The sequence below is a fragment of the Lepus europaeus genome, chromosome 6, assembly GCF_033115175.1.
Source record: "Lepus europaeus isolate LE1 chromosome 6, mLepTim1.pri, whole genome shotgun sequence".
NCBI lineage: Eukaryota > Metazoa > Chordata > Mammalia > Lagomorpha > Leporidae > Lepus > Lepus europaeus.
In genome coordinates this window covers 15049062-15121150 of record NC_084832.1, presented here as the reverse complement: position 1 = coordinate 15121150, position 72089 = coordinate 15049062, and the positions used below count along the sequence as shown (strand labels likewise).

Sequence of the window (72089 nt, the reverse complement as noted above, 5' to 3'; positions counted from 1 at the left end):
TGAAAAAGATACAACAGAAAAAGAGAACTACAGACCAATTTTCCTGATGAACATAGACGCAAAAATCATCAACAAAATTCTGGCCAATCAAATCCAACAACATGTCAGAAAGATCATTCACCCGGACCAAGTGGGACTTATCCCTGGTATGCAGGGATGGTTCAGCATTCACAAATCAATCAATGTGATACATCACATTAACAAACTGAAGAACAGAAACCATATGCTTATCTCAATAGATGCAGAGAAAGCATTTGATAAAATACAACACCCTTTCATGATGAAAACTCTAAACAAACTAGGATTAGAAGGAACATTTCTTAGCCGGCGCCGTGGCTCAATAGGCTAATCCTCCGCCTAGCGGCATCAGCACACCAGTTCTAGTCCCGGTAGGGGGCGCCGGATTCTATCCCGGTTGCCCCTCTTCCAGGCCAGCTCTCTGCTGTGGCCTGGGAGTGCAGTGGAGGATGGCCCAAGTGCTTGGGCCCTGCACCCCATGGGAGACCAGGAAAAGCACCTGGCTCCTGCCTTCGGATCAGCACGGTGCGCCGGCCGCAGTGCGCCGGCCACAGTGGCCATTGGAGGGTGAACCAACAGCAAAAGGAAGACCTTTATCTCTGTCTCTCTCTCTCTCACTGTCCACTCTGCCTGTCAAAAAAAAAATATGTTTATATGTTTATCACCCAACTTCTTAAAACAGTCTTTATTTTCCAGTCTTCCAAGCAGCTAAATAATTATCTTTTATTAAATAGAATACTTTGTAAAATCTCAAGAACTCGACCTTTCAGATAATTTTGCAGATACAAGGTGGTATGCTGTGGTCACAATGAATGACTGCTAAATCTATTTTTTCCTCAGTGTTGCTAAACATCTTTTCTCAGGCAGCAAAGCCTTTGTGTGCACTATTTGCTCTCCTAGAACATTCTTTTACCCCACCCCCCTTTTTATCTCAGACTCAGCATTCAAATATCAGTGCACAAACGTTTCCTAGGGATGCTTTCTAAGTCTCTAGATGAACTTATTTTCCTCTGTGATAGTCTTACTTCCTTTCCACAAGACGTTACTTTTATCCATGAAATTTTTTTATTGATGTCTGTCTCTGTCAAGGGAAGGTATGCTCCACGAGGTCAGGCCCATGCCTAATGTTTTCCATCATTCTGTCTCTACTGCTTAACACAGTTTTTGGAGGATATCAAGAACTCGATTCATACTTCTATTTGTTGAGTCAATGACTGAAAAGCAAGAGCAATTTGTCTTTTGAATTTGGTGAGTAAAGGAATGCAAAACACAGTTTTTGTACCTTTCAATACCATCATAGCATCTGTACTGAGTCCAATAAGAAGGGAAGGCTTCTACTATCTTACACAATGAATGAATGAACAGCAACCTCGAGTGTCAGCTAACTGGAAATAAGTATGAAAGATGTTTGAATGGATGCTACACTATTGCACAACAAATACAAGTGCATAACTGCTTCAAAATTGCCACCAATTTTCTATTATTTGTTTGGAAGAAGGAAACAGGAGAAAATTTTTGAGATGGACCCACTGAGCTTCTTGACTATTTATAATTGTATCACTTCTGTTTTTTCTGCTGTTGGAAAATCTGGTGACCTTCCATGACATGTTTTTTTGCTCCAGTGCAGCAGGAGAGATCAGTAGTTGAACATCCCATGGAGATTATAAAGTGAGATTTCCTTTTATTCTATGACCTCAAGCCTCCCTTCCCTCCTCCACCCTTTGTGGCCTTTAGTTCCTCTTTCCTTTGTCAAGGAAGGTGTCACCTATAGGTTTCCTCTTCACAATTATAAAGGAAATTCAAGATGTAGCTCCTTTTCATCTTGCTGCTTGGCTTAATGACAAAACCAAGCTATTGTTTTAAAGAGAAATACAAAGTGGAGTAGTAAAAACTAAGAATTGAATAAAAAGCTCTGTGTAGTTTGCTTTTTATCTCACCTTCAATTAGCCTGTTTGTTGCTTCTATTTGATATGGTATGTGTTGGCTAATAAAGGACATGCACAGTCTAGTGGGAGAAGCAAAGCTGTAGCTATCAATATAAAATAGATAATGGTAAGTATTAGAAGAGAAGTTTAGACACCATGCTATGTGAGGATGGGGGAGAGGGAGATTGAATCCACTTTATGGATTTTTCTAAGAATTGGGAAAGATTGGATCTTGAAAGATGAACTTCAATAATAAGGAAGATTTCAGTGAGCTTAGAGACTGAAGAGGATCTTCTAGGCAGAAGGAACAGGGAAACAGACAAGAAGATCAGAGGACATAGACAATGCTTTAGAGTAACATTGAGTAATACTGAGTAACACTGTGTGGCTGGAGTTACCAGTGTTACAAGATATTATGAGAAATAAGATTATAAAGGTAGGATGATCTTATAGAATAAACCTCAAATGCTATGCAAGACAGTTTGGACTTTTTTAAACAGAAAGGATCTGTTTAAAGTTACTTTCATCAGAATTTCAATAAATTTTGTTTAGCATCGTTTAGTAAGGTAGCTGGAATTCTGTGCACATGAGGTAGTGAGGGATAGCCCAATCTCTAATGCCTTCTTATGTCTTGTCTTCTGAGTCTCTAGGGATTTTGACATGAATCCACTTGCAGTTGTGACATGAACTTTGTTGGCTAGAAGGAACCTAAATGTATACTGCATGAAAATCTATTATCTATGGAAGAGGCTGGTTCCCCACTGGTCTGATTGATGATAATGATCCTGGATCCTTAAATTCAACAGAAGGATTTGGAGGAGAAACAATACTTCTTGGGGCCAACACTGTGGTGTAGGGGGTGAAGCCGTCACCTGCAGCGCTGACATCCCATATGGGTGCAGGGTCTAGTCCCAGTTGTTCCACTAATGATCTGGCTCTCTGCTCTAGCCTTGAAGGGCAGTAGAAGATGGCCCAAGTTCTCGGGCTCCTACACCCACATGAAAGACCCAGAGAAAGCTCCTGGCTCCTAGCTTCAGATCAGTGGAGCTTTGGTTGTTGCAGTCATCTAGGGAGTATGCTAGTTTCTCCTTCTCTCTCCATGGAACTAAGACATCCAAATAAATAAATAATTTTTTTTTTAAAAATGAAAAAGCCATGAGAAGACTGGAATCGGTAATTCTGTCTAGCCTGTTCTGATAAAACTAAGTGTTGCTAAAGGCAGCCTTTGGGAAGAAGCAAGCACTTTATCCACTCTTAAAGTGACTCAGCCCCTTTTCTCATTCTGACAAGGACCTGATCTAACTGCCTATTAGCCCATCTGACTCTTCGCATCATGATATGTTGCTTGTCTGTGATTATTTACTAATGTCAGGCAAGATGGAAGGGGAGTTTGGAAGGTCACCTGAGCCACTATTATAGCAGTCCAGGTGAGAGGGACTCATGGCCATAACTCAGACTATCATAGTGGAAATATAGATGAGAGGATGCACATGAGAGTGCTCAAATGGATAGAATATGCAGAAGTTTATTGTTGATTGAATTCACTGAGATAAAGGGTAAATTTAGATTATTACTCAGGTTTGTGCCTTTGGTGATGAACAGATAATAGAAAATGCTACTGATATTCATATTATGTAATGTAAGAGTAAATAAATATTTTTACAAGACCAATAATGAATTTGCTTTGTATGTGTGAGACTGAAATGCTTGTGAAATGTATAGGTACCTATATAAGCAGTAGGAGGTAATCACATGGGATTACAGCTTAGGAACTGTATCTGGCCTAGAATTGTTGATTCAGTAATAAATATTACTGTGCTGAGGAATTGAATGAATTTCTCAAGGGTGAGCATGTGGAACATGAAGATTAGCAGGCCAGCATATGAAGCTTTGAGCTAATGATCACTTGTGGTATGAACAGAGGAAGAAGACAGCATCCAAAAATGTGAAGGAAAGGCCAGGAGGATATGGTAGAGGGAAAAGGTGGAGATTGGTAAAGAAAGGAAGGAGAGTTCCCATTATGGAACAGTTGCTTGAGCTGGATTGAGAAATAACCACTTTGCATCTAGATGCATGGAGATGGTTGCGAAATTATATGTTTTATCAAACACATAGTGTTTGCCTGAGCTGAGGAGGAAACTCAGATAAAGAGATGAAAAGAAGACATTTGTATATTACTGGTTATCTCAAAGAGATAAATGCATTGCTAAAATGTGAACATGTTGAATATGAATATAAGAGAGTCAAACATGCCTCAATCCAGTCATTCAGCTTCTAGGACAGGAAACATGCTTGTCCTAGGGTTATCAAATTGCCTAGGGTAATTATGGTTATCAAACTCACTCAGTGCCAGAGTCAAGTCTGTAAGTTCTCTGGCTGGTGGGAGCCAGATCCTAGTGTTAGCAAAACACAGGGATCGTTTACTTGGGATGTTACCAAATAACACCATACGAGATTTATTTGCAGAAAAGTGAGTGTGCTAGCAATGCACTTGCAATGTACATCTTGCAATGTGCTTCAGTCTCCTTTCTTGCAGCATTTAACTGTTGGCTGTGTTTGATGGTCTGGCCCCTTCCTAATACAAATTTGCAAAGAAGCCTTCCTGAAACATATTTGGAAATTCAAACTCATGTCAATAAACTGTTTTAGATTCTTTTCCATATTCCTGTGCTCCCCTATTGCCTAAATTCTATACTCTTGGGTGTACCAGTAAATGTTCTATTTTGTCACCCATGGACGTCATAATGAATTTCGCATTGTTCTAGGAGCTCTGGATTCTGGATGAGAAAAGAATCTCCTGAATGCAGAACACAGAGATGCCACAGCAGACAATGGTGCTGAGGATAAGCTTAGAGGAAAATCTCAAGGCACTGAGAAGACACACCTGTATCAGAAAGACTCTAAATAGTCCAGTGTCTCATAGAATTTAACATAAATATTTAAAATGTTAAAAGGTATAAAAGAAGGACTGGGGTTTCTATTTTGATAGCTAGACACTTTTTTGGGAAAAAAATTTAAACAATGAGAGAGAGATAGTCATTAAAAGAGATCAGTAGGTAGATTAACCCATGTGCCCCATCATCCTATATACCAGACACCTATAAACACGAATTGAGCAGTAAGTATACCACTTATGGTAACTTTGAAAGAAATGTCATTCAAATATTCACAAAATTTATGACTTGGGATTTAATATGATAAACAATGAAATGAATACAGATGAAGAGGAAATTAATGAAACTTAAAGTATATCTGATGAAGCATTATAAAATGTGTATCTCACAGAGAGATAAACAGATGGGAATATGAGAAAAGAAATGAAGAGACATGGATAAATGACACAGAAGTAGAAAGTAGAGTCTAGTGGAAAAGCAATTTTAAATGGCTTAGGGAAAATATTTTAGAACTGAAGAAAAAAAGAACTCTTAAGTTTGAATAGGCATACGGAACCCAGACAAGATAAATTTTAAAAATCTGCATCTGGCAACATTAAAATTGCAGAATATCAATGATAAAGAGGGAAAAAAATAGAAAGTTATGGGCTGGCGCTGTGGCACAGTGGGTTACATGACCTGGCCTGAAGCACCAGCATCCCATATGGACGCCAGAACTAGTTCTGGCTGCTCCTCTTTCGATCGAGCTCTCTGCTATGCCTGGGGAAGCAGTAGAAGATGGCCCAAGTCCTTGGGTCCTTGCATCCACGTGGGAGACCAGGAAGAACCTCTTGGCTCCTGGCTTCAGATCGGTACAACTCCGGCTGTTGCGGCCATCTGGGGAGTGAACCATCGGATGGAAAACTCTCTCTCTCTCTCTCTCTCTCTGCCTCTCCTCTCTCTGTAAAATTCTTTCAAATAAATAAATTTTAAAAATATATATAAAGCTACAGGAGGCAAGAAAGATTTATGTGTGAAGGAATAAGTCAAATGAACTTCATATGTACCACCTTTGTGATCACAAATATTAGAAAACAAAGCAATATTTTCTCTTTTTTTTTGTTGTTGGGGGACAAACACTTTTTTTTTAAACTTTTATTTAGTAGATATAAATTTCCAAAGTACAGCTTGTGGATTACAATGGCTTTTTCCCCCCCATAACTTCCCTCCGACCCGTAACCCTCCCATCTCCCACTCCCTCTCCCATTGCATTCACATCAAGATTAATTTTCGATTATCTTTATATACAGAAGATCAATTTAGTGTATATTAAATAAAGATTTCATCAGTTTGCCCCCACACAGAACACAAATTGCCAAATACTGTTTGAGCACTAGTCATATCATTAATTCACATTGAACTACACATTAATGTCAGAGATCCTACATGGGGAGTGAGTGCACAGTGACTCCTATTGTGGACCTAACAAATTGACACTCTTGTTTAAGGCATCAGCAATCTCCCCATGCTATAGTCATGAGTTGCCAAGGCCATGGAAGCCCCCTGAGCTCACCGACTTTGATCTTATTTCGACATGGCCATAGTCAAAGTGGAAGTTCTCTCCTCCCTTCAGAGAAAGGTACCTCCTTCTTTGATGGCCCATTCTTTCCACTGGGATCTCACTCACAGAGATCTTTCATTTAGTTTTTTTTTTCTTTCTTTTTTTTTTTTTTTTTTTTTTTTTTTTTTTTTTTTGCTACAGTGTCTTGGCTTTCCATGCCTAAAATACTCTCATTGGCTCTTCAGCCAGATCCGAATGTCTTAAGGGCTGATTCTGAGGCCAGAGTGCTATTTAGGACAACTGCCATTCTGTGAATCTGCTGTGTACCCCGCTTCCCATGTTGGATCATTCTCTCCCTTTTTGATTCTATCAGTTAGTATCAGCAGACACTAGTCTTGTTTATGTGATCTCTTTGACTCTTAGTCCTACCATTATGGTCTATTGTGACCTGAAATTGATCACTCGGACTAGTGAGGTGGCATTGGTACATGCAACCTTGATGGGATTGTATTGGAATCCCCTGGAACATTTCTAACTCCACCACTTGGGGCAAGTCAGCTTGAGCATGTCCCAAATGGTACATCTCCTCCCTCTCTTATTCCCACTTTTATATTTAACAGGGATCACTTTTCAGTTAACATTTAAACACCTAAGAATAATTGTGTGTTAATTACATAGCTCAACCAATGGTATTAAGTAGAACAAAAAAAAACATTAAAAGGGATATAGTGGCCGGCGCCGTGGCTTAACAGGCTAATCCTCCACCTTGCGGCACTGGCACACCGGGTTCTAGTCCCAGTTGGGGTGCCGGATTCTATCCTGGTTGCCCCTCTTCCAGGCCAGCTCTCTGCTATGGCCCAGGAAGGCAGTGGAGGATGGCCCAAGTGCTTGGGCCCTGCACCCGCATGGGAGACCAGGAGAAGCACCTGGCTCCTGGCTTCGGATCAGCGAGATGCGCCGGCTGCAGCGGCCATTGGAGGGTGAACCAACGGCAAAAAGGAAGACCTTTTTCTCTGTCTCTCTCACACTATCCACTCTGCCTGTCAAAAAAAAAAAGGGGGGGGGATATAGTATTAAATTGTACATCAACAGTGATGATAAGGGCTGATCAAGTCATTGTTTCTCATAGTGTCCTTTTCACTTCATCAAGTTTCCTTTTTGATGCTAGTTGTCACCAATCAGGGAGAACATATGATATTTGTCCCTCTGGGACTGGCTTATTTCACTCAGCATGATATTTTCCAGATTCCTCCATTTTGTTGCAAATGACCGGGTTTCATTGTTTTTGACTGCTGCCTAGTATTCTATAGAGTACATGTCCCATAATTTCTTTATCCAGTCTTCTGTTGATGGGCATTAGGGTTGGTTCCAGGTCTTAGCCATTGTGAATTGAACTGCAATAAACATTAAGGTGCAGACAGTTTTTTTGTTTGCCAATTTAATTTCCTTTGGGTAAATTCCAAGGAGTAGGATGGCTGGGTTGCATGGTAGGGTTTTATTCAGACTTCTGAGGAATCTCCAGACTGACTTCCATAGTGGCTTTACCAGTTTGCATTCCCACCAACAGTGGGATAGTGTCCCTTTCTCCCCACATCCTAGCCAGCATCTCTTGTTGGTAGATTTCTGAATGTGAGCCATTCTCACTGGGGTGAGGAGAAACTTCATTGTGGTTTTGATTTGCATTTCCCTGATGGTTAGTGATCCTGAACATTTTTTCATATGTCTGTTTGCCATTTGGATTTCTGCTTTTGAAAAATGTCTATTGAGGTCCTTGTCCCATCTCTTAAGTGGGTTGTTTGTTCTGATGTTGTGGAGTTTCTTGATCCTTTGTAGATTCTGCTTATTAAACCTTTATCAGTTGCAAAGTTTGCAAATAATTTCTCCCATTCTGTCGGTTGCCTCTTCACTTTCCTGACTGTTTCTTTTGCAGTACAGAAACTTCTCAATTTGATGCAATCCAAAATGTTAATTTTGGTTTTGACTGCCTGTGCCTCTGGGGTCTTTTCCAAGAAGTCTTTGCCTGTGCCTATATCTTGCAGGGTTTCTCCAATGTTCTCTAATAATTTGATGATGTCGGGTCGTAGATTTAGGTCTTTAATCCACGTTGAGTGGATTTTTATGTAAGGTGATAGGTAGGGGTCTTGCTTCATGCTTCCACACATGGAAATCCAATTTTCCCAGCACCATTTATTGAATAGACTGTCCTTACTCCAGGGATTGGTTTTGGATCCTTGATCAAATATAAGTTGGCTGTAGATGTTTGGATTGATTTCTGGTGTTTCTATTCTGTTCCATTGGCCTATCCATCTGTTTCCAAAGCAATATTTTCTAAATACACCTTTAAGTGTACCTTTTTCATTCAAGAAAAGGTAAAATGTTTATACATTTGTAAGAAAGGTCATGGACTCTTCTAGCAAAAACTTCTAAGGGATCCACTTCAAATACAAAGACATTGAAGCTTTCCTTTCAGAAGGAAGGAGCAGGAGGCCCTTACATATGTCAAGAATTGATTTATATTTAGGATTTTGCAGACCAATGGGCGAAAGTTACACCATTTGATAAATGGTGCTGAGTCATTTTACTATCCTCAAGGGGAAAACAAAAAGAAATTGGATCACTGTACCACAGTATATACAAGAATACAAGCAGAATACTTTGAAAGGCAAAATTCTATATAAGAAAATTTAGGAAGGAATCTTTATGACCTTGCAGGTGTGAATAATATCCAGACTGCAGGCCATATAAGGCCGTGAAGTAATTTGGTCTGGCCCTGCCAAAGCAACCACAGGCAGGACTGTATGGGGCCTGGGGTATATATACTTGTTTTTCTTGGTGCTCGCGGCTGGAGGTTGAAGAATTTCCCCAGGGAGACGGCCTCCAGTCCCTCATGGCTGGGCCCCCTACCTTGGCCTGGAATGCGATGAGGCAATAAACGTGGTGATAAATTGACTGAGTGCTGCGTCTCTGTGTGGTTTGTCGGGTGGCCTCTGACAATTACTGACACAATAAACAAGAGTGTCAATTGTTAAATCAACAACAGGATTCACTGTGCACTTACTCCCCATGTAGGATCTCTGTCCTTCATGTGTTGTGCTATGTAAATTAATGGCATAACAAGTACTCAAACAGTACTTTACACTTTGTGTTTCTATGTGGGTGCAAACTGTTGAAATCTTTACTTAATATATACTAAATTGATCTTCTGTATATAAAGATAATTGAAAATGTATCTTGATGTGAATGGGATGGGAGAGGGAGTGGGAGATGGGAGAGTTGCAGATGGGAGGGAAATTATGGGGGGCAAGCCACTGTAATCCAAAAGGTGTACTTTGGAAATTCGTATTTATTAAGTAAAAGTTAAAAACATCCTAAAAAAAGAATAAAGTTTGTGGTTATCCTTTTACAGCAGATGAAATAAATGACAAATTTCATTAACTCTTGATGTAAGATGTTCTCCGAATGCATTTTAACTAACCATTGCCTGAATGAGACTGGTGCATGATTAAAGAAATCCTGTTATCTGTCCTTAATTAGAGCCTTTCTCAATTGAATATCTAGATCTCTCAAAAAGTACTCTCTGTGTATTCAAACTACCACCTCATGATTTAGGGTGTTAAAGTCCCTCAGATATTCAGAGAGAGAAGACACAGGCACAAAGAGAGGAATGCTAACTTCTTTTTCCTTAGTACCTGCCAAATAGAACCTAATGGATATAGTACAGAGTAAATGTTTGATTTTGTTTATACTTCTTATGTAAGTACACTTCAAAATGTTTATGGAAAATTGAATTAAAAGAGAAATTAATTTTGGTGCAAAATTTATGAAATCCATTCATAGTTTTTTAATAGTAAATATTTTCTATTACCTTCTTGAAGACAGATTTCATTTTTTTTGCAACAAACCTCTCTTTTAATTCTATTTTCCATAAACTTTTTGAAATACTGTTGAATCCTTATATCTGTATGCTCAATATAGTAAATTAGCCTCTCAGGTTTTTCCATTCGTAAGCCAGGGATAAAAAAATCTGTTCCTTTATAGGAAAACTTTATGGTTCAGTTAGCTTTAAGGAAGCCAAAATAATCCTGAAAGCCAACAAGGAAGATATATAAATAAGAGACAATATGATTGGTTTTTAGAGCTTTTAGTAAACAACTGTAGGCACTGGTTCTCCCATTGAGAAAATTCAGACCGGGATTAGAGTGTCTAGGTGTCTAGCACCATGAAGAACAGGATTAGTGACTAAGGCAAGAAGATACAAAGAAGAACCCTTCCAGGTCCTCAGCAGCACAGAGAGCACGAGTGCGAGTGCGGAGTGCTCAGCCCTGGAAACGGTGTTTTGGCCAGTGAAGTCCTTCCTGAGCATATACAAAGCAGCAGACCAGGATTTTCTGGAATATTCTAAAGATGGAGAGTGTCCCTACTTTCCAGGATTCACAAGTCATTTTTTTTTATAACTGTCAGAAGCTATTAATCTTAGAATCTTTATTACCATTTTACAGATGACAAAACAAAGGCACAGAGAAGAGACTTTAGTGGTTTTTTCAGGGCCACAGAGACAGTGAAGGATGTAAATGAAACTCAACCTCACTCTCTAGCTTAATGTTTATAGAGAAGCAAGGAGATCTGCAACTGGGACTGTTTTTACATTTTGTTGTTTTCACAGATTAAAAGTTAACTAATCTTTGCCAGGGATGACGGCTTGAGTTTTAAAAAATCTTGTTTAAGAGTGTTGGAATAATGACAGGTCCTAGGTATAAATTCTTCTGAGTAACCATATTCATTTTGGAAATAAGAGATTTCAAAGTTTCAAAGAGATTGCAAAGTTTCTACAGATACTCTTTTGAGCTACATAACCAAGGAATCCCTCACTACATATGATTATCAAATTGGTTGAAGTTTTCTCTTAAGGTTAGATTGGAATTCTTGTTTTATTTTATTTATTTATTCCCGTAACATTTTATCTTCTTTTAATAATGCAATTGCAAGGCATTATTTTCCAACAAATTTCTCTGAATCTACTAGTCACTATATTATGGCTTCTACCAAATTACTAAGTCCTAACAACAATTATCAGAACATATTTCAAGTGAAAAAAAAAGAGGTAACCATTTAAGGGTTTTTTTTGTTTGTTTGTTTGTTTTAGTGGAAGGTAAAATAGCAAGGTTTATTATGGAAGGGACATCTGTAAGGACGGATGGGCACCTCTCCAGACAGAGCCTGAGAGACTGGGGAGGAGGAAGGAGCGAGGTTACATGTTGAGTGGAGAGATTACACCTGACCAGGCCAGGCAGGCGGCTCAGCAGAGAGGCAGAGGGCTGAGTGCATAGTCCAGTTGAGGTTGGGAGTTTTTAAGGAGATGGGTCTTGCTTCCCTACCTCTGCTCCTCTTGGAACAAAGGGCTTTTTGGATGGAAACAGAAAAACTTCTCTTGAAGGTCTGACACAAAGGACTTTATGTAAGTATTTTTAAATGACAGGAAGGCTTTATGTTGCCTGAGTAAGAGAGCAGTTTAGGGGAGCTCTGAGGTGGCTGAGAGCCTTCCAGGAGTGTGTGCAGCCACAACAACACAGGGGCCTCTCCCTAAGCCTAGAGACTGAGTCGCTCTAGTACAGTACCAGCCCTCTTTCTCCCCCACTAGATTTGAAGCCAGTGCCTTCAATGCCAAGCCCTTTACTTAAGTTTTCTTTTTTTCTTTCTTTTGCCTGTAACTGTTGGTATTTATAGGCTGCCAACTTGTCCAGTACTCAGACTGGGACATGTAAGACAAACAGTAAACCCAGGCAGCAACTGTATTATTCTTTGAGCCTCAAGGTCCCTTAACGGTCCTTCTATGCACCTCTTAGAGTCTTGTTTATTGTGTGTATTATGTGCAGAGGTTTTAGCTGTGCTTAGCAGAAGAAATAGGAAAGAGTATATGTATTTGATGTTTACAGAAGCTTGACTTTTTTGTCTAATTGTGGTAACAGATACACAACATAAAATTTGTTGTGATAACCATTTCAAACATAAAGTTCAATGGCATTAAGTACATTAACAATACTGTACAAAAATCACCACCATCCATCCATCTCTAGGACTTTTCATCATTCCAAACAGAATCACCCTACACATTAACAACAGCTCACTCTACTTGCCACCCCCAACACTCAGCAACTTGTGATCTATGTTATATATCTATGATTCTACCTATTCTAAATACTTCATATCAGTGGAATCAGACACCATTAGTCCATTTGCGATTGGTTTATTTTCCTTAGCGTGTTTTCAGAGCTCTTTCATGGGTCAGTAGCATGGTCAGAATCCTCGTCCTTTTCATGGCTGAACATTGTACTATGGATATACAGAACTACATTCTCCTTATTCATAATCTTTTTTTAGACATTTGACTTCTTCATTCGCCTTTTGACAAGGTAGTACTGAAAGCTACAGTAGTAGAGAGTGTGAAAGTGTGTGTCTACCTCTGTCTCTTCTTTTGGTACTATTAAACACAGTGGAATAGAGAGAGCTTGGCTCTTAGGATGTAAGTCTCTGTATCCTGAAACAAATTTAGCCAGCTTTCCTTTCTTTAGGAAGTCCAAGAGAAGCTATTTTATAACTTACATAGCTGGCAGACTGGTGCTTACTTACTGTAATAACCTTCCAATACGGATTTATTCACAATGAAATCTGACACTTTTTAAATGCCAAAATGAAATTTTAAAAAAGCAAAGAAAGAAAATAACATTGTGAGTCTATGCACATCCCTGCTCCTCCAGGCTTCATCAGTCCCTGTCAGAGCACAGCCCTACTCGGACTGCCCCAGCACTGTCACCAAGCCTTAGAGAACCAGTCAACCAAACCTGTGTGAAAAAAGCAGAAATGGGAAAACTACACACTTGTGAATGCTTGTGAACGCTTTTATAACCATTTAAATTTTGTCAAGAGATACAGTTAATGTACCAAGTCCTATAATTAAGCATACCAAGTAAAAAACTTGTTTAAACACTGTAGCACCAGAATTGAGAGCAATGTGACTGAGTAGTAGGACTCCTGATACCACAAGGGTAAGCATATATCTATCTGCACCCTGATGTGTGCTCTGTTTCTGGAAGGATGAATTGATGTTCACAAACTTCTTTCAGAAGAAGTTTTACTCAAAATGAAACTCCACAAATACTATCTGACTTTTTGACATTATTCCTAATAAAATAAATAATTCAATTTCCTCCCAGGGTTTAAATTTTACAGTCTCACTGCCATCTGTGTCTAAGGTTTAAGGCTTTATCTCAATATATTAAATATTGTAGGGTAGCAGACTTTTGTTTTACCAAACAACCTGTTATATTTTGATGGATTTAAAATTTTTAGAGTCTGACTCTCATTTTCTCCGTGTTAATTCTATTTCTGACAACCATTAGACACGTGGTTTGGAAGACGGGGAGATCAGGAGAGTCAGAGCCCCATTTATACCAAACCTGAAGGTTAGACTAAGGAAGGAGGGCCTTTGTCCCACTCTAAGTACAATGTTGGATAGAACACATCAAGTATCACTACCAGAGCCAAGATTGGAAGATAGGACAGACATCACTGGACATAGAAACAAGAAATTCAAACCTACAGTGGAAATTAGGAATTGCAGTTGAGGCTGTCCACAGGACCCCAATATAAGTCCAGGGCCTGGTAAATGGGGGAACATTGGGATTTTAACAGCTAGGTCCAACCATAGTCAGGGAGGCAGAGAGCTGGACTATAGCCAGAGACTTTAAGGAGCTGTCAAATCCACAAAGTAGGTACTAGAAGTTAGCCAAAATCTATTCAATCCAGATCCTTCTCCTCAAAAATAACTGAATGGTCAATTTTTTATTCAGTTGAAAAAGGCCTAAGGAAAGGATCTCTTGGTACCCGAAAGCTCAGAATCTTTATTAAGCAATGGTGTTTTAAGCCTTGTTGGAGACATGGATTATTTAAAACTTAGAATTGAGGGGTTGGTGCTTTGGCACAGAAGGTTAAGCCACCAATTGCAGTGCTGGCATCCTATAGTGACACTGGTTCAAGTCCCAGCTGCTCCACTTCTGATCCAGCTCCCTATTAATGCACATGGGAAAGCAGTGGAAGATGGCTCAAGTGCTTGGGTCCCTGCACCTACATGGGAGACCCAGAAGAATCTCCTGACTCCTGGCTTTGGACCAGCCATTACGGCTACTTGGGGAATGAACCAGCAGATAGAATGTCTCTCCCCCTCCTCTCTAACTCTTTGCCTTTCAAATAAATAAATATTTCTGTAATAACTAGGGTTAAGAAAATATAGGTTAAAAAATCAAGTTTTGAATTATTTCTGATACACATGAGATAAATCATATTCACATTGCTGGTCCTTGTTAGTATCAGTTATAACTTCTAAATGTGACCATTGATACTTCATGCTAAATGTCTTATGAACAAATTATAGGACTAACTCTTTCCAAAATAATGTTTACAATAGGAAGCAAGTAGGGCTCAGGCTAATTAAACTGTTCTGCTGCATCAATAAATGATTAAAACAACTTAACGTTGTTGGCTGAGTTCATTGATCCAAATCTTTTATTTCACTGCCAAGAGCCTTGAATGGGTAACCATACTGAAGCTGCTAGAATTCTTAGGAGTCAGAGCAATCGCTTCTCAGCCTTTTGGCTAAGATCAAGTGTAGAAGTCATAGCATCACTGCAGGCCTGACAGATAGCCTGACAATGACCATGAATGAGGTAATGTTAGGTGGGAATAGCACAATGCTGATGAAGTGCTCATGAGTTTGTTTTGTTAACTATCATTCTTCACATGTGGACACTTCTGTAATCTCCATGCACTACAGAAAACTCTTCTTACAGAAACAGCTCTGTTCTCTCCACTCCAACCCTTTAATTGGAAACTTTCCATATCATCTTACCAGTAGTAATAATAAGTGTATTATTATTGAATATACAGCAGGACTTGTGCAATGTGATTTATATACATGAATTTATTTATTACTTGAGATGAAGGAACAGAGACACTGTGACTCCTGTGAACACTTCCCAAGGTCATATATTCAAAAGGTGCAAGTAGGCAATTAAACTCAGGTATGTCTGACTCTGAATATTATTATATGTATACTTTTAACCAACGTAATTTTTCTTTCTAACAGTAAAAGCCCATATTGGAAATAGAGAAGCTCATTGATAATATTCTTACCTTTTCTTTTTCTTTCTTTTTTTTTTTGACAGGCAGAGTTAGTGAGAGAGAGAGAGACAGAGAGAAAGGTCTTCCTTTTTCTGTTAGTTCACCCCCAATGGCCACTATGGCTGGAGCTACGTGGATCCAAAGCCAGGAGCCAGGTGCTTCCTCCTGGTCTCCCATGTGGGTGCAGGGGCCCAAGGACTTGGGCCATCCTCTACTGCTTTCCCAAGCCATAGCAGAGAGCTGGATTAGAAATGGAGCAGCTAGGTCTTGAACCAGCACCCATATGCAATGCTGGCGCTTCAGGCCAGGGCGTTAACCCACTGCGCCACAGTGCCGGCCCCATAGAAGTTCCATCATTTACTGTAAAAACAAGTCACCTATCTCACCCCTTGGCGAATAAGATTACATATAAGGTCTTTTGATAGGTTTGTCCTTGCCTTATAACTGAATGTCAAATTCATAAGTTTTTCTGTCCCCAAAATTGTGCTTAAAAACCCCAGTACCACCAGCCCCTTCAGGTTCTCCCTCTCTTGGAGTCCACCCCCACCCCCATGCCACTCTGGCTGGAGGTCTCTGACTTAACTATGTCTTGCTTTTAAATCTTTGCTTTGTCCACCTGGAAATTCTTCTTCCGTATGAGACAAAGAACCGGGGTAATATTTTCTCTGCCACCATTTCACCTGTAACAATAGGAAGAGAACTACTTTTCCAGGTTTGCACAGCTAGTAATCATAGGCAAGTCTCCAAAATGGCAACTCAAATTTGATTTAGTTAAAAAAAAAAGTGCAAGGATATTTGAGCTTCTCAAAATATAGCTACTGAGAAGCACTGAATGAAAAACTGAAGAGTGGAATAGAGTGACAATAACATCCAGTTTGCCTGAGTCAACTCCAAGGTCTGTTGTCCTAGCTTTATTTATTTTTTTATTTCTTTTATTGAAATCTGTTTTTATTAACATAGTGTGAAATTTTCAGCAACAAAATTTCCCATCACAAAAGATGTTTAAGTACAGCAGAAATACTGTCACTGATTGACAATTCAATGAGATAACTAAAAAAAAAAAAATGCCCTATGTCATGCTTTTTCTAGCCTGTCTAAATTCACTTTTGTGAGACAGGTACTCTCTCCTGTCTTATTCTTCTGTGTCCTAGCTTTATTGATAGCATCTCTTTTTACTCCCCAAAACGTCTAAACTTAGATGATAAATTAAATGGTCTAACAGGTTTGTCTCCAAAATGATTTAAAATTTAAATATAAAACTAGAGATGAAAGCAAGTTTACAAATTTTGACCTAGGCAATGATCCAGAAGTCCTGATTCCTCCTCATAGCAGATAGGACAACACAGAATCTCCTGTATTCACAGGAGAAAACTATACCTGTTTTCTGGACAAGCCAGTTACTCTCTTAAAGGAAAACTAGATGATCTCTCCAGAAGACAGCGGGAGAATTATTGTTCCATAAGAGCACATGTGGTACACTGACAGAAAACACCTCCTTCTTTTTTTTTTTTTTTTTTTTTTTTTTTTTTGACAGTCAGAGTGGATAGTGAGAGAGAGACAGAGAGAAAGGTCTTCCTTTTTGCCATTGGTTCACCCTCCAATGGCCGCTGTGGCCGGCGCATCTCGCTGATCCGAAGCCAGGAGCCAGGTGCTTCTCCTGGTCTCCCATGCGGGTGCAGGGCCCAAGCACTTGGGCCATCCTCCACTGCCTTCCCGGGCCATAGCAGAGAGCTGGCCTGGAAGAGGGGCAACCAGGATAGAATCTGGCGCCCCAACTGGGACTAGAACCCGGTGTGCTGGCGCCGCAAGGCGGAGGATTAGCCTGTTAAGCCACGGCGCCAGCCACACCTCCTTCTGAATTTGTTGACTACCTGCAGAAAGTGCTCAAATCCTCCTGGACTGTCCTACCTTCACAGAGCTGGCACCCGGGTTCAGGCCTGGGTCTGAGAGATAAGCTGCATCCCAGGCCTCGCTTTGCATGACCCGGCTCTTGCCTCAGGCTTTTGTGCTGCATTTTGCTATTAAATCTGCATGAGGAACAAAATTTCCATTTTTACAAAAAGTACAAACCATCTCCTCCAGGGAGTCTGGCAGGACCCTCTAACACACACTATCATACTCCTCCACAAGCCATTGTCATCAGCTATATACAATTGGGTTCTGAAAATACTTTAGACATAATTTATAATCAATGCTGAAAAACTGACAGAGTGCAGTTCAATTCCAATGTAAACCTAATGGAAATGTAAGGGAGCATATTCTAACAGAGTAACTTTGTCTTTGTCAGAAATCTTCTGATTTTAAGTAATAAAAATCCACTGATATTAATTGGAAGGAAAATTTGGTGCAAGCTTCAGGTGGAGGAGGGATCTTATGTGATAACATCAGAAAAATGCCACTGGATCCCCTCGCAAAGAGGAAAGGTGTCCGTAATGAAGTGAACTACCACCTCTGAAACTAAGTGAGCCATCACTGCTTTGCTCCGCCTCTCTGGGAATCGACTTCATCCTTTCAGATTTTACTGTAGGTTTGCATTCGCTGCTGATTTACTTCCATAGAGGGAACCCTAAAAAGGCTTTCTCAGTGTCGCTTGTCCTTACTTCCTAGTCCAAATGTCCATGACTCTGGATCCCTAGTGTGATTTAGATAACTAATAGGCAGTTAGCTCAGGTCCTTGTTGGAATAAGAAAAGGGGGAGTCCTTTTAAGAAACTACAAAATGCAGGCTTCTCCCCAGACGCTGACTTTTGCCAATCCTACTCCTCTGAGTTTCTAGTTTTATCAGGAAAATATCAAGGAAGTAGTGATTCCACCCCTCTGAGTTTTTCGTTTATCATGAGAATAGAAAGAAGTTACCTATCCAGCCCTTGTAATACCTTTTTTACAATTCTGGCCTTCTAAAGGGTTTTGTCCCACTGATTGGCTATTCCCCCAAGTGAACGGCTTAAAAGACTCCACTTGAATCAGTTTCTGGGTCTTCTCTTGGAGCCTCCCTCCTGACAGCTGTGGGAGGAAGTTTCTGGCTTAAATAAATCTTGCCTTCCTCTCCCCTTATCCATGTGGAAATTCTCCTACATCAGACAAGAACCAAGGTCATCTTTCTTCATCATCATTTTACCCATACACTAGGAGGAAATAAATCTGACCAGTTCATGAGCAAGACATGATGTACCAGTGATTAGACCAACAAGCTGACCAGAGAATGCTTATGCTACAAACGTGTCTTCTGGAGCCTAACAACAACCTGCAAAGGAACCTACACACAGCTATCAAGAGTTGTGTGCCTTTCTACTCTAGGCCTCTGTACCAAGAACACATGTTTTCTATTTTTCCCAAACACATTTGGAAATATGCTGGTACATATGGGTACCCAGAGGCATCCTGTTCTGAGTAGATAGAAAAGCCATTTAGCACAATCAACCATGCTTCTAAAACTTCTGTATGGAAGTAGATCAGATTGTATAATTCATTAGAGTCATGCCAAGGGCCCCTGACCAAGGCAGCCAAGTAGCCACTGTGGACTCACAATGAGGAGGTCGGCATCCTGTTTTATCTACTCTGTCTGCTGTCACCTGGGTATGACTGCCTGAGCCCCCATGAAGTGTCTGTGCCACCCACTCTCTCTAAGCTTCTTTATTCTGCCTACAGCAGCCCTCAGGCTGGAACGAAAGAGGGGATCTATAATAAGGGATTAATGACATAAACATTTCCTTAGGTAGTTTTCCAAATCATGCCATTCAGATGTCCTTTATTTCTAAACAACAGAAAAAGTTCCTAAAATTTTAAGAGAATGTAAGACAAGGCAACATCAAGGGCATGTTTAAGTCTTCATAAACTAGCCTAATATTTTTAACCTTGATGAGTCCTATCTTTAAAAATTCATTTGCCTTGGTGAATTATTATTATTGGTTTTGTTCTTCACCTGATTGGAATTATCTTACTAGCTATTTTTAATTAAAACAAATTGATGTAATTCTTTTAAACATGATTTCATACACAATGTGATAGAGCATAGGAGTTTTCTATATTCCCCACTATTCTGTCAGATTCAGAGTTTGTGTTGTAGTATAACAATTTGTTTATAAAAACAAATGATTGCTTAAAAGATGGTACTTAGCTGCAGTTCTGTACTATAAGCCTATGTTACTGCTCCTTGAGGAATTATACTGTTTAAAACTTCACATCGTTACAATTTTATTTGGCTTAGAGTTTAAATTCAAAATTTTAAAACATCATTGACTTTAAGTATATAAAAGTAGACATATCTTAACACAGCACAATAATTCAACAACAGAAATTGATCACATTTTTAATACAATTTAATATTTCATATTTAATGCATTCCAGTCAATATTTATTCAATACATACCTTTGACTAGCTAAAGCATTAGAGGGATTAGAAAGATAAAAATATTATAGCTTCACCATCACCCCCTCAAACATCCAAAAGATTATAAATATACTATATGCATATATCTGAAATGACAGATGGAAATAAAATAAATATACAAGACAAATTATGGTGCATATGAGAAAAAAGGCATAAATTATTTAGGGAATATGACAAGAGATTAATTCTGGTGTGAGAGACATGGGAATGAAGAATTTAAGCTAAATCCTGGATATAGGGCAGGTAATTGCTTTCAGTATACTCAGTAGAAATTTTCAGGATCACCTTCTACATTAAACATGATTTTTACTTCAGAAAATACAGAACTGTTATATTGATTTTTTTCAATCCAGGGGCAAGTCAGAATCATCAAGAGGTTTTTATTTACTATACTCATGTCCAACCTTCCTTCCTCAAATTCTCAACTGATGAGGCTGGTGTGTGTGTGGGAGGGTATTTGTGCATTATTCCTGTCAACAAACACACACACACACACACACAGCACAATAAAATGCAAAGTCTATGTTGAAAGCTGTTCACATGAATACAAACATTTGTGAAGATGATATTAAGGTTTCTTGTAGAGATCTTATTTGACTATTAAAAATTACAAATTTGTCAATATACATCATTCTTAAAGTTTTCTCATTTTTATTTAAGTTATATGTATTTAGGAAGTATACTTTAGTCCTCTCTGGAAGTGAGAGGAGAAACAAACAGTAGATAACTAGATGGACAGCTAGTGATCTGATTTACTCGAGTTTTTTATGCTCTTTTTAGAGGAGCCAGAGTTTAAGAAGCATGATATTAAAACAAATTCCTACTCACAGTTGGTTCACCAAGTCAGGGTTAAATGTCTTATTAAGCCTCAGCCCCACCCTTAGCCCAAAGTCACAGATCCAGATAGAAGAAACACCAGGCTCAAAATAATCTATGGTCCTAATTGACAGAACAACACTGGACATTTCAAAATTCTACAACTTTGGTATAAAAATCTCAATCATAATCTTAACCTTACAGTACCATAAGCTGTCCATTTTAGCTCCTTTCTCTGTCAGTGTATAGTATAGATATGGCTTATGCGGTTTCAGTCTTGAAGCTGAGTGTTGTTCATATAATACATGAACATATAAGAATAATTATATTACTGACAGATTAATATTTCTTAGACAATTTGCATGTCATAGAATCTTTTCATTGGAAACATTAGTTAGTATGGAAAATGGTCAAAGTATCTATTTAAAACAAACATGTAATAGATACCAGAGACCAGTACACAGCAAAATATAGTCAAGGCAGCATGCATTAGGGAATAGTTTAACTTTGTTCAGTAACTAGGTACACCAAGAAAAAGAAAAAGCCTTACTGTCCCTGAAATGTCTCTCCCAGCTTCTCTCATTCAAATAAGGACTGTAATTAACTTCACCATCAGGCCATTGCACAGAGATAGCAGTTTGACTAAATAAATAAAGACATTTTTCCAACCAGTGCAGCCATTTGAATGTGATTAATTATTCATTAAGTAGTTAATATTTTGTGAGACTGTACGGAAAGCCTTAACTAGGATAATAATAAAATGATACACTGTCCTGTTAAGGCAGGAAATTGATTTTTGAGGAGATAACACTGGACAGTAGGATAAATACTCCTTGACAAGGTATTTGAATGGATGCTGAGAATAATTGGATGGGTCTTCCATGGTGATCCACCCTGCCTTTCAGAGGCACCACTAAACCATGGTTGAACACAAAATGTAAGAAGCAGAAGAGAATTCGAGGGAATTAGGTGAGAAGTATACCTCCAAATTTTGGAAAATTATTGCCATCTTGTCAAAATAAGAGAGTATTTGTATCCAATTCAAGAATCTAGTTCTTGTTGTGAAGGCTGTTATTTTCCACATTGTAACAGTTGAAGAGATTAACATTATTACTGAAAAAGAAAATAAGCATATGACACAAAATATAATGGATTTCTATGACTTACTCACACTTACTCTGCTTACTCAACTTGTGCCATGACTAATGCCCTGAAATACACTATTTTCTTCTCTTTATTTCCTTTGCTAGCCAAGTAAACATACTGTAAGCCCCAAAGTTGACTGAATGATACTTCAATTTAACTGCCTATCTCTTACATTTTGATTCAGAAAAAGAAAAAAACATTGACTTTTTACATCAAAAGAATAAAATTCTCAGTGTAAATTTGACTAAGAATGTGAAAGATCTCTATAATGCAAATTACAAAAAATTGAATAAAGAAATAGAAGACAATAAACAATGAAAAACTCTTCCATGGAGACGAGAATGGATTGGAAGAATTAATATTATCAAAATGTCCATGCTATCCAAAGCAATTTACAAATGCAGTGTGATACCAATAAAAATACCAATGACATTCTTCTACGATTTAGAAAAAATGATGCTAAAATTCATATGGAAACATGAGATGCCAAATACCTAAAGCAATTTTAAACAACAAAAAGAAAGTCAGAAGTATCACAATATCCTACTCGGCAGTTATAATCAAACAGCCTGGTAATGGTACAAAAATAGACTATAGACCAATGGAACAGAATGGAAGCCCCATAAATTAATCCATGCATCTACAACAAACTAATCTTTGACAAATGAGCTAAAATAAATTCCTGGAAAAATGACAGTATCTTCAACAAATGGTGATGGGAAAATTAGATCTATGCATGTAGAAGTATAAAACAGACCCCTAATTCACACATTATACAAAAATCAATTCAAAGTAGATCAAAGATTAAATCTACAACCTTACACCATCCAATTACTAGAGGACAACACCAGAGAAACACTGCAAGATATTGGCATAGGCAAAAACTTCTTAGAAAAGACCCCAGAAGTACAGGCAATCAAAGCAAAATTAGACTAATGGGATTACATCAAACTAATAAGCTTCTGCACCACGAAGGAAACAGTCAACAAAGTGAAAAGTGAAAAGGTAACTTACAGAATGGGAGAAGGTATCTGTAAACAATGCAACAGATAAAGTGTTAATATCCAGGACCTATAAAGAGCTCAAGAAACTTAACAAGAAAACAAGCAATCCAGTTAAGAAATGGGCAAACGACACAAACAGGGATCTTTCAAAAAATGAAAATGAAATAGCCAACAGACACATGAAAAAATGCTCAGGATCACTAGCCATCAGGAAAATACAAATACAAACTACAGTGAGGTTTCAACTGCCCCAGTTGGGATGGCTATCATCCAAAAATCAAAACACAATAAATACTGGAGAGGATGTAGGGGAAAAGGTACCCTAGTACACTTGGTGAGAATGTAAACTACTACAACTATTATGGAAGAAAGTATGGAGATTCCTCAGAAATATGAATATAGACCTACCATATGACCCAGCCATCACACACCTGGGAATTTACCCAGTGAAACAAAATCAGTATATGAAAGAGTTATGTGTACATACCATATTTATTGAAGCTCAATTCACAATAGCTAAGATATGGAATCAACCCAGATGTCCATCAACTGATGACTGGACAAGGAAAATGTGGTATACATACATGAAATACTACTCAGCCATAAAAAGGAATGAAATCCTGTCTTTTGCAACAAAATGGATGCGACTGGAAACCATTATGCCTGGAGAAATAAGCCAGTTTCAGAAAGACAAATATATGTTTTTTCATATGTAATAATTAATATACAATACAAAAATGTATATGAATGACATGGACATCTTGTGATATGATTGCCATTTTTGACCCTTGTTTATACTCCTGTGGAACTGTGGAGTATAAACCACCACCCCTGTGGTCTTCCTACTTTTTATTTGTGGAATATTATGGTTAGTTGTGAATTAAGCCTGTGATTAGTGTGGAGGGAAGTATATAGGGGAGGAAGGGAGGTATGGTTATCTTCTTAGAACTATACCCATGAAATATAAAAATAAAAATAATGTCTCAGGGTACAATTACAAGAAGCAGTCAGTGGAGAGAAGAGGTGATTTTTCAGATCCTTCCTAAAGCCTAGGGCCATAAAGCGCCATCTTCTTTACTTACTTACTGCAGACTCATCTTTTTTGAGTTGGAATCTTCTTTGAAGGTAAAGTCATGGAGAACATTTACATCTCCCTCATTTGGATTTTGAGAAAGATCTGCATTCCCTCCACTCTTTTTTTAACTTCTGTGTATCAACAAAAAGTAGGAGTTCTACAAAGTCATATTCTTTTCAATTGTTCATATATTTACAAACATTCTAGAAATTTCCAAAATGTTTTGGGGGATGTGCTAAGTGCTAGTAAAACAAAAATGAAGAAACCACAGTCCCTTCCCTCAGCCACTGGAGAAGACCACAATAATATGCAACTGGTGGTAAGACAAGTCTGTTTAGGATTATACTTGGGGTCACAAAGAATGTGTGGTAGAAATAAGATGTATCTATATGTTATCTTTAAAAATGTTCTTATATTTGTATAGAAAATAGAATTAAAAATTCTATACCCACATAAGATCAGAAATGCATAATGCCTAATAAACCTATTATTTTTTTATCACCATTATTTATTATTGCTACTATACTATTATATTTGGCACATCTGTTGGGGGGGGTTGTCATAAAGCTTCAATAATCTGTACCTTATTATTTCTTAAAGCTTTTTTGTTGAAAAGATCTTTTTACAACAAGGTATCAAAATAAATTCTAGGGAAAACACTTGTAAATTAAATATTTACCAGAAGACTATCTTTATATATTACTGGTGTATTAAAATTAATTCAATCAAATTCCATTCACTTTTCACAATGCATGTGGATAACAGCAACCATGAAAAAAAAATAAGTACAAGTGAAAGATGTTTTCCTACTTGTGCTCATTTTTTTGCTAGTCCTCATTTTTCTTTCTATTTCTATTTGTGAAAGTTTGAATCTCTCCTGTATAATGCCCCCAGGCCCGTAACTGCTTCTTATGACAATCCTTTCAGGATGTTCACCTTATAAATTATTTACTATTTTTGAATAATGCCTTAATTTCCAGTGCACTCTGTGCTCCTACTTCTTCTTCATTATTTCCCATATTTTTTATGCCTTTTAAAATTTACTTCTGGCTTCTGACCCTGAGAGGCCACCATAAGATGCCATTGCTACAGGGAGTTCATGAATCAAGTGCTCCTGCATTTCCCTTTCACTCTTACTTCAGCCAGGCTTTCTTCTGCTGTTCTTTTGGTTCCTTCCATGTGGCGTACTCCTGTCTCGCATAGCCTATCCTGTGTCTACTTCCTCCAGAGCCTGGTTCTGCATTAACTTCCTTCAGACAGCAATTCTTGTCTACCCCACCTTAGTTTACTCTGTGAACTTTAGGAATTAGTGTCTAAACTATGTATTGTCATGCACTTGGAAAGTGTTTGTTTTTATAAGCTTACTCATTTTAGTTCCATGCTATATTATTCTTTGTGATTTTACATGAATCAGTTTAATCTCTTATTCTTCCTTTTAATTAGTATTAATTATGGGTATTATTACATTGATTTATGTATTATAATTTTGGTTGCTTGACAACTGTCACTCATAAGACACATTCTTTTGGCTAATTGTTTATCTATCATTGTATCCCCAAACCCTAGAGAAATATATATAGTATGTGCTCAATAAGGAAATATCATTCTGGATGTGAGTAGAATAAAAGTACTTGCAAATGCTGATTTTTTAAAATACCATTTTGTCTGGAATCCCTCACAAGTTTTCTAACAGTTGGAATGGATTTGGTTGCAAGATGCAGAAAACCTAACTCAGATTTAAAGGACACCAGCTGTTTACTTAGCTGTAATTCCAAAGGTGAGCATGTTCAGTATTGGTTTGGCAACCCAGAACCTGGGTACTTCTCATCCTTTTCCTTAGCCGACTGAAGCTGACTGGCTTATTATCTCAGCCATAAGGCTTCAGAGTCCAAAACAAGAAGCAAGGGGAAGCAGGCGATGTCAAGACATGGGGACATCTCACTCTTGTTACAATTCCCTGAATCCCTTCAGGCCCAGGGGCCTTTCTCCCATTCCAATGACAAAAACTGAGTCACAGCACAGGCATTGCCCTAGAGGTTAAAGCTACCTGGGATACCTTCAACCCCATATTGCAGTGCCTAGATCTGAGTCCCAGCACCACTCCTGATTCCAGCTTCTTGCAAACGTGCACTGTGGGAGGCAGCAAATGACAGCTCAAGTTCGTGGGTCCCTGCCTACCTCTACAGGATTCCAAACTCCTAGCTTTTGCCTGGCTCAGTCACAGCTGTTGCATGTATCTTGGGAGTAAACCAGTGGACGGGAACTCGCTCATTCTCTCTCTGCCTCTGTGTCCCTGCCTGGCAAATAAAAAAATAAATAAAAAATAGATATCACATGTCTACTGTCTACTTCTGGACTAACCATGCATTCAAGGGAAAGCACTCCTATTTATTGCTAACCCTGATTCATCCGAGTTGTCTTGGCACAAATAAAGAGAAACTGCTAGGTAGGCAAACAGCATTGTGCCTGCTCTTCTGCTACTTAGTTAAATGAACTCTGTTTGCCTCAGAACTCTGAAGTTCTTAAAACTGTTTAGGTTTTCCCTTTTTCTCCCTACATTTTCATCATTAAGCCTTTGCTTTCAAAATCTTGTCCTGCTTAAAAGTTGCCTTTGAACCATTCAGGTTTTCAACTTATAGGTTTCTTTTATTAACTCATTTTCATACTCAGTTTCCCCATTCTAATTCATTTCATTTCAAAAGAATTCAGATGTATACTTTCAAAGAAGGACAAGTTTATTTTGCCCCTTCCTCTCCACTGCTCATTCATATTCCCGTTTCTTGACTGTATTAGGAGCCTCAGAGGCCAAGAATATGTCATTTGCTCTCTTTATAATTGCCACCAGCATTTCACAGATGCAAAAGGTACCTGAGGTGTCCTTGCCTTTTAAGACCAACCAGAGTCAGGCAGGCTTGAAGAGAAAGCAACAGGAATCAGGGTTTTATTGCCAAGAATTACAGGTCATAATGCAAATGTCCTCTAGCAACTTGTTTACATTCGATTCTTTGCATGTTTGCTTCTTACTGGCATCAGGAAGTCCCAGAACACAGCGTATTTCCCACTGCATTCCACCTTTTCCAACATCTTTTGCAGAAGGAAAGAACGAAGCTGGGTTTCCATGGTAACACAATTGTGACAATTGAGGGTATCTGGATATAGGTGAGATAACTCCCTTTCACTTGCAGCGGGAGAGGAGAAATGAAGTTTTTTCTTTCTTTTTCTCTCCCTGCAATGTATTTCTGAAACTAAAGGGGCCCTGCAGTGTCGGTGTACAGTGTTAAGTTTTCACTATCATACAGATTTAAAGCTCTTGGGAAAAATTCAATTTCATCTTATTTCACGTTTATTTTGCCTTTCCTACAAACAAATAAATGAAGACTTAAGTTTTTATAGCTAAAACCACTCTTGGAATAGCACCTATGTGGGCATAGAAATGAATATGATTAAGGGATCAGGAAATAAGACACCTATCTCCCACTCAAATTTTGAAAATTCTCTACACGTCCTGACATCCTTTTTAAAGCAGCTAATATTTCAATCAGCTTTTTACATACCGCCACAGATCATGAAAGTCCCATTATTCAAAGCAGAATAGGTGAGAAATATGTTCCTACCTGTTGTTTCCTTTGCCTGTTGGTGGTTAAAAATCTACTTCATGGATTGGAAATATAAATAGAAGCCCATCAGTATGAGAAACATAAATGAGCTGCAACTACCCTGTGGGATGAGGTCCCTACAGTTTTTATCAAAAGTCAGCATTAAGGAAAGGTCAGGGAACATAGCCTAAGAAATATCAAAAAATCCCCCTCTGTATTATGCTGAGTAGAGTGACTAGGGAACTCACTGCTATTTTTGTGACATTTTCTATCAGATGCACTCCATTCCAGAGTTTCCCAAGTTTTGAGGACCTAAGAGTAATGAACACAACTGCTTAAGGCTACCTTCAGGACCCACAATCCCAAAGCAAATTAAAAAAACAAACAAACAAAACAAAACAAAACAAAACCCTGAACCCATACTCCTTGCAAAGTGAGTGGATTTTCAGTTCCACTGTAATGCAAGGTACTAGATGCACTGTTAGATCTTCACAAGACAGAAATATTTAAATCCCCAACAAATCTATATATGAAGCACCCACGTGAGCTCTCTCAATTTTACTTCAGTTTTTCATAATACTCTTCTAGGATGAGATATTAGACGCTCTTGGGTTTCAATTCCCTTAAAGTACTGCTGATTCTTTCTTCTTTTTACAATCTGTCTTCACTGCTGAATCTGCTGGTCAGGTATAATTGCTTGTATTTTTGATAACATATAACCAAGACACAACAACTGGGTTACGCAGTCAGCCCTCCATATTCGTGGTTTCTGCCTCTGTGCATTCAACGAATTGCAGAAGGAAACTATTTGATAAAAACTACAAATGCACTGAAGGCATACAGACTTTACTTATCAGCACTCCTTAGACAACACAGAATAACAACCATGTATATGACACTTGCATGACAGCGGGCATTTATGCAATCTAGGGATAATTTAAAGTCTATGGAAGGCTTGTGTAGGTTTTACTCACATGGAAACAGCACATCATTTTAAATAAGGGGCTGGAGCATCGAGCTTCTGATATGTGTGGAGGAAGCCAGGAACCAATCCCCCAAGGATACTGAGAGGTGACTTTGTCTCTTACCCTTGTAAGTTTGACAGGACACTTGCCCAGAATTATTTCAAATGAAAACTTGCTTACTTATACCACACATATGTGCAACTACAAATTATCCAGTGTTATATAGTGGGAGTGACAGGGCGGTGGGTCATTGCTTTAAAAGAAAAGAAAAAGCATGATTTTGTAGAGCTGGATCATGGATCGTGGTCAAAAAACACCTGCAGTGTCGAGGAACTCAGACCAAAATCGTCTTCGCGTGAAGACCTGTGGGCAAGAGGAATGGTGGAGGGTGTGCCGCGATCTAGCATCAGCGCCACAGAACGCACCATTCGTCAACGGGAAATGGTGATGGGCAGGTGTGCGCTGGTCCAGCAAGGTAAACTCGACAACCAATCATTGCAAAAAATAAAAATAAACAAAACCCAGCAATGTCGGGGAGGCAAGCCCTCTCCTGGACGTGACGGCACGCGTGGGAGGGCGTGTGTGTGACTAAGACCCACGGCCGCGTTTCAGAACAGCAGTAAAAGGGGCGCGCGCGGGGACGGCGGCGCCACTGCGGCCCCGCAGGCGCCTCCTCAGGGCCGGCGACGTTTCCCGCCCAGACCGCCGAAGTCCCGGCGTTCTCTCCGCAGCCCGCATCCCACAGCACCGCTCCCGTGCCACAGAGACCACGCCAACCCCGGGACTCGTCACTCCCGCCTACAAGGCACTCGCTCCCCTGCCAGCGCAGGGCACAGTCGCCGGCCCCGCCATCCCTGCCCCTCCCGAACCCCAGCAGCCGGGCCCGGTCTCCACACCCCGGCCCTCCGAGGCCCGCGAATCGCGAGCTCCGGTTGGCTGACCCAGGCCTCCGTCATTGCCCAGCTCACCTACCATTGGCCAGCAGGTCGTGCGCATAAGCCCTGGGTGGTGGGGAGGCGGAGCCTGCGAATACACGTTTTCCTGATTGGCTGAAGCGGAAGGCATCACGTGGCATGAGGCTGCTCCCTATTGGCCGTCAAGGCTACCATGCGGTCCGGAGACGCGATCTGATTGGCTGCCATGAATCCCGGCTTCCTACTAGACGTCCCCTGCGGGCTGTTGCTATGAGGTGTCCCCTGCCCTTCCGCAGGCTGGCGGAGACTCCGCTCTCCACGTTTTCCCTGTGCCCGTGAGTGACAGGGCGTGGGAAGAGCTGGACCACAGGCGGGCACCGGGAGGGCGGGGCTCCGGCGACGTCACGGGGCGTGGCCGCGAGCCCGCTTCCCGACAGGCCTCGTGTCACCGTGTTCACACCACCTCAGGCAGAGGCCTGGAGGCGCTCGTCCCCTTCCACAAAGCGCACAGACGGCGCGGTGTCGGGCAAAGGCCCTCGCGCGTCTCCTCCTCTCACTCCCCGAAGCCTGACCGTGGGCGCGTCGGGGCGACTCGGGGCCCGCATCAAGCGGGAGCTGCACGGTCGCGGGCTCCAGCCCGGCGGCGAGAGCCCCCGGTGCTGGTTTATCTCAGCGCGGGCCGACGCGCCGGCGTGGCGCAGAGCCTCTCGGGAGCGCGCGCGGCCGGTCGTCTAGGCGACGGCAGCAGGGGCGGGGCTGCGCCGCGGGCCCCGCCCCGGGCCTCCGGGCTCCGCCCCCGGCAGGGCCGCGGCGGGGACTCGGGCGCGCGCTCCCGCGCGGGGGAAGCGGCGGCGGCGGCGGCGGGCGGGGACCTGGGCGTGGAGGCGCGAGGGGCGGGGCGGGCGGCACTGCGGGCCCGCGGCTCGGGCGGCTCGGGCGGCTCGGGCGGCTCCGGCTCCCTGCTCGCCTCAGCGCCTGCCGTCGCCCGGCTCGGCCCATGCCCAGGGCCGCTGCCGCCTCAGCCGCCGCCGCGGCCGTGAGGTGCGGGCGGCCGCGCGAGGCGGCGGCGGCGGCGCCGGCCGCCGGGCCGGGGGCCGGGGGCGCAGCGCGGCGGGCGTAGGTCTATGTCGCGGGCGGCGGCGGGACGATGCGCGAGTACAAAGTGGTGGTGCTGGGCTCGGGCGGGGTGGGCAAGTCCGCCCTGACCGTGCAGTTCGTGACCGGCACCTTCATCGAGAAGTACGACCCCACCATCGAGGACTTCTACCGCAAGGAGATCGAGGTGGACTCGTCGCCGTCGGTGCTGGAGATCCTGGACACGGCGGGCACCGAGCAGTTCGCGTCCATGCGGGACCTGTACATCAAGAACGGCCAGGGCTTCATCCTGGTCTACAGCCTGGTCAACCAGCAGAGCTTCCAGGACATCAAGCCCATGCGCGACCAGATCATCCGAGTGAAGCGGTGAGCGGGGCGCGGGGCGCGGCCGTGCGGGGAGCGGCCGGCCTCCTCCTCCTCCTCCTGCTCCTGACCCCGCTCCGCGAGGGCTTTGTTCCACCCGCGCTTTGTCTCCCGCGGCGCGGGTGGGAGCCCCGCAGCCAGCAGAGTTGCCAGGTCGTGCCGGGGGACGGCGCCTGACGGCGGGGCACGCGCCCGCGCGGGCTGCGGGGCTGTCAGGGCGGAGGCGGGAGGCCGCTCTCCGCCGCGCTCAGCTCTGGGTCAGTGGGAAACTCGGAGGTCGGGGGCCGCGCGCCACGGCCCGTGGGGTTGCGGGAGCCCTGGCCCGGAGCAGGACCCCTGCGCCACTCGGGTTTAGGAACGCGGGTTAAGTTTTTAAAAATCAGCCTGCTGTACCCCCTCAGAAACGGGGCGGCGGAGGCGGCCAGGTCTGCGGACAGCCAGGTATTAGCTAATTTAAAGGTAATGCAAATAAACTTCCCGAGAGCAGCTTGGTCCTAAAGCATGCAGGGAAGACAGCTTAAATGGTTCAATTTTTTTTTTCTCCTAGAATTGACTGAATATATTTTCTCTGTAATTTCAGTGTCAGGAACGTAATATCTTAGTTCAAAGTTTTGGCAAAGTTTTCTAATTGCTATTTAATTACACATTACCCCTGTGTCTGTTTCTTATTAGTTAATGCTTGCTGGCCGTTTTCGTGTCATTTTCTTTTGTTGCTGCCTTATTCCCCCTGTGAACCAACATTGAAAGACATTTGCTGAAAGACGGTTCTAAGAGTGGTGCAGACACCATGACTTGTCAGTCACTTTGAGCCTACTAAGAAGTCCTGTGTACTCAGAGGATGTTCAAAAATTCATTTCAAGTGGTGGATTTTTAACACAACTTAGGAGATCACAGAGAAGACTCACTTCCCCTTGTCTCTTTACATAATTAACTTTAATACCCAATTTTATGTTCTTTCTTGCATTAAGTTCCAAAGTAGAATGAAGTGTGTATTTTTTTAGTCTTTACTGCTGTTCCCAGATCTGTAAAGCTACAGCTTTTTGCTCCTTCAGTCTCATTGTTTCAAAGTTAAATGTCTGGGGTTAAGAGAGAAACTATTTTGGTGTCAAACTAAGTGTGTATCCAACATTTAAAGAGCTACATTTTTAAGTGGTTCAAATCCTTTAACATGACTTCTCCCCAATACTACTCAATTAAACAGAAAACTATAGTAAAGTAGTCTCAGGTCACAGGTCAATTTTAGGCCAGATACTTAGATGAAATAATAATTAAGTAAGTGCTTCAGGGGCCCCACCCTTCACATTTGAATATCTACACGGAGGATGCATCCATACATTGCTAAAGTCACATACCCCGGGCTATCTTCTTGACACAACCTTGGGGGAAGGAACACGGCAAACTATCATTGGGTGGTAGGCTGCACATCATTTTGGAGTTTATTTAGTGCAGGTTACTTTTCTCAGTTTTAATAATGGGTTAACCTAGGCTTGGTCTACAGGAAGAACTTAACCTGTTACACTGTGACTCAAGGGGGAAAGGGAGACATCTGTATAGTTGGTTAGCATTTTTCTCACTAGTGTCAGTTCTTGATGTAAAAAGACCATTGATCAGCAGGAGCTTTTCATAAAGTTTTCCCTGGAATTCAGCCATCATATCCATGAGAGCCACTTGGGCCTTTTCTTCTGTGTCCTATCTTATCTGGCTTCCCCATCTATAGCATATTATTTACAAACAGAAGGAAGAAAGGACCTGTGTTTGCTATATGGATTACAATGAATATATTAAAACAGGTGTTATTTAACCCTTCCCACTTAGAAAGAATAGAACATGATTTTCAAATAAGTGAATTTTCTACTCTTTTGAAGACCAGATTTTAAATGAAGCAGTTGCATTAGGAGTCATTGTTCCCACCCCTTGGCCCACTGTGTGGCAGCTAGCTACTTTGTACCTTATCTACAGTAGCTGTTCTGAGATTTCCTCCTGATACAGATGACAACTGAAATGTAGAAATTTAGCATCTTGCAGGAGACCAAAACCAGTCATGGATGGAGTATGGATTTAAACCAGGATCTGTGTGAATCCACAGAGCTTCCTCTTTTGCACCCATTCATTCTTTCATCTTGGTATCTTCTGATACCAGCCTTTGGTCTAGATCGTCACTGCCCCATAGAAGTATGATGCAAGTCACACATGTGATGTTCAGTTTTCTAGTAGCTCATTTTAAAAGTATAACATAAACAGGTAAAATTAATGTTGATAATGCATTTTATGTAATCCACTGTTTCCAAAATTGTTATTTGAACGTGTAGCCAGTATTCAAAAATTATTGAGATACTGCACTTTCTGTTCCATATGGTGTGCTCACAGCACATCTCCATTCAAATGAGTGTTCAATAGCTACCTGTAGCCTCAGGCTACCATGTTGGACAACACAGGTCTAAGGTGTTTATAACCTGGAAAAATGCTTGCTCATTGCTCTATGCCTCATTTTCTTTTTTCTAATCTGTGAAATAGAGAACCTCTCAGAGTTATTATTAGAATTAAATGAGATAATATATTTTCAGATGCCCAACATGATACTACAGAGGTGTTAAGAAAATTCTAGCTAAAAAAAAAGAAAAAAAAAAATTCTAGCTATTCTTTTATTTATCTTTTATTTATAGTTTGTCCCCCTTCCTTCCTTAAATTTTGCCCTTGATGTAAGTGAAACTTTGGAGGAAATAATTTAAACTTGTGTTTGCATTGTGAAATCCAATAACTAGTATTGACAGGATAAAACAAAAAGCAATTAGGTTTGGAAATTTTACGTTGTTACCTTTAAAATGTTTTCTCTTATTAAGGGTCTTATGGAAAAAGGCATGGAGAGTGGATATTTAACTTCAACTACCAGCACATAGCCAGTGAAATGGACTTGTCATTGGATTGTTTATATTTGGAGTGTTTCACTTTAAAACACATAAAAGTGGTTCATACTCCCTTGAGTACTTATGTAGGTGCACACATATACATTTATTGGGAGATTTAAGAAAGTTTATGAAAAAAGAAACTAAAAGATGTTCATTTTGTTGCAAAATATTTATTTAATATCTATGCATAGTTTTTTATGATAATGTATTTCAGTGAACATTTTGAAAGTCCCCTTATACATCTATAACCTCCTGTCAAAGCTAAGTGGACCAAGTGAAAACAGGTTGATATTTTTTTTGAACTTCAGATGGTTGAGATCACAGATAAGAAGAGTGATGGAGATACAGATGTTTCCATGAAACAAAAATAAAATCCTGTCTGAGGTGGGTCAGCAGTGATCCCTTCTTGAAATATCTTCAGTGTGATTTACATGGTCTCTTTGTTCTTAGGGTAAGGCCCAGAAATCTTCCTTTAACGTGACCTTCCAAAACCTGGCATGCTCTTGCCTCTCATGGTCCCTGCAGCTTCATCCCTTACAGCTCTCCTCATCACGACCGCATCTAGGCCTTATTTTAGTTCTTTGCACGTACTCAGGCTCATCCTCTACCTTGTGGAAGTCTTCTACATTTTTTGCAGTTAATTCCTAGTCATTCTTTGCCCCTACTTAAAATATTTTCCCCCACACAAAGAAGCCTTCCACATCTTCCCACACTGAATGAATGTCTTTCTTGTCTTCACACTGAAGATTACATGCCTCATCCCTTCCCTCAACCATGCACACTTTAGACCTCAGTGGACCCCGTCCTTTCCCTTTGTTTGTAGCACTCAGCAAAATTTACTATTTGTGTGATAGTTTATGTGCGGTCAGTCTTCTCACCAAACTGTAAGTTCAGGTGGCTAGCGTAGTGTCTGACACAGAGGAAACAATCAAGAAATACACCGAAAAAAGGAATATTCACAAAGACAGACATTTTCTAATGTCCTTTGGCCTTAGTTCCCACAAACATTTTAATATTATAGATGGAGAAGATCTTCCTTCATCCCTAACACTCTGTGAGAGCCTTTCTAGTTGGGGTAACAAGGGAAGTAGAGTTTAATATGAACCTTTAAGATCCAGCTCGATGTCTTCCAGATGGAGGAAATGGCATGGGAAATACATAGAATATGGGTTTTTTAAAGATTTATTTGTTTGTTTGAGAGGTAGAGTTAAAGACAGAGAGTGGGAGAGACAGAGAGAAAGGTCTTCCATCTGCTGGTTCACACCCCAAATGGCTGCAGCAGCCAGAGCTGAGCCGGTCAGGAGCCAGGAGCTTCTTCTGCAGGGGCCCAAGCACCTGGGCCATCTTTTACTGCTTTCCCAGGCCATCAGCAGAGAGCTGGATCAGAAGAGGAGCAACCAGGACACAAATAAAGATCCATATGGGATGCTGGCTCCACAGGTGCAGGCTTTGACTACTAAGCCACAGTGCCAGCCCCTAGAATATGATTTTTGGATGTTAAATCGACCACATGGGCTAAACTACAATTCTGTATGAGGGGAGATAAGGTTAAAAACATTACAGACGGTTCAAAGAATTCAGACATGATCCTGTAGTCAGGAAGCATAGTCAAAATTGTTACAGATGGCTGGGGCCATGGCGCACTAAGTTAATCCTCCACCTGCAGTGCCCGTATCCCATATGGGCGCCAGTTCTAGTCCCAGTTGCTCCTCTTCCAGTCCAGCTCTCTGCTGTGGCCTGGGAAAGCAGCAGAAGATGGCCCGAGTCCTTGGGCCCCTGTACCCGCAAGGGAGACCAGGAAGAAGCACCTGGCTCCTGGCTTCGGATCGGCGCAGCTCTGGCCGTTGCAGCCATTTCAGGAGTGAACCAACGGTAGGAAGACCTTTCTCTCTGTCTCTCCCTCTCTCTGTAACTCTGCCTTGCAAACAAATCAATAAATCTTTTTAAAAAGAGAGAAATGAATGGATATGGTTAGGAATAGATACTAGAAGTGAATTATTATAACCAAGGATAGAAATGATAGTTGTGCAATATACAGTAGAGACTTCATACCTTGCAGTGGGTTAGAACACATAAGAGGTTTTAAGACTGGAGAAAATGATGAGAAAAAGGTATTGATTTGCACTACCTTAAGTGATTTAAGTTACTGATTTTTAAAAATTATTTGTAATATTGCCCTATCATTTAAGGGATCACTTTGAAGTGACCCAACAGATTTGATTGTGCTTTTCCCAGTAAGTAGCAAAAGCATTTGTTCTAAGATTTAAACATATTGCCGGTTGCCATACATAGGTCTTTGGCTTGTGCTCAATTAGTGCTGTGGAGCTAAAACCAAAGAACACAATAATATCAAATGATGTGTGTCTCATCCAAGTTAAACTTCCACAGCTCCACTGCCATTCGTTCCTCCACAACACCTCCACCCCATGAATCAAAATCCAAAGCTGGGCTTCCCCAGTACAAGTCACTCTTCATTTTTTTTCTGGTTACGGTGAATCAGTAGGAAGAACTATTAACAGTTAAATTCATAAATATATACCATGAAAATTAATAACTCAATCCTGACAAAAAAATTCAGGTATGGAGGAAAGAACTAATGGTGAGAGAGCTATCTGTTTAAGTAAAAAATCAAGATTAAAAACCTGTGAGAATTGTGGCTTCAATATGGAATATTAGTGTTTAACTATTAGTGTTTCAATATGAAATATTAATGGACAAAACAGTGTCACTAATAAGTCAGATTTGGAGTAGGGAATGTGGGAAGTAAATGAATGTTCAAGTCCTTTCATGAGAGAGAATCAGATGGTCAAAAATTGAAATTTGTTTTAAAATTTGACTTCAAGAGTCAGTGTTTTTCATAACTTTTTTTCTTTCTTGAAAACTCCTTGATTGAGGTATGATTGACATACAAAAAGCTATGCCTATTTAATGCATACAACTTACGGAGTTTGAAGACAAGCATACACATGTGGAACCACCACTGCAGTCTATGCCAAAAGCCTATGCCTCATCCCCAGAGATTTCCTCCCACCCTGTTTACTTATCCATCAATTCATTCCATTTTTGTGATAAGAACACTTAACATAAGATCTATCTTCTTAGCATGTTTGAAAGAATACAGTACAGTATTGTGAAGTAGAGACATTGCTGTACTGTAGATCTCTAGGACATACACATCTTGCATAAATTAAGCTTTGTTCATTAAGTCCCTTTGTGTGGTCCAAATATTTTTTCCCAAAAGGAAATTTTTTTTTATTGTATTGTAAGGTTAGAACATTAAAAAATGGTTTTGTTTTTGCCATCCCAGGATTGGAATTTTTAAAGTTCACTTTGCAGATGAAGGAGATGAGCTCCCTTGGGCTCTATCGTTCTGTGAAATCACTTCTGCCTAGTTGGGCTGGTAAGCGGGGAGGTAAAGGTTAATAAGAACCATCAAGAATCAGCAGCTTGTGACCTGCAAGTCTTGCCTCCTTAAGGTTTAATGATAATTGCACCAATGAAATCTATAATCAGGGGAATCATCATGATAATGTTTATTTTTTTTAAGTGGGAGGGGCTAAAAATCAGGAGCCAACCAAGGATTCTACCACACACAGACAAAAGCTATTAAGTCTCCCTGCATATCGATAAACCCTCTGGCAAAGACAAATGAATGGCTGATCTGAAGGTGACTGAACAGGAATGAGAAATCTCAGGCCACAGGCAAGTAGGAGATGTTGACTTTCCAGCCACCCTCTAGGAAAAGTCAAATAATTAATTAAAAGGCTTACATTAAAGAGAAGGAAGAGGAACTGATAAAAATGTAGATGCTACAACCAATGGGAGGGGCCAACAAAGTTGGAATCTTTTTATTCAGTAAAAGTTTCCAGTATTAATAAACTTGTGATTCAATTTCTCTTGGCAAGCTTCTGGGAAATTTTCTATGGCATATTAAATTGTATGTTACACACTTAGACATATTTCTAAGCAAGAATTTTTACATAAAATCAGCTACATTTTAGGAATTTTTTTTCTTTTATACTGTTTTTTCTCTTAGTCATTGTCTTCAGAACCTAAGTCCTTAGGGAAGGCTGTGTGTCTCGCTCTAGGGTTTTCTTTGCTTCTGTTTTGATTTTTTGCCGTCATCTGTTTTGCTCCATCTGTCTTTACCTACTGTTTTCTTAACGTGGTTAAATTTTTAGGCATGCCATGTAAAAAGCAGTATATAAAAATTTTGGGTAAAAATATTTAAGTTTGGATAAGAGTAGATGTTCAAACCAGGTGAAACTTAGGGAGAGTAAATAGTTGCAAAGTAAATATATAGACATAGAATTTCTGTAGGAAATTAAACATGAAATTTTAATGGTGTACAGAAATGTGCCATTTACTATATACTTTTGCCTATAATTTATTTATTGCTTTGACAGTTGTGGTTCTTTTCATTAAAAATTACTCATAAGCTGACAGAGGTTTTAGTTTCTTAAACATGCCTTTATGCTTTATCAGCTCAAACCAAGCCTTTTAGTAGAGTGGGATCAGTGGTGGTAATTCTGCAATCTTAGACGTTTCAGTAAAGTGTGTAAGTAAAGTATAAATATATTGATAAAGTTAAAGAAATAGAAATATCTGAAAATTAAGAGTACTTCAAAAAGTTCCTGGTAAGTACAATTAAGAGTAAGTTTATTTTGGTTGCAAACATTGTATGTAGATATAAGGGGTCTTCAAAAAGTTCATGAAAAATGCATATTATAACAAAACTTATCTTTCAATTCCATTTTTCCAAGAACTCTTTGAAGTCCCTTTGTAGAATATTTTAAGTTGCTAAGATTCTATCAGAGTATATTCTGAATACTAAATAGATTGAGTTTTGTACTCATCAAATATTTAAACCTCTTTGGAAATAATGGACCTAATATTTCAACTCTTTCACCTTTTCTCCTTGCAAGAAAACTCTAATAAAAAGCAAATTCTACATCAGGTTGATTTTTAATAAATTTCTATTTAAATTGGGGATTATTGCTATGAAGTAAGATTTCTTAAACATGTGAGTCAGACTAAGGTTATTTATGAGTCAGATATCAATAGAATGAAATCATGGTTTGGAACAAATCAACTTTGGAAGTCTTTCGAAATTTGATGCCTTTAATTATAATGTTGGAAATGCACTTCTAATTACACATTGCTGAAAACTATTGAATAAACTATTTAAAATAGATTGAAACAGATAAAGTAAGTACACTTTTAGATTAGACATTCAGGGGTTGGCACTGTGGCACAGTAGCTGGTGTCCCATATGAGTGCCAGTTCAAGTCCTGGCTGTTCCTCTTCTGATCCAGCTCTCTGCTATGGCCTGGGAAAGCAGTGAAAGATGGCCCAAGTGCTTGGGCCCTGCAACCACATGTGAGACCTGGAAGAAGCCCCAGGCTTCTGGCTTCTGATCAGCCCGGCCATTGAGGCCATTTGGGAAGTGAACAAGCAGATGGAAGACCTTTCTTTCTGGCTTTCCCTCTCCTTGTAACTCTGCTTCTCAAATAAATAAGTAAAATCTTTAAAAATAAATAAATAAATTAGACATTCATAATGCTGAAACATACTGGCAGATTTAGGTATAAATAGGTGTGTGTGTGTGTGTGTGTGTGTTTTCGTTTTCGTTTTCCTCTCATGTTTAAGATTTTATTTTTTTCATTTATTGACTTAAAGGACAGAGAGAAAGAGATCTTCCATCCATCGATTCTCTCCCCAAATGGCCACAATACCGGGTTTGAGCCATGTAAAAGCCAGGTGCCTGAAACTCTATCTGGGTCTCCCTAATGGGGGGCAGAGGCCCAGGCGCTTCGGCCATCTTCCACTGCTTTCCCAGGCACACTAGCAGGAAGTTGGATGAGAAGTGGAGCAGCAAAGCCAAGACTCAAACCAGCACCTGTGTGAGATGGTGGAGTTGCAAGTGAAGGCTTAACCCACTGTGCCTCAATGATAGTCCCTCATGATAAGATTTTAAAACATACCAAAATTGATATCTTAGGGAGAAGTAGGGTGATTGATGATTTTTGTTTTTTTAATCATTTCATCTGCCAACAAAAATATTGGGAAAAAAATAACAAATCTCTCTCCTTTTTACCAGTCTACTCAGCAGTGACTTTCAGAATTTCTTAAGTAGAGCCCTTAGTAAGAAATACACTTTATACTGTGACACAGCATACATAGGGGGGTAAATGTGTAGAGCTGAAACCAGTGTTTCATAAAACAGTAAGCTCATTATGTTGCTTGTATTACATTTTCTGTTTGTCCTTTTTGTTTCTGTTTCATTGTTTTCACATTCTTCATGACCACCAAATAGATATCAACTGCTCTCCTAGAACATTTTATTAAGAAAACTAAATGGAATTGTGTGTTTAATATTTTGAGGTAACTTTTTTATCATCTCTCTCCTGCTTTTCCAATTTCTAACAATTCTATATAAGATTACAAAATGAAATACTTCACTACACAAGTTAGTAAAAGCTACCTCTGTTATAGAGAAAGTTAGCATTTAGTGCTTAAACAAAAAACTAAGGTACTTCTTTTGAGGAGGTATTTATTACTGTTGTACATGTTAGAAATATAAAGGTGTATTTCTTACATAATCTTGCTCATTCTAGCAGTGTTACAATAGCACTGGCCTTGTGAAAATCTAGAACAGAGAAAGGGAGGTTGTCTTAAATTGAACATCCCTAAACAGAAAATTCAAAATCTGAAACTTTTTGACTACTGACGTGATACCACAAATGGAAGATTTCACACTGACTTTAGGTGACAAGTCACAATCAAAGTACTAGCACACCCAAAATATTGTATAATGTTATCTTGAAGTTAGTTGTCTAAGACATATATAAAACATAAGTAAATTTCATGTTTGGACTTAGGTCGCATCCCCTCAAGATCTCATTATGCTTATGCAAATATTCTTTTTTTTTTTTTTTTTTAAGAAATATGAAGTGTGAAGCACTTTTGGTCCCAGCATTTCAGATGGGGTATTTGGCTTGTAGTAGGGTTCAGACTTGAATGCCTGTTGGCAGATTCTCCCTCACTGCAACAGGTTGCTGAAGAGATCTGGGAAACTCATCTCTGAGGTCTGCCACATCTGTCCAGGATGCTAGTGACTCGGCTCTCCCTTTGTGGCGCTGAAATAGTTGATGACCACTTTTATAGATTTCTTAAAAATCACTTAGTTAAGTTACCCAAGAGAAACATTACAAACCTTTACTTAAAACATTTAAATGTGTTTTCATGCTTTTTCTCCATCTGCTTAAAAATTAATAATTCAAATGTAGAAATCCTATATCATATTAATAATTCAATACATATTAGTATTTTCTCCTTGCTATGTGTCTTTACAGCTCTCTTAATGAAATCTTAGTATGCTTTTCTTCATAATTGGATAGAGAATTTTGTTCTAACTATATCTGTCTTTAGGTTTCCAATAAACATGGCAAATACAATATATATATGTTTCTCCAATATGGTATTTTATTGTCCATACTGACCTTATTTTTTCATCTATGAAGACTGTAAGTATTGATCAGGTTAAAGCTGAGTTCTGGCACTTACTATTTTAGTAATTAGGAGCAAGTTAATAGTTGCTGTATTTCAATTTCCTCAGCTATAATATAGGCATGCTATAATAACTAATGAGCCAGTGAACATAAAGTGTTTCTTTTTTTTTCATTTATTAAACTTTTATTTAATGAATATAAATTTCCAAAGTACAGCTTATGGGTTACAATGGCTTCCCCCCTCCCATAACTTCCCTCCCACCCGCAACTCTCCCCTTTCCCGCTCCCTCTCCCCTTCCATTCACATCAAGATTCATTTTCAATTCTCTTTATATACAGAAGATCAGTTTAGTATATATTAGGTAAAGATTTCAACAGTTTGCCCCCATATAGCAACACAAAGTGAAAAAAATACTGTTGGAGTACTAGTTATAGCATTAAATAACAGTATTTAATGCTACACTGTTATTTAAAGTGTTTCTTAATACAGCAAATCTAAAATATCAATAGTAAAGTTTTACCACAAACCACAGAAAAGGAATGAAACCCAAGGGCTTGTCTGTCGTAAAGTATACGCTGCTGTGAAATTTTAGGACTTAGGCTCAGTTACCTGACTATATCTAGATGAGTTAAATACCTAATCTGGTAGCACACTTCCATTCTTTTTCCATTGCTTTCTCAGTGTTTTAAGCACTTGCACAGTATGTTACAGAACTTAGAGCATAAGCCTTGAGTGCATTCTGCCTTTGCCTTCCCTATACACCTAAACGTGTTGACTATAAGTGATGACAGTTTGTTTTTAAGAATCACAAGGAGTAATAGTCATGTTTAGCACATATATCTTTTTTTATAAATTTTTTTTTTATTTGACAGAGTTATAGACAGAGAGAGAGAGACAGAGACCTTCTGTTGGTTCACCCCCCAAATGGCTGCTATGGCCGGCGTTGCACTTAACTGAAGCCAGGAGCCAGGAGCTTCTCCCTGGTCTCCCATGCAGGTGCCGGGGCCCAAGCATTTGGTCCATCCTCCACTGCACTCCTGGGCCACATCAGAGAGCTGGACAGGAAGAGGGGCAGCCGGGACTAGAACCCGGTGCCCATATGGGATGCCAGCACCGCATGTGGAGGATTAACCAAGTGAGCCACGGCGCAGGCCCCAGCACATATATCTTAAGTAGAAAAATGTTGTGTAAGAAGTTATTGATAATAACATTACTATTTGTTTAATAACATTTTACTTTTCTTTTAAAAGTTGGTGGTAGACCTTTTAATGAGTACCAAAAAGCAGGCATGAGGTGAAAATGATTTTAAGCCTTTAGCACTAGTTATATATACTAATTGTGTTGACAGAGCTTTTAAGTAAATCAACTCCAGAAAAAGTTTCTCTCTCTATTTATAAAAATCATCACTGTCAACATCAGACAATATGATTTAAAAGACTTCATTTGCATAGCACTGCCTTAGGCATATGCAGCATAAATATACTATCTTTGTCCTTCTAATAGTCAAAATGTACTATCAAAGAAAATGTATTTGATTTTTTTGAGTTATACAGAAATTTTTTTTTTAAGCAATTTGATTGCTAGTTTCAAAATATTTTTCTACCAAAAGCATTGCTTTCGGGAGACCACTTTTTCCAAAGAATTTTTCATTCATTCTAACATTACAAAGTCAAAAATTCGTAGGACTAATGGCAATTTTATATTAACTTGAGTCTGTCTTAATACATTCAGATTGCCAGAACAGAATACCTTAGACTTGGTAATTTCTAAAGCAGGGAAATTTGTTGCTCACTATTCTGGAGGCTGGGAGGTCCAAATCAAATCATCAGCGGTCAGTGTCTGTTGAAGGCATGTTTCGTAAATGGCTCCTCTTGCTCTATCCTTATGGTGGAAGGGACAAAGTGGTTCCCTCTAGCCCCTTCCGAAAGGGCACTAATCTCTTCCACAATAGTGGGAAGCCCTCATAAGCTAATCATTTCCTAGAAACCCCATGTCTTAAAGATACTGTCACACTGGGGATTAAATTTCATTTGAAATTCAGGGTCAAACAGCAGTATATTCAGTGCATTCTATTTCTCCCTATCCAATGTATAATTCCCCACCCCCTTAAAGAGCAAACTTAAACTCACAGTGTTCTGCGTTGTGAACCAGCAGTCCAGTAGGCGGCCATTAATGATACTGGTTGATAACGTGAAGGACCGGATGCCTATTGTTAAGACAAGTAGTAAAACACCCTGAAAGCTGGCCAAAAAATTAGCTTAACTTTTTTCTTTCTAGTTTGTTTTTAGAGAAGATAAGAAAAGACTTTCTTAATGGTTAATTGAGTCTGCTTAATACTAATGATGCAAAATACTTTTCCATGGTGCGGCATTCAGGAGCACTAATACATGTTCTCACATGGCCATCAGCCAGTTTGGGAGTGCTGTCACCTTGGTTGAGGAAGGTTCGAAACAGAGTGTCGTGTCAGTGGGTGGTCATGTCAGTAGATGTGGCTGCTGCATCGAATATTGTACAGGGAAGGTCCTCCAGCTGGGTGTGGACTCAGCGGGGAGAAGACTGTGATCCACTGGCAGCATGTACCCTGAGAGAGGAAGTCAGGATGCTGTGCGTTTACCATCCCTGCCCAAGAAATCAGTTCCTTCATAAGGATGGGATGCTTCCCAGAGCTATGTACATTTTTTAAGAATTATTAATTTGGGGTCAGTGCCGCGACTCAATAGGCTAATCCTCCACCTGCGGCGCCGGCACCCTGGGTTCTAGTCCCGGTCGGGGCGCCGGATTCTGTCCCGGTTGTCCCTCTTCCAGTCCAGCTCTCTGCTGTGGCCCGGGAGTGCAGTGGAGGATGGCCCAAGTCATTGGGCCCTGCACCCGCATGGGAGACCAGGAGAAGTACCTGGCTCCTGGCTTCAGATCAGTGTGCTGCGCCCACCGCAGCGGCCATTGGAGGGTGAACCAACCGCAAAGGAAGACCTTCCTCTCTGTCTGTCTCTCTCTCTCACTGTCCACTCTGCCTGTCAAAAAAAAAAAAAAAGAATTATTAATCTGGGAGGCAGAGAGAGATGGACAGAGCTCCCATCCATTGGTTCACTCCTCAAATGACCATAGTGAGTGGGGCTCAAATGCCACAGTGGGTGGCAGGAACCCAAACACTTGGTCATCACCTTTGCCTCTCAGGATTTGCTTTGGTGAGAAGCTGGAGTCAGGAGCTGAAGAGCTGAAGCCAGGAATTGAACCCAGGCACTCCAGTCTTGGAATGTAGGCATCTTAACTGCTTGGCTAAAAGTGCATTCCTAAAAGGCTCCTCTTGAGGACAGCAAATGTTTATTCCTAAGGCCACTCAAGCACATCATTCCCCCCACCCCTTGTGTGTGTGTGTGTGTGTGTGTAAAGCTTCATTTATTTGAAAGAGTGACAGAGAGAGAGAGAGAGAAAGGATCTTCATCTGCTGTTTCCCTCTCTAAATGGCCACAATGGCTAGGGCTGGGCCAAGCTGGGGAGAAGCCCCAAAGTCCATCTGGTAGTGGCAGGGGCCCAAGTATCTGGGCCATCTTCACTGCTTTCCTAGGCACATCAGCAGGGAGCTGGACTGCAAGCAGGGCATCTGAGCGGCAGATTACCATCTACACCACAACAGCAGTCCCTATCATCTGGTTTTATTGAAAGTAATGCCTATACATTTATGGTGCCAGGGGCAGTTTGGGGGAAGGAAATTGATTCATTGCAGTCATCAGAAAAATACCAGTATAGGTTATGTACCCTTTGCAGCTACTTAAAATAAGTTGCACTGCCTCCTCTCCCATCACTCTCCCTGCAGTATATATTGCTTGTAAAAGTAGTTGACTTGGACCATCTAATTTAAACAAAAAAGGTTCTTCCATGTATTTCATGCTGCTTTGCTTCAGTGTTGAGATCTAGTATCTGGCACATAGGAAGCACCCAGTAAATGTTTGCTGAATTTATGAATAAAGGTCCCTTCAGGGCATTACATTCTGTATTTTGACCATTTTCTCCCTCAAATCTCTGGAGACCTCTTTTACCTCATATCAATTTAAGCATTTCAGCATCGAATGCAAGGCATGATAAAATAAAGATTTGTAAATAGTGTACCCTCCAAAGTGTTACTTCAGCCTCATGGCCATGTTTTATGGTTGCCTTGTTTCAGTGGGTTTTGTTACTGCAATAGTGCAGTATAGGCTACATGAGAAAACTGTCAAGTTTGAAGACCATCAGATCGTTGACTCAGTTCTTCTTTGATGCCTGTAAGTGTCAAGAACTGATTCCAGCACTAGGGTACAGCTGCATTTTAAACATTCATGGCTCTTGCTTTCTTCAGCTCCCAGATGTAACTTCAAAGGTAGCACATCTAGAGTTAAGGCAGAAACAAGACTTCAACACAGAACTCCTAATTCTATTGAGTATTTTTCCTATTTTTTATGTTTACCTAACCTCACCATTGTCTCACTAGAGCTTCATAGCCATGCTTCCTTTCTAGTAACTTAGCAATATTTGCAGCAGGATGATAATCTACTTCTGTTTGGAGATGGTCTATTGTCAGCATATGGCATTAGAGTAGGATGTCTCCTGTCTCTCTCAGATCTTTTCCACAGGATTCATGATCTTCAGACTAGATGGTGAGATGTGACTATCCTCAGGCAAGAGAGAGGAAGTCAGACATAGGAGATTTGTACATTTTTATAGCTCTATCAGCCTCAATTAAGATTCTAGAGCTGACTTACTAAGAGATAGTTTGAGAGAACTTAGAAAAGAATAATTAGCATTCTATGTAGTATCTTAACAGTATTCACAATACTTTAATAGATAATTCATGTGAAGTACTTTAGCACAGTGACACACACTAAGGCTTCTATGGATGCTAGCTGGTATTGGTGAGCTCATCACAGGTTCTCCTTACCTTTACACATAACTAGGATTAATATTTGTCTTTCACATATAAGGAAGCTGAGGCTCAGAAAGGTAAGAAAACACGTACAAGGAAGCAGATATTTTGAGTCCTCGAAATCCAGATCTAGCAGTCTTGCTCTCTATCTCTCACTCTCTGACTTAACAGCACTCCATCCTGATTTTAGCAACTGACCAATTGTGGTTGGCTTTGCTGTTAGTCTAGGGATAGGACTTTAGTCATGGTAGAGCCACCACATATTTTATGAAGGTGGTGGATTGTGGGGTTGGGAGAGGACTGTAAAAGCAGATAACTGTTGGGGTAATGACATTGGGTAGGGTGGTAGGGTGAGAAACTGGAGGTGAGACCAGTTAGGAAACTGTTGCAGTAGCTCAGGTGTGAGCTATTTTGGAAATAAAAGGATTTTTAAAGTGAGAATGAAAATAAAGGAACTGATTTTCTCATTCAGTACTATTCCTGCTCTGCCCATCTGTAATCACTGCTCTGCTAGACTTATTGTTACAGCCTTTCTTACACCTGATTACAGTTACAGACCACCGAAGGCTTTTTGCTTACCTCCCACTCTTCCATGCCCCACAATGATTTCTTATAACTGTTTCTCACTTTGTTTGCTTCAGTTTGGGCTTGAGCCCTGGCAAAACATCTGACCTCATCATTCTGCGTTGGCCTCTGTTGGGGGCCACAATCTGACAATAATGAATTTGCAACTCCTTTCTTCACTGTGCATTTGTTTTGATGTTGCTGTTTCCATCTATTACCTGTTACTTCTCCTGGTTCAAATCTAAAGATTTTTAAATAGGCATCACCAGACTATCTCACGGCAACTGAACCAACCAGTTATAACATGTCCTATGTATTCCTCTTCCTCTCGTATTGTTAGTCATGTAGCATGAGTTTTCTAGAAAGCTGGATTATAGAGCTTCAGTGTTTTGGAGTTTCTTAATTTTATGTTGTTTGTTACTATTTGTACTTAGTGGTTTGTAAATGAGACAGTTTTTAAATTTTATTTCAACAATAAAGAAGATCTCTCAGAATAAATTCTCTAATTTAAAAGTTTCCAAGAGTCTTAGCTCCTTGTATCTTTGAAGATCTTTAAATCTTCTTTCAGATGTAGCTTGTAGAAAGTAGTTGTAATTGAACTTTGTGTTCTAGATACATAAAAATTTTTATTCATAAAAAAATTTTATCCAAGAATTCTGAAAGGGTGCTAAAAATGTGTGAGAACTTACAAAAAAAGTTCATGGAAAATACATATTATTTTAAAAATGCCTAGATTTCACCAAAATAAACTTATCTTTTAGTTCCATTTTCCCATGAACTTTCTGAGATACCCTCATATGTATTGTGTAATCAAGCTACAACTTTAGGTAGCAGTTCAAATAACTTGCATGCTAATGAGCTCTTGACTCAGTTTAATCTTTGTAAGTATAATAGTTGGGCCTGTTTTTTTTTTTTTTTTTTTTTTTTTTTAACATACCAGTTTCTGAACATCTTTGTCCCTGTTAAAGAGGAAAGCTGTGTGTTCTTCCTCTTTGTGGCCAATTTTGAATGTTCCTGCTGATTAAATTATGGAAGACCCATCTTTGTGGGCTGATTTTAAAATGATAGAATTTTTTAAAATGGTTTTCTTGGCTGACACATAAGACTTGTACATAGCTACTGGGTACTAAGTCATGTCTCCATATATGTGTACATTATGAATTGTACAATCACGTTAAACACATCCATCTCATACAAAACAATGATGTATTTTTATTTGCATGAATGTACATGAAAATGTAGATGGGAATTTATCTGTGCATTTAATATGTATGTCATATATAGATTGACAACTGCTTTCCTTACCTTATCTTGAAGATCTTGGGTATTGTGCTGTTTGCTTTTAGTTTCTAAATGACAAGTCTTTGGGTTTCTAGGTGTGAACACTTCCTCACAACTAATGTATTACCGGCATAAATCACCTCCATTTCTAGTAAATGAAAAGTAAGATTAAATGTAGTCATCATTATATTTTCTGTTTTTAACATGGATTTTTGAAGAACCATGGCACCTTAGTTTGTCTGAAAGTAATTATGGTCAGATGGATGTAATTTATAGATCTGATACTGAACAAAATGTTCAGAATTATTTCCAATAGCACATTGTACTTTGTGCCAGTATTGCTTATGTTTTCAATCTTTGGCCAATTTTGAATATAAATGAAACAGCATAGAACACGGACAGAAATTATAAATTGACCTAACAGACACTTTACATGACTTAAATGTGATAACAAACATGTAAGTGTACTCAGTTGGTCTTGAAGATTATTTTACTATTCCTACTTTAATGAAGAACTTCTTTATTTCTTTTACTTACTGAGTTTTTTTTTAACTGTGATATAATTTTTAATGCAATAAAGTGCACAAATGTTAGGCATGTAACTAGATGGGTATGTCACAAAACCAACTCACAGATGAAGATGTAGGCCAAACATGTCAGACAATACAACAAGCTCCTTTGTGCTCTATTCCTGTCACTTCTGGTACTCAAAAATCACTATAGACTAGTTTTGTCTACTCTTGAACTTCTGGCTTTTGTCATTCCTGTTTGTGAAATTTATCCATGTTGTTGTGTGTAGCAACAGTTAATTCTCTTGGAGATTGACTGTACTCCCGTGTGAATGAACATACCAGGGTGTCCTGTTTTGTTGATAGGCATTTGGATAATGTCTAGATAGGGGCTATGCTACTATTAATGCCCTTATGAGCATAGTGGTACATATACATTTTACTGCATTATCTGTTGTTGACTTACTATGGTGTGTACCTTGGAGTGGAAATATCATTCCATAAATGGGTATGTTCAGATTAGTAAATCCTGCTGAATGATTCTCCAAAGTAGTGACTAGTTTACTGTCCCACCAGCAAGAGTTCCAGTTACTTCACATCCTCAGCAACATGTAATATCACCAGTCTGTAATTTTAGCTAATCCAGTACGATTCTAAATATTTCAGTGTGATTTCGGATTTTTCATTTGTTGTTTCCCTAGTGTGTGAGTACCTTTTCATATGCTTTCTGGCCATTTGGAGTCTTTTGGAAATATCTACTCAAGTTTTCTGTCCATTTTAAAAACTCGATTTTTCTTCTTATGATTTGTAGAAATTCTTTATTTTTTAGATATTAGTCCTTTATATATGTGTGTGTGTGTGTATGTATGTGTGTATTACAAATAACTTTTCCCAATCTTTGGCTTACCTTTTTGCTAGCTTAATAGTTCCTTTTTTTTTTTTTTATTTTTATTTTTTTATTTTTTTTTTTTTATAGGCAGAGTGGATAGTGAGAGAGAGTGAGACAGAGAGAAAGGTCTTCCTTTTTGCGGTTGGTTCACCCTCCAATGGCCGCTGCGGCCGGCGCATCTCGCTGGTCTGAAGCTGGGAGCCAGGTGCTTCTCCTCGTCTCCCATGCGGGTGCAGGGCCCAAGCACTTGGGCCATCCTCCACTGCCTTCCCGGGCCATAGCAGAGAGCTGGCCTGGAAGAGGGGCAACCGGGATAGAATCTGGCACCCCAACCAGGACTAGAACCCGGTGTGCCGGCGCCGCAAGGCGGAGGATTAGCCTGTTAAGCCACGGCGCCGGCCAATAGTTCCTTTTAATAAATAAGTATCAATTTTAATTTTAATGAAGTCCAGTCTATTACTCTTTTATGTTTAGTTCTTTGTGTACAATATAATTTATCTTTCTCAACTCTAACATTATAAAGTTCTCTCCTTTGTATTTTCTTCTAGATGATATATAATCTAACTTCATTTTTATGTTCCACCTCTAACATGTATGGGTGATGTGAGATGGGGACCCAGAGATTTCCTTTGTTAATATACTATCTGTTTGGCCTAGCATCTTTTATATCGAAGCACATTTTCCCCAATGAACTATAGGTGTACCCTTGTAAATGAGGCAAATCTGTATGTGTGAGTCTGCTTCTGGGTTCTCTATCCCATTCTCATTTTGCAAGTCTGCCTTCTTATGCTGAAATTACCTTCTTAATTCTCATAGCTGTATTATAAATCTTATTATCTGCTATCTAATCCTCCTGCATTGTTTTTCAGACTTGTTTTGGATTTTTAGGCATTTTGCTTTTCTATGGAATCTTCTGCATTTCCAAGGATCAGACTGTCCATTTCTATTGGGGTGGGGGGACTCACTGGTATTTTAATTAGTATTGTTTGGAATCTGTAAGTCAATTTGTGGAGAATTGTCATACTAATAATAGTTCATATACCAGTCAGTGAATATATTTCATCTTTCTGTTTATTTAGGTCTTTCCAAAGTTCTCTAAGCAATTGTTTTATAATTTATTTATGGTACTTGGTACTATTATAAGCGATTTATTTTAAATGAGTTTTCTAATTTGAATATGCTTCAATCCTATATATAGACTGAGTTGGTAGCTACAGCTACAATTTTGCTTTCTAAAAGTTTGTAGATAATGTTTATATTTTTATATTGCTTTTTTTTTTTCTTTGCCTTTTTGGACTGGCTAGGATTTCAGTTGTACTTGAAAATTTCCTTTTTTGTACTTAAAAGATTTTTCTTATCATTTCTGTGAATTCTCTGTACCCCCTACTATCTGCAGTGATCACATCTTGTAAAGCCGTAGTACAGTATCGCAAGCAGAATATTGGCATTGTTGCAGAACATGCTTGTCACCCAGGAACCCTCCCATTGCCCCTGTATAGCCACACGCCCTTCCATACCCCCATCCTTAGCCCTGGTCAACCATTAATTATGTTGTCTTTTTCCATAATTTTACCATTTCAAGATTATTTAAGTAAAATCATGCAGGATGTAACCTCTTAGAGTTGGCTTTTTTTCCTTAGCTAAACTCCCTGGAGATTCATCCAAGGCTTTATGGATACCCAGAGTTCATTCATTTTTATTGCCAAGTGGTACTCCTAGTATGGATTTACCACAGTTTGTTTAACCATTCATTTGTTGAAGGACTTCTAGATTGTTTCTGAATGGCCATGTATGTTTGTGTATAGGTGTTTCTGTGACAGTAAGTCTTCCTTTTTCAAGGATAAATGCTCAGGGGTGCATTTCTCATTCATTTGTTAGTTGCAGGTTTCATTTCATACTGCCCAACTGTTTTCTAAAGTGGGTGTCCATTTTACATTCACTAGCAATGTGTAAGGGATGCAGTTTCTTTACATCCTTGCCAGCATTTTAATGTTCTTACTGGTCTTTATTTTAGAGGTTCTGAGAATGGATAGTGATAATTCATCATGTTTTTAATTTACATTTTCCCAATAACTAGTGGTGTTGGACATCTTTTCATGTGCGTATCATCTATATACTCTTCAGTCAAACGTCTGCTCATGGCTTTGGGCCATGGTTTAATTGGGTTGTTTGTTTTTACTGCAGAGTTTTGAGAATTCTTTCTATATTCTACCTATTAGCTCTTTGTGGTTTTAGCCCTTTGTCAGGTTATGTGATTTGAAAAATAGTTTCTCTCAGTGTGTGGCTGTCTTTCCATCCTCTTAGCAAGGTTTTCAGAGAAAAAGTTTTAATTTTGGTGAGATCTGACTTCTCAGTTTTTTGTTCTATGGATTCTTGTTTTAGTTTTAAGTACCTAGCACTAAGTCATGAAGATTTTCTCCTATATGTTTTTCTCTAAAAGTTTTACAGGTTAGCATTTTATATTTAAAAGATAATCCATTTGGAATTAATTTTTTGTATAAAATGTGAGGTTTAATTTAAGTATGCCTAATTGCTCAAACCTTTTATTGAAAGGGCTATCCTAGCCGGCGCTGCGGCTCACTTGGCTAATCCTCCACCTGTGGCGCTGGCACCCCAGGTTCTAGTCCCGGTTGGGGCGCCGGTTCTGTTTCGGTTGCTCCTCTTCCAGTCCAGCTCTCTGCTCTGGCCCGGGAAGGCAGTGGAGGATGGCCCAAGTCACTGGGCCCTGCACCCGCATGGGAGACCAGGAGGAAGCACCTGGCTCCTGGCTTTGGATTAGCACAGCGTGCCGGCCGTGGCAGCCACTTTGGGGGTGAACCAACAGAAAAGGAAGACCTTTCTCTCTGTCTCTCTCTCTCTCACTGTCTTTCTCCATTGAATTACTTTTATAGCATTGTCAAATGTCAGTTGAGCATCTTTGCATGGTTCTATTTCTTTCTCTTTTTAAAAGATTTATTTATTTATTTATTTGAGAGACAGTTATAGACAGAGAGGCGAGAGACAGAGAGAGATCTTCCATTCATTGGTTCACTCCCCAAATAGCCACAAAAGCCAGAGCTGGGCAGATCCGAAGCCAGGAGGGTCTTCTGAATCTCCAAAAGTACTTGGGCCATCCTCCGCTGCTTTCCCAGGCTATTAGCAGGGAGCTGGATCGGAAGTGCAGCAATTGGGACTTGAACCGGTTCCCATATGGGATGCTGGCACTGCAGGTGGCGGCTTTACCCACTATGCCACAGCTCCAGGCTCCACAGGTCTGAGTTTCTTATTTGCTTTATTGATCTCTGTCCTTCAGCTAATATTACACAGTCTTGATTACTATTCATGCACAGAATAATTTTCAGCATATAAATTCTGCATATATATTGTTAGATTTATACCTATGTGGTTTTAGAGCAACTGCTAATAATATCATCTTTTACGTTTCATCATGCTCATGTTCATCACTAGTAAATATAAATGTAACTAATTTTTGTATGTTTATCTTGTATTCTGTGACTTTGCTGAATTCATTTATTAGTTCTAGGTTGGTTTTTGTTTTGTTAGATTTCTTGAGATTAGGTAACTAAATAATCTTTTCACCAATATAGACAGTTTTATATCTTCTTTTCAAATCTGTATGTCTTTTATTTCTTGTGTATGTTTGTGTGTGTGTTACTGCTTATCACAATGGCAAGAACTTCTAGTACTATGTTGAATAAAAATGATATTTTTCACCTTTAAGTATGATGATAATTATAAAGTTTTATAGCTACACTGTTTCAAATTGAGGGAGTTTTATTATTATTCTGAACAGGTATTGAATGTTATAATGCTTTTTCTGTATCAGTTGATAAGATCACATAAGCTTTTTTCTTTAGCTGATTAAAGTGGTATATTATATCATTTGATTTTTTTTTTGAGATATATTTATTTGTTTGAAAAGTCAGAGTTACAGAGAGAGAGGTAGAGACAGAGAGAACTTCGATCTGCTGGTTCACTCCCCAGGTAGCTGCTAGGAGTTTGGAGCTCTGTCTGGTCTCCCTTGTTGGTGGCAGTAGCCCAAGCACTTGAGCCATCTTCTGCTGCTTTTCCCAGGCCTTTAGCAGGGAGCTGGATCAGACAGTGGAGCAGCCATGACACAAACTGGCTCCTGTATGGAATGGTGGCGTTGCAGGCGGCAGTTCAACCCACTATGCCACAGCTCCAGCACTTGATTTTTTCATATTGAGTCAGCTGTGCATTCTTTTTTAATGTTAATAAATTGCATTAAAATTGTAATAAGGACTTTTGCATTTATATTTATGAAGAATATTGATTTAAAGTTTCATGGTCCTGGTACTGTCTTTGGTTTTGGTATCAGATGTAATACTGTTTGTTTAGAGTGATTTGTCTGTTTTTTTAGAAAATTAACTAGAATTGGTGTTAATTCTTTAAACATTTGGTAGAATTCTCCAGTGAAATTATCTGAGCCTGGAGATTTTTCTCTTTGGGAATTTTAAACTTACAAATCCAAATGCATTAATAATTATGGGACCATAATTCATAGCAGATGAGTTTTGATGATTTGTAGTTTCCAAAGAGTTGGCTGGCTCCCCCTTGATTGCCTCCAGATTACTGGGTACCATTTGTGCCATTGAGTACTGGGTACTGGTTACCTTTTCCCTAGATCAAGCCAAAGCAGTGATAGCTTTTAGCTATCACCCCCTCCTCCCTTCCCCCCTCCTCCCAAACACCAGGATTCTGTGTACAGCCCTTGACTGTTTCCCTGCTGGACTAGACTATATCTGCTGAGCTCTTTCTTTAGTAGCGCCACTAAGCCTTTCACTCTAATATAAATTAAAAATGTATTTTCTCAAAAAATAATAATAAAATATTAAGTTGATGGAAAAAAGAATTTGATTCACTGGGACCATTGTAGCCTGAATGACTCCCGTGAGCAAGGCAACAGAATTTGAAACAGAAGTTTCTCTTTGAAAGCTGTGGGAGATAAGTTTAGATTAGATATGAGGGCCTAGAATTTAGATAAAGCAGCTGAACAGAGGACTTTTGATATGATATGGTAAACGTGAAGAGCTATTGTCAGCCCCTGAAGAGGGGAGTGCAGGAGATGTAAGTAAATTGGTGCATGTTATCTAATTTTCTATTTCAGGAGTCATATTTAATATCTGTAGGTTCTGTAATAATTTCCTTTTTCATTCAGATTTTGTTCATCTGTTCCATCCTTTTTTGGTCAGTTTGTCTAGAGACTTAACAATTTTATTAATCTTTCCAGAGAACTAGCTTTTTAGTTTCATTTGTTTTCTGTATTGTTTTCCTGTTTTAGGTTTCTTTGATTTTGTTCCTTATTATTTCAGCCTAATTAATTTGAATTTATTGTGTTCTTTTCCAGTTTCTTAAAATAGAAGCACAGGTCATTTATTGAGGCCTTTGTTGATTTTCAAAATAAACACCTCACAAATTTTAATATATAGTCTATTCTCCTTTTCATTTAATTATTTGTTTTCTCATTTCCTCATATCTTCTTTGATCCAAGGATTATTTAGAGTAGTCAGTTTAATTTCCAAATATTTGGAGATTTTCCAAGAATCTTTCTGTTACTGATTTCTAGTTTAATTCCATTATGAACTGATAACATATTTATGTCACTTCATCTCTTCTGTGTTTGTTATAATTTTTATTTATAGCCAAAATTAAGGTCCTTTACAGTGCATACGTCAGAGGTATTTGAGAAAAATATGTTTGCTGGTGTGCAGTAAAGTGTGCTATAAATGTTAACTAGATAAAATTTGTTAGTATTGTGCTGTTAGGTCTTCCATATACTCTAATTTTCTGTTTGTTCTTTCCATTACTGAGAGATGTGTTTGGTGTTTTCATGTATGCTTAGGGATTTGGATCTGTGTATTTCCCATTTCTGTCCATTTTTGCTTAGTATTTTCCTTTATCTGAGAATATATTTTTCATTTACTTATTCAGGAAGCTGAGAGAGAAAGGGAGAGGAACAGACAAATAGCTCCCATCCACTGGTTCAATCCCCAAACTCCTGCAAATGCTGGGACTTGAACCCAGGCACTCCAAAATGGGATGTGGACGTCTCCAGCAACATCTTTAACGCTGTGCCAGATGCCCAGCCCAGATAAATTTGTTGATCTATTTTTAAGTTCACTGATTCTTTGTTCTGTCATCACTATTCTTCCTATCCAGTGAGCATTTTATTTCAAATATTCTAATTTTCAGTTCTAACATTTCCATTTGGTTCTTTTTTATACTTTCTCTCTAAGAGCATCTTATTTTTCTGTTTATCTCAAAAGTGTTTATTTTTACCTCGTGGAGCATGGTTATAAGCTTCTTCAAAGTCCAGCAGTTTCAGTATCTGGGTCATACCACATGTGTTGATTGTCTTTGCCTTGTGTTCCTGATTCTTTGTATGCTTGGTAATTTGGGATTGTATTGTACATTTTAGTATTAGTTTATTTTTCTGGAGAATTTTTTTTACCAACAAATGACCAACTCACTTAGGTTCCAACTGCAAACTTTACCTGTCCTTGTTCAGAAGATGGTACCAGTGTCAGTTCAGTTTTCAGAGCTTTTGCTGTCTTGTACAAGCAGCACTTCAGCTAGTCTGAGACTTAGGTAGTGGTTTAAATTGTACTTTAGTTCTGAAAACTGTTGTTATTCTGCTTGGGGTCTTTCCCACTCATGCAAAGTTCATAAGAATTGATGTTGATTTGCATAGAGAATGAAGGAACCCCTTTCTCCAGCTCTCCTCTCTCTGGGGTTCCACCCACACTCTTTAGGACACATAAACTCACCTTTGTGTTCTCTGGCCAGAAATATGGTGTTCCCTCATTGTTTTAGCTTTATACATTGCCACACAGTTTTCACAGTTGGGGTCATCTTAAATAGGTAGTTAAAAGAGAAAACAAAAAACAAAATAGGAATTTCTTTCATTCTCTCACACTCTTTGGACCTTTTGGGGAATCCTTTTCTCAGTGCCATTAGCCAGAAAAATACACTTATAATGATGATTTAGCAGCTGGCACTGCCCACGACCCCAGGTGACAGGCCCTTTACCTGGGTCTTGAGGTTAGAAACACCAGCTTTCTCTCAGGTGCATACCACTGAGTGCTCTACAGGTGTTGATGGCCTCCCTGGGCTGTTTATGTGTCTTCATTCTCAGAATTCTATGGTAAGAGTGATTTTTGTATTTTGTCTTTTTTTTTTTTTTTTTTTTTTTTGTAATCAGCAGGATTTAGTAGGTTTTCACTTTCCTGGCCATATCACAGTCCAAAAGTGGGTTTTGAATACAAAACATTTAAAATGCCTGGGGGGTTGAATTTCCATCATTACTTTGTCTATCACAAATAAATTATTAGGAATCTGTTTTTCTTATAAAATATCAACTAATAATTTCTGTGAGAGCAAATTATTTTTATTTATACTGGCATAGGGGATGAGATTTTAACACTGGGTAGAAAGTTGTAGGAGAGGACTTAGAATAGCCTTTCTGATTCCTTCTGAATTCGGATTAAATTGTCTTGCAACCTGCTTTTGACTAGGAAAACAACAACATAAAATTCATATGAGCATCCCTGAAAGCTTAGATAACTCTCAATTTTTACATTCCGTTCACAACTTTCTCTGTTCATCTCTGCTATGCGTTATGAAACTGAGAGCAAGTCAGCAGAGGTATGTGGGTCCCTTTGATTATTCAAGGTAAATAACCAAATACCCTTTTAATATGAAATATTGAGTCATTTCAAAACATGTCAGTGCAAAGGGAGAGGGCAAGCTTATGTAGCTTATGCTTTCCATCTTGACAAGAAGTACTGATGTTTTATGCTGGCAGACTATGGTAGGAGCCTTCAAGTCCTAGCTACAAATAGTTGTTTTTCTTCAGAACTTCTATAATATTTTATTGGAAAATTAGAAAATACCAATCCAGCCGGCGCCGTGGCTCAATAGGCTAATCCTCCGCCTTGCGGCGCCGGCACACCGGGTTCTAGTCCCAGTCGGGGCACCGATTGTGTCCCGGTTGCCCCTCTTCCAGGCCAGCTCTCTGCTGTGGTCAGGGAGTGCAGTGGAGGATGGCCCAAGTGCTTGGGCTCTGCACCCCATGGGAGATCAGGATAAGCACGTGGCTCCTGCCATCGGATCAGCACGGTGCGCTGGTCGCAGCGCGCCGGCCGCGGCAGCCATTGGAGGGTGAACCAACGGCAAAAAGGAAGACCTTTCTGTCTCTCTCTCACTGTCCACTCTACCTGTCAAAAAAAAAAAAAATCAAAACAAAAAACAAAACAAAACAAAAAAACAGAAAATACCAATCCCAAGAGTGGGGAAACAGAAACAAACTCTGTTAAATTCAACACTGTTGGTTTTAATCTAAATTTCCAGATATCCACTGAAACTGTATGTGTGTGTGTGTGTGTGTATGCACATGTGCATGTATACAGTTAGATGAAGTATAGTAGAAATGTGATTTTTTTTTCTGGCTTAAAGGATATGCAAAAGAGAGAGAGAGAGAGAGAGAGAGAGAAAGACCCTTATTTTATATACTCCTTTGAAACGGAAATCTCACTTCTAGGTGTGGTTCATCAGGTTGCTATTTTTGCCCACAATTAGTGTGAGGGTCACTCAGGCACTAACAGGGAAGGAATAATTAACTGACGGTACACCCAACAGTACAGATTGTAAGCTGGAATACTATTTAGCCATTAGGATAGTGCATATCATTTATTGAAATGGAAGTCTACATAATACTAAGTGAAATGACTAAATACAAGAGTAAAAGCTTCATGAAAAATGCATGTTATAAAAAAACTGTGCATGGATTTGAAATTTTTCTATACCCATATAAACTTTTAATTCCATTTCCATAAACTTTTTGAAACCCCCTCATTTAATTGATACAGTCTCCTTTTATAAAAATATAAACCTATGTTTATAAAAATAATTTATATAAAAAGTCATCTGGAAGGATATTTGTACATCAGAGCATTATAGTGTGCATTCTCATGAATGTGACATTAAGGATATCTTCCATTTTCCTATTGAGGAATTATTAAGGATTTTTTTAAAATGTTATTTATTTAATTGAAAGGCAGAGTTATAGAAAGGGAGAGGCGGAGAGAGAGAGAGCTTCCATCCCTCATTCGACTCCCCAAATAGCTGCCAAAGCAAGGAGCCAGGAACTCCATGCAGGTCTTCCATTTGTGTGGCAGGGACCCAAGCACTAGGCCATCCTATGCTGCTTTCCCAGAGCAGTAGCAGGGAGCTGGGATGGAAGTGGAGCAGCCAGGACTTGAACCGGTACTCATGTGGGATATTGGCATTATAGGTGGTGGCTTATTCTGCTGTGCCACAATAACTAACCCTAGGGATTTTTTTTCATGAAAATGTTTTCCATGTTTAATTTGAACAAAGCAAGAAGAAGGAAAGTCCACTTTCATTTTTGAGAAAAGAGTTCTGTGTTGCAAGTGTAAAAGAATTAGAACCTATGAGAAGATGGGACAGATCACAGCTCCTTGTATTGGAATAAACCTTTAAACTCTGACTTTATAACACAGCAGGTAATAGAACTGACAAAAGACAAAAGAGGTTGCCTTTAGGTATGAGTTCCATGTCACTGAAGATATTCAAAGTTACGCTCCAAAGCCATGTGGTAAGGGTGTCATGGAAGTGATTGAAGTCACGAGTGTTTGGACATTTTGCCTTGAGACTCTTAAGTAGATGAGATTTTAACACCAGGTGGAAAGCTGAGCAAGGGGATTTAGAAAAGCCTTTCTGGTTGTTGTTTCTGAATTCAAAGAGAATTATTTCAGGATGCTCATGACTAAGGAAGTAAGAGCATGATAAAATTCACATGAAGTGTTGCCTTTTTTAAAAAACTTTTTAACATGCTCCAGAGCAATCCCTTGCAAGGTCAGTTAAACTGACAGGAGTGGTGTCTGTCTACAGTCTCACTGGTGACTAATGGAAGGGAAGAAGGAATTGACTCTGGATCCTCCATACTATAAAACCATAAGCTATGCATTTATGATGTTGTTTGGGGCCACAAAGGAGTAGATGAAGCCCCGATCCCTAAACCCTGGTGTGCCTTAGAATCAGTTCTCAGGGCTTACAGATACAGATCTATTATATGATTTTCATAGACTCTGGCATTCTGCTACCACAGATCAGATTTGTAGCTCTGGAGTAGAGCCCAGGAATCAGGTTTTTTTTGTTGTTGTTGTTGTTTTTAGTTGTTGTTGTTGTTTTTTTTTTTTAATTTTCAGATTAAGATGATCAGCCAAGTTTAGATGACACCAGAATAAAATATACAGGCACATGTGCATACATGTATATATGTATATGCTTATTGGGACAGTTACAAGGCAAGAGAAAGCAACACAATCCATTGGTAAACACATCAGATGCTTTGGAGCTATTGATGTTTACAAAGCTACCTCACTGAGAAGCCCATCAACATTCTACAGCCAAGCAATGCCAGAGCCAGAAATACTGATGTTGTTAAATGCATTAAGCAGAGCTGCTTGAAAGAACCAGTTTTACTTATTTTTAACATATGTAATCATGCTAATGAATACACTAGACAATATGAAATTTATGTGAGTAAAACAAATGTCTACCAGCTATAAAAATGAAATTACTTAGCTGTGTCAGTGGCCGTCTGCCTCTGGTTGTGCTCTTCCAGGAAGTAGGAAGGACAGTGTGCTGAAGTTGGGGAGATGTCCAAGAGATTTTCCTACAAACTAACAGTACTACATAAATTGAATGGCTTTGGAATTTTGCATTCTCAGCCACCTCCCCCAGATGATGTGTTTAGAAAAGGGAGGAAATGAAGACAGCCCACAAAACCGTTAATGAAAATAGAGCAACTGCCATCAGTCACTAACAAAGCGTTTAGTCTCCTAGATAAGAGAGCCTCAGCTCTGTTCTAAGAACAGCATCCAAGGGGCTGATCTGTTAACAGAGATAGGAAAGTGCAAGCCAGGAGTGAAGTCCAAATATAGGGGAGAACTTCCTGAGATCACATGGGACTGAGCAGCAAAAACTTCCCCCACCCTCCTCGCCCCTGCCCCCATGTGGAGCAGCTACTGCCAGGGTGTTCTTACCACAGACTAAGGCTCCTGAACATCACACTGTCTTCTGAGGCCGCCTTCAGTGCCCAGTCCTTCAGTTCTGCTTGGCCTGAAATGAACACATCCCCTACACTGCAGGAATGCTGCTGGAAGTTCTGCAGATGGCGCCCACCGGCCCATGTTCTACTCCAGAACCACCAGCTCGAGCACCTTTGAGTCCGTGTCCTGCCTGGAGTGCTCTTCCCCAGATACCTGCTCGTGCCGATTGATGCCTTTTGCTCACAGGCTGCCTCCCCAGTGAGACCTGGCACCGGTGCCCCCAGCCCACTCCCTGATCTCATTTTCTCTTTTGCACTCCCTTAACACCTTGTAGCACACCTGTAATTTACTTCATGGTTGTTGATGACTGTGTCCTCTGCTAGACAAGTTACTGTGAGGGCAGAGATCTCTGTTCATTCCCTGGAGTTACCGTTAGAGCCTTGAACAGTGTCTAGCGCATAGGAGGGTCTTAGCAAATAAATATAAGGACACAAATATTTGTGGAAAATGGAATTAGAAGGTAAGTTTGTATGATGCAAAAAAAAAAAAAAAGAATTCATGCCTACAAGGGATCTTCACAAAATTCATGGAAAATATGGGAAAGTGCACGGATTTCAGTTTTTGTGCCAAAATAAACTTTTATTTGCATGTTTCACTTTTTGAAATACTCTCCTATGTGCTGAACAGATGGAAAAATTCATGATATTTGATATATTACTAGTTTTTTATGCCACGTCAGGCATCTTTGAGCATAGCCTTAGTTAAAACCATCCCATAGCAGGTTAAATTCCAGGCCTGCGGAGCCGGCATCCCATATGGGCGCTGGTTCCAGTCCAGCTGCTCCACTTCCATTCTGGGAAAGCAACATAAGATGGCCCAAGTGCTAGGGCTCCTGCACCCACATGGGAGAGAGACCCGGAAGAAGCTCCTGCTTCCTGGCTTGGGATCACCTCAGCTCCAGGCCCTTGCAGCCAACTGGGAAGTGTACCAGCGGATGAAGACCCTCTTTCTGTCTCTGTCTCTCTTTCTAACTTGTCTTTCAAATAAATAAAATAAAATAAGTCTTTGAAAAAATGTTTGTGTTTGAACTACACTGTCATTGACATGGAGCTGCCCATGTCCTGAGTGCTTTCAGAGATGGGAATTCAGTCTCTGCTGCTCAGCCCCATAGCCTCTCAGCTCCCTCTGTTCCGGCTTCACTCCTGCTTGCGCTCTCTCTGTTATAGCTCAGCCTGTTTAATGTGGTGGTGATTGTGTGTGTGGCCTCTCTGATGGTTTAACTTCAGATTTTAAGAGCAGTTTAGAAATGATTTACTGCAGCTCATTCTGTGAAGTATTAAGAGATGAAGATGGCAACCTTGTGTGTTACATGGGAACAGGTATTCTTACTCTTTTTTTAGACACATCCACTAGGTGTTGCAGCCTCCCACAGGCAGGGCCGGAAGCAGAGCCTCCCCTAGAGTGCAATCTTGTCTTCAAATGTTAGTGTTGATCCACCTGCCTGGTGTTTTTAAATGTACCTAACATTTTCTTTCCTGAAGAACTCAGCTCAGTTCTCATTAAATCTTGTAAGGATGTTGATCTTGATTTTCTAGCATCCTGATTTTAGGAAAGACCACTGACAATCCAGTTGTGATACAACCTACAGGTTTTCTGATACTGACTAGATTTCCTCCTGTATCAGTTATTGAATTCCAGAACATACAGCCCTGTGCTTGTACTGGTCTAATTGCCCTTTTGAGAATCACATTGCTGCCAAGATTCAAGTTCTTGATTTAAACAGTGTATTTACAGCTATTAATAATTTTGGAAGGTTTGAGCATCCACATATGTGATAGATCCTTTAAAAATAAAAGTGTAAGAAATATTTTCTCCTTACTAAGATACTTCGAAAGTTCATAGAAGGCCAAGGTTGTAGCATAGCAGATTAAGCTACCACCTGTGATGTTGGCGTCCCATAGAGGCAACGGTTTGGGTCCTGGCTGCTTCACTTCCAATCCAGCCCCCTGCTAATGGCCTGGGAAAGCAGCAGAAGATGGCCCTCCACCTCACACATAGCAGACCCAGATGGAGCTCCTGGCTCTTGGCTTTGACCTGGCCCAATGCTGGCTGTTGCAGCCATCTGGGGAGTGAACTAGTGGATGGAAGATCTCTCTCTCTCTCTCTCCAACTCTTTCAAAATGAATAATTCTTTTTTAAAAAAATCCATAAAGGGACTAGTGCTGCGGCATAGAAGGTTAATTCTCTGCCTGCAGTGCTGGCGTCCCACAGGGGTACCCGTGGGAGTCCCGTACGCTCTGGCTCCCTGCTAATGTGCCTGGGAAAGCAGTGGAAGGTGGCCCAAGTACTTGGGCCCTTGCCACCCACATGTAAGACCCTGGATCCTGGCTCTTGGCTTTGGCATGGCCCGGTAACAGCCATTGTAGCCATTTCAGGAGTGAACCAGTGAGCAGAAGGTCTTGTCTCTCCTTCTCTTTCTGTATCTCTGCTTTTGAAATAAATAAAAATCTTTAAATATATATATTTGAAAACTATGGTACCAAACATTAAAAAGTTTATCTTTGTGCAAAAAAATCTCGAAGTCTACCCTTTTTTCATAATGTATCCTGCATGAACTTTTTGAAGGCCCCTTGCTTAATACTATATTTAAACTAAAAAATTTTTCCTTGAAATGTTACTCTTTAATAATAGCAAGTGATAGCATATCACTTTCCTTTTAATTGATTTCCCACCTCTTATCTCTTTTGATCTCTGTATGGTAAACAGAGATTGAAATTAAATTCAACTAGTACATTTTACCCTATTGTACTCATGTTTATATGAGCAAAATTGACATTTTCAGATTTGATCATTGTTTACAGCCTTTGTCTTTACCATTAAGGAACAGTGTTTTTTTTCTTCTTACTATTTTTGAATTCTTAGTGGCGGGTTAAGCTTATGATTATAAAATAAGCTGAAAGTATGTCATTATAAAATTTAAAAGAAAGAATAAGAAAGGAAGGAGGAGAGGAGCAGGAGAGAAGGTAGGGTAGGAAGTACTACTATCCTCCAAAATCTGTATATATGAAATTTGTTCACTTTATACAAATAAAAAAATTATATAAAAGTTACTTCACTGTCAAGCAAAGCATACTCTTATGTATATACTCATAAGAAAACTGCAGTGCAGTTATATCTTTGCAAGTAAAACAAGTTAGAACTGACATTGTTCTGACACAGCCGGCAGTGTAAGCTGGCTGCCAAGCTCCTCTGTACAGCATGTCAAGGGAGTCTGCATGCGAAGTAGCTGCTATGTGGTGTTTTATGATACAGCTTCGTTTTCACTGCCATTCGCCCTGCCTCATATTGGTATGTAAGAGTCCTAGAAGATGTGAAGAACGTTTGTGTCCAATATTAAGAGCTACCAGCATGAGCTAAGGCTGAAATCAAAAGGTACAGTTGGTATTCAATAAATTCATGTTGAAGCTGTTTGATAGAAATCAGATCTGTCCAGGTTCATTTGTTTTTGCAAAGTGATAATGCCCAAAGTCTAGATTTACCCTGGGTGATGTCACTCCCACTCGTTTTTAAGTTGGCATTATGGTTTACATCTAAATGATACACTGCCTGGAGCATGCCCTCACTCACTGGGACCACCATTCTTGGTTTGATGTAGTGTCAAAGGGAAAAGTGACGCTCTAAGGGGAATAGGATTTGTTGTGCAAGTTAGGTAAGTGAAGCCATCTTGACAGGATGAGGGGATTGTTAACTACCTATCTGATTCAGCATCCTAAATGCTAACAATGCCATCCAAATCCTGTCTCACCCGACCAAACTCCTAAAACTATCTTTAATGTTAAAATGATAATCTTGGGCAAATATGTTAACTAGATTTGTTAGAACAAGTGTAAACAAGGATAGTGAATAAGCAAACTAGTTGTTTTTACTCCATGATGTCTGTTGTGCCCATGTGGAGTAACCACTGTAGAGCCGTCCATCTTAATGTACCTCAGTGATTTAGGAACTTGTTTTGTTCTTTTCTTCTTACGTATGTGGAGTTTCTTCTAAATATGTTAACTCAGAGATCAATTTTGGTTAGGAAGAAAAATAAATAACATCAAATAAAGCTAATGATTAAAGTGTGTGTCATCCTTGTCAGTCTTAAAAGAAACATCAGTATCTCTCATCTAGCTAATTTCTAATAGTTTATAAAGGAATCAAGTGTAGTTATATTTAATGGTTTCCATCCTTTATGATTTCTACTACTTATTTAGGAACTTACTAGAACATGATTAGTTTTAGATACTTAAAGAAGGTACTAATATTCTGACAATTGTATTTGTTTACTTAGAACTATTTATTACATGATCAACTGGGAACTTCAAGTAAACAGCTCTTAGAATGAATAAAACTTTAAATAATCCTATAGATTTAGCCTGAAATTCTGAGAATAATTTTCCAAAGGTATCTGAAAAGGCAAATTGATTTTAAAGGATATATAGGGATGACACTGTGGCGTAGCGGGTAAAGCCGCTGCCTGCAGTGCGGCATCCCATATGGGCACCAGTTCCCAGTTCCTGTCGTGTCTGCTCCAGTTCTGATCCAGCTCTCTGCTATGGCCTGGGAAAGCAGAAGATGGCCCAAGTCCTTGGGCCCCTGCATCCCTGTGGGAGCCCCAGATGAAGCTCCTGGCTTCGGATCAGCACAGCTCTGATCATTGTGGCCAACTGGGGAGTGAACCAGCAGATGGAAGACCTCTCTCTTTCTATGACCCTCCTTCTCTCTGTGTGTTAACTCTGACTTTCAAATAAATCTTTTTTTAAAAATGTATAAATGAGTAGCCTAAAAATGCTCTCAGGTGGGTATCAGATCAAAGGTGCAAATAGTTGTTCATGCAACTAAAGAGCCCATTTACAGCAGAATATAGTGAAAACTGAACATTTTTTCTGTTTTGTTATGTGCTAACTACTACAATATTTGTGTTTCTGTTTCTTTTCTCACAGATATGAGAAAGTGCCAGTCATCTTGGTTGGGAACAAAGTAGACCTGGAGAGTGAGCGAGAAGTATCGTCCAATGAAGGCAGAGCCCTTGCCGAAGAGTGGGGCTGCCCATTTATGGAGACTTCCGCTAAGAGTAAAACAATGGTGGATGAACTCTTTGCAGAAATTGTGAGACAGATGAACTATGCTGCTCAGCCTGACAAAGATGATCCATGCTGTTCTGCCTGTAACATACAATAGCATCCAAGTCCAGCTGTATCCTAGGCGATAGAAACCTCGTCTGCCGACTGCAGAGTTTGCAGTATGGGTGGTGTGAATCTACAGCGCACAGCAGCCCGTATTCAGAAGTGACAGTGGTTGTCAGTTGATACCTCTGAGTACCATTTGGGTCCAAAAGCTGTAGTTTTCACCACTGTCCTCAGTCTCCTTACGCATCTGCAACTTGAAGGCGTAGCCCATCAGTCTACAGGGTGACCTCACTTGAAAGTGATGCTGTTGTTGCTGAGTTGACAGAAGCAGCAAATACATAAAATAATCATGAGGGAGAAACCAGAAGAATTCTCATGACCACTTACAATTAAAATATTTTGTCTTCTTAAAAAAAAATTAAGTAAAGGAGAATATTTTCCTAAGAGAGTACTGAGTTTCAGGACTTGGTGTAGAGCTTCTAACCAATGTATTCCATCAAGTAAGATAACAACTAACCTGTCAGTAGCATTGCAGGGAGGGAGTCTGCTCAGCTGACAAGGTTCTGTTTTGCAAAATTGATGCTTAATTGTAAATGATATCCTAATTTGTGACACGGAACTAACTCACACATCAGTCTTTGATCAAACAAAAGTACAGGTTCTATAAAAACACAATCTGGCTTTTGAATTTGTTAAATCACCTGCTTTGCCACAGGAAATGGAGGCTCTTACAAGGGTTGGATCAGAATTAAAACCCCAAACCCACCCTCTGTTAACCAAGCAGGGATGGTCTGCATTACTTTACCCAACAAGAAGGAAGCAACTGTAATGGGAAGAGATTGCCTCGCCTTACTAACAAGCATTCTAGTCAATTAGCTAGTACCATCATGTAAGGAAAATGAAGCCATGTTGCATCCACGTGTTCCTGTCTGCAGAAACTTCACAGGACAGTACAAATTCCTGGCACTTTTACGTCCATTAAAGCAGCAAATTCCTTGCCTTTAAGGGCTATGGTTGTGGCGTGACCCTTGGCTAACAGGCTGTGAAAATCCAGTTTGCTGTAGCAGAGCTTTCTAACAGGCATTTAAAAAAAAAAAAAAATGGAATAACCATGTGAAATAATTCCGGCTTAAAAATAGAACATAAATTACAGAGTAGAAGGTAAGGGACAAAAAGCCTTTTATCTTTAATTTTCCTGGAGAATTACATAAAGGTTTTCATATAACGCTTTTGCCCTGATTACTGAAGTGGCAAGTAAAACTAGAGTGAATATTTTGTTCTGAAAAGGTGCTCAAGCTCTGGTATTTTTGGTTTTCATAGCTGTGAAGTATTTATCATTTGCATGACTGATAGCACAGGAAAAACCTATTCATAAGTTTTACAGTCAAGTGTAGAAGGGTTTTCAACTAACTTTGGAGTTTTTAAATGCTGACGAGATTATCTTGAGCTGGGCCACTGGAGATAAATTTGGCCTTCAGAACTGCTATATCACTGAGCCTGAGATCTACATACCACCCCAAATTTTCTTGGTTTCACAGTCTTGTGCAAGTAACCGTATGTCTTACGTGTGTAACTGAGAGAAGAGTGTATGTTGTGTGTGCATGTGTGTTTACAATTCCTAAGAATTTGGCACAAGTTGGAAATATTTGCCTATACTGAGAATCTATACTGCAGAATATAGTGTATCAAAGACTTTTTCTTTTAAATTATTTGAGTGTCTTTTATACATTATTGAAATCATTGGTAGCCCACCCCCCCCAAAGTGCTTAATAGCTGGCATTAAGGTTAGAGGATAGGAAAAAAGCTGGATAGTATTTTTCATAGATAAGGAAGCTAAAGAAATTAAAGCCAGGCCATGGCTATCAAGAATGTTTCCATTGTGAATATTTCCATGCTTTGGTATAATTTTTTATAATCCTCATTTATGAAGCTCCTTGTGTAAAAGAAAGTTTTAACCAACTTTATTGAAAATATATTTGACTATATAAAAGTTGATTTGACTCAAATGCAGGGAAATCAAAGATTCAAGAAGTATAGTTTACTGAAATAGGAAATATTCATTAGTGAATTGGTGGGGTTTTGAAGCTTCTAACTTCCCAGACTGATTCTGGTTTATGAGAATTCTATAATTAATAGCAATTTATGCCAACTAAGATTGCATATTAGAAGCACCTATGAAAATTCTGCAGTTTTACATTTTGGATTGCTATGCAGAAGTTAAAAATAGGTTAAAAATGTGAAAGACTTAGCAAAATGTAAGCTGGAAAAGATTATAAATTTTGGATTTTAGTTAAAAATGTTTCTATCAGATACTAAGGTGGGCTTTTACTGTACAGATGTTAGTAATAACTGATTTGGCTACCTGATCAGTGTTCCCATATAGCCCTACACATTTTGTGACAAGACATCAAAGATTTCCGAAACCTGGACATTAGTCCACCTGTGCTCTTATTATTGGTATTCATTTGGTATGAACATAACTCAGTTTGAATGAATGTGTCTGTTGAGATGGTAATTAAAAGCTTAACAATGGGAAGATTGCATTTGTTGTCACAAGAAATACTAGTGGCTATAGAGTAAAGTTGGTGACCTTGGGTCACTATTCTATGCCCTGATCAGACTAGCAGCTAGATAGGTGAGTTTGAATTTCTAACATGCCTTAAAAATATTATGGTTTGATCCAAAGACCCACTTTTTCTTTAGCTACCGTGATAAGGTTTTCTTTTATTTTTATACAAAAGCAGCATTTTTTTAAGTTGTTTTCTTTCAATGTTGCAACTTTTGGTTTTTTCAGCTGTGATACTGATGGTAACTCTGCCTTTCATTTTGTTGAACTTTTAAAAGAAAACCAGCCAGCATCTGATCAAAAGTGTTACGTAAAATCTTTTCTTAAACTATTGGAGGGTGCTTCGGTGATTTTTCTCTTTTAGTTTGTAGTTAGGACTGAGTTTCACCTCTGATCACTACAGTTGCCATCACTTTTCTGTGTTTAAAACTACTGATATTTGCTTTCCTATATGAGGAAATGTTACCTAAGGATGTCTGGCATTTGCTTTCAGGGTTTTCCAGTTTGAGTGTTCTCCGTGTCCGTATGAAGATAATTGTTTTGTGTGCTGCTGTTGAGTTTTTGTTTGTCTTGTTTTTCAGTTTTTTTGTTCTCAGTAGTTTTGTGTTAGCACTGGTTAAGCTTAATTGTCTCCTTAGCCAATGAAATGTTAAAGACTATGGGGGTCTTTTTTTTTTTTTTTTTTTTTTAACATGTCATTGTGCATCTGTTAAATCTTGATCAGGGTTTCAAGAATGACTGCAGTGGGTTTTGGAAACAAACTTAACATTATTGATTTGGGGTTTCCCAGAGATATAGTTCACAGTTAATTGTTGAGCTCTAATACAACTGACCATTTAAAATTGAACAACAGCTTATTGTTTTGTAACAGTGTCAGTTGTTAAATCTTGACATTTCAATTAAAACATGAATTGTAGTTATAACTCAATGCAAATTCAACAGTTGTATTTGGAGTTAAATTATTTTAACAAATAAATTTATTTAATGAAACTCTGGATTTTTGTTTGGCTTGTTTTGTTTTATATATACTCATGAGCGATGTGTATTTATCACATTATTACTGCTTGGGATGCCCACATCCCAGCTCAGAGTGCCTGAGTTCAAGTTCCAGCTTCAGTTCTGAGTCCAGCTTCCTGCGAATGTGCACCCTGCGGACAGCAGTTGATGGCTCAAGCATTTGGGCTCCTGACACTCATGTGGGAGACTTGAATTGAGTTCCTGTCTCCTACTTGGGCCTGGCTTAGTCCTTTCTATTGTGAGCATTTGGAGAATGAACCCACTGATGCGAGATCTCTCTCTGTGTGTGTGTCTGTGTGTATGTGTGTCTGTCTTTAAATGAAATAAATACTTTGGTTTTTTACAACAGCAAAGTTAGTAGTAGATAATTTTCATACCCTTTAAAAATAAAAACATGAGATTTTAAATCTGTCACTATAAATTTATAGGTAACATTTTTATTTTTTATGATAGCCAGTTAATTTGAAGCCCCGATCCCAAGGTTAATAGAATTGTTCTAGATAATTAACATTAATTATCAGTTGCTTTATGGTCTTGCCAATATCACTGAAATGTTTCAGTGTCCCTTTAGTGATGAGGCGCGAGGCCGTCTTTGTGTTTTCAGGTCATGTGGATCAGAAGGTGCCAGAAGCTGAAGGGTGCAGCTCTGTGGGGCTATAGGGCCTGCTTGTTCTATAGGGGACCCTGTGAATGTGGACAGATGCTGGTCATTGTATACAGCCTTCAGCTGCTCACATAAGGAGCCCATTCATTCCCTAAGCCAATTTAAACTATGCCTTTTGGTTATGTTGCCTTCAAATTCTGTTGAAATCCCTGGCAACATCTCACCAGTTGAGAAGCTTCATTGTTTGAGAATATAAGAATAATTTGAATGAATATAACAGAGGCACTGTAGACAGACTCTCAAAATACTTAAAGGAAAATGCACCTATATTTCAGTAATATTTACCAGTTAGCTTGATCATCTCATGTGAAGTGTTTGCAAAGTATATAAAACCTGTCCAATTCTAATTTCAGTTGGGAGAATTTCCTGGAGGCTGAAAAGCAAATTCTCTCAAGTTGTACTGTTTGTCTTGTGTTAGTGGTCCATGAGTGAAAATATACATATCCGAAGGAATACGGGTCCACCCGGTGTAGAACCCAGGGGAACATTAGGACCTGTGAAGAAGAGAATATTGTCACAACTCCCTTAAAAACTGTTGACCTCTCTGGGTTGCCACGTAAATACTAGTAAAATGTAGTGGCTTTTCATTTGTGAAATGGATCAAGAACACTGGTTTTACACTTGCAGTATTTATTTTTTATCCCCCCCCCCCCTCTTTGAAGTATTGCATTTTAAATGATTTGCTGTTATTCAAAGCAAGGTAATGTATTCTTTTCCTGTGTTTTCTAAGAAAAAATATTCTTTATGTTGCCTTCCAGGGATTCCTCCAAGACTTATTGGTAGAGGAAAAGGTAGAGGAATATATGCTTGAAAGATGAAATAGAACATTTAAAATACTTGAATTAGGAAGGAGTATACTAAAGCAATGATGCTTGCTTTAGTTTAGGGGAAGCTTTTACACAGTCCTATTTCAAAGACTCAGAAGTATCAAAATGTTTTATTGTGTTATACATTTACAATGGTATGTTAGTATTTGGGGTACAGTTCATCTTTTTTATTGTTATTTTCATCTACAAAAAGGCAGAGCAACAGAGAAAGAGAGATCTTCCATGCACTGGTTCACTACTCAAATGGTCATAAAGGCCAGGGCTGGACCAGGATGAAGCAAGGAGCCTGGAACTCCTTCTGGGTCTCCCACATGGGTGGCAGGTTCCCAAGCACTTGTGCCATCTGCCGCCTTCCATGACTGTGTTAGTAGGAAGTTAGATCAGAAGCAGAGTCCCTGGGACTCAAACCAGCACTCTGATATGGTATGTGGGCAACCCAAAAGGCAGCTTAACCTGTTGCACCCCAGCACCCACCCCGATTCACTTTTTCACCTTAAAAAATCATATTTGTGAAAAACACAAGAAGGAAGAAGTTACCCTAACTTCTAGATCCTCCAAATTACCCTGTTAATTAACCTTTGATGTAAATCACTGCAAACATCTTTCTGCACATTTGTACATATACAGGTACATACACACATGGGTAAAATGGTAATGACTTGATGTTACTTATAGAAACTGTGGGGCTAAATACTAAAAATGAATTACCAAAGCTCACAACTAATACAGTGGCATAGTTGTAGCACAGCACCAACCTTCTAACTAAATCTTCTTTTCCTTGCTGTTAAACTTTGTTAAATGGTATCTGTTCATTTTCCAGGTTCAATCAGCTATATTTGTTGAGGGTTACTCCTGTGTCTGGCACAGTGCAGCAGTACCAAACTAGTCACACACACACATAATCCCTGATGTCAGACACATGCTGGTCTTAACCTCCCCATCTTTCCATTTTCTCTCAAGGAAGACACAAATTAACATACTCATAAGAAATAATTTATACTGCTCCTATTTTGTTATGGTAGGACCCCCCCCCCCCCAAAACCAGGTTGAGCCAGAGTCCTTACAGCACAACCCCCGAGCCTGGTGCTAAGTTCCCCAGCATCAGCCTCACCTACTTCAGTCTGGGACCTTGAGGGGTGTATCCTGCTGCAGTGCCCTCTATCCTCACCCCACCACACACACACACACACACGTGTGATGGGGTGAGGATAGAGGGCGGTATAGAAGAACACCGGAGCCCTGCCACTGGAGTGTACTTCCTAAGGAAGAATTCAGGCCA

The 72089-nt window shown here is 39.6% G+C and overlaps 1 protein-coding gene across 1 annotated transcript; it reads left to right on the top strand.

Moving 5' to 3' along the window:
• Positions 1-30581: 30581 nt before the first annotated feature.
• Positions 30582-69266, top strand: RAP2A (RAP2A, member of RAS oncogene family). Its single transcript, XM_062194005.1, has 2 exons — positions 30582-30917; positions 65551-69266. Exons 1-2 carry the CDS (start codon positions 30604-30606, stop codon positions 65786-65788), a joined length of 552 nt encoding a protein of 183 aa, XP_062049989.1. The 5' UTR covers positions 30582-30603; the 3' UTR covers positions 65789-69266.
• The last annotated feature ends 2823 nt before the right edge of the window (positions 69267-72089 follow it).

Excerpts from the sequence above, each read along its gene's own strand:
- RAP2A (XM_062194005.1), top strand. The coding sequence starts at position 30,604 with ATGCGCGAGTACAAAGTGGTGGTGCTGGGCTCGGGCGGGGTGGGCAAG. Across the intron at positions 30,918-65,550 it reads CAGATCATCCGAGTGAAGCG|ATATGAGAAAGTGCCAGTCA; the intron begins GTGAGCGGGGCG and ends CTTTTCTCACAG.